At 47.8% G+C, this 72,089-nt stretch overlaps 1 long non-coding RNA gene across 1 annotated transcript; it reads left to right on the forward strand.

The window, feature by feature from the left end:
- The first annotated feature begins 19,958 nt into the window (after positions 1-19,958).
- On the forward strand, positions 19,959-60,138 carry LOC138654180 (uncharacterized). Its single transcript, XR_011316100.1, has 3 exons — positions 19,959-20,012; positions 53,621-53,722; positions 60,106-60,138. It is a non-coding gene; the product is annotated as an uncharacterized lncRNA (long non-coding RNA).
- Positions 60,139-72,089: the final 11,951 nt, after the last annotated feature.

A 72,089-nucleotide genomic window follows, 5' to 3' on the forward strand; every position in this document is an offset into this window, starting at 1 on the left:
GCCCTCCATACTCCGTACTCTCCACAATCCAGTAGGAAAGTTAAGAGGCTGAACGGTACACTGAAGGGAAAATTGACCAAAGTGATGCAGGAGACTACGGCTCCATGGCCAGGGCTCTTACACATTCGTACTACCCCTATTGCAAAATATGGCCTGTCCCCATATGAGATATTGTTTGGTGCTAGGTTCTCAGTTGCAAATTTTCAGTCTCAGTAGTTGTCAGAAGAAACTGACCGTGCTGTTCAATATGTTATTCAGCTTAGTAAAAAATGTTGCTAACACCCATGTTTTAGTTTCTTTTTCCCTTCCAGATTCAGCAGAAACCGATATTGGTCACAATTTGATGCCTGGTGGTTTTATGGTCGTGAAAAGCTATGTCAGTAAAACTTGAAGGAAAGAGCACCTGAATCCACGCTTCACACTGTAAAAGAGACCGGACCAGCGCTTAGTCACAGTGGTGATCGAAGGAAAATGTTGTTGTTGTTTTTGGTCCTAGGGCCAGGGGTCATCCTCGCCCCTACCTCCTCGGCCCCTATTGTAAATAAGAATACCGGTGCCACTATTCTCTGGGTAAACCTAACGGCCCCGGTAAATACCTGGTGATTTGATTTCTGCGATGTAGTCAAGTGCCCCGAGACTCAGCGGGTGGTAGAGGGAATTATCCAGTTTTATATATGTGTTACCAGAGATAACAATTGTGCTGGGAAGATATTTTCATAATGTGTTTAATAGTGGATACTATGGGAATTTAGGCCATATACAGCTCCAGGATATTAGCTTCAGACCAACCAAGGCCCCCGTTACCAGTACAGCTAAAACAGGCCCAGGTGAACGTTTGCAAAATATAGTTAACGAAGTAATCCCCATTCCAGGTCTCAGTTGGCAAGAAGTTTTCTCCATAGAAACACAAACAGCCCCAAGGACAAATTTATGGTTAGAATGGGTAAGATACAATGTAAGAGTTCAGAATATCTCTGTAGGATGTATTGCTTGTGCTGCAGCGAATACACATCTATACACACATGCATTGTTTTTTCCTGATGACAATACCACTGCCTGTGTTATGAAACTGTTGAAGGGTCTAAAGCCCACTGATTGCTCAAATTATGTCCCACTAATTCATGAAGAACCTAAACTAAAGGTCCCAGGGAGGGATAACCGTATTAGCTGATAATTATACCCAGAGGCGTAGCTAGAGCTTTTGCCGCCCGGGGCTGTTCCCGAGTTTGGTGCCCCCCCATCCCCCCCCCCCAGCTCAATACACACAAAGGTTACCAAAAATGGTTTTCCTGTTTTGTAGAACTTAAACTGGGCCTAATGGTGTCACCCCCACATGCCACACCTGTGACTTAATACCACCACACCATGACCAGGCCACATAGTGACCGAATAATACTACATACAAGGGACAAATACCACCGCACCATTTCCAGACCACATATTACCACCACATAGTGACTGAATACTACAATACTGATCAGTAATAAAAAAAAACCCACAATACTATCACCATAAGTGCCAGTATTCACAGGAGATCTGTACTTAGTATGCAGTGTCTGTGTAGAGGTAATACAGAGATCACTGGTGACATTATACACAGGACCTCTATATAGTATACAGTGTATAGTGTCAGTGTATAGGTAACACTGACTCACCAGTGACGTCTCTAGGTGAAGAACTTCATCTTTCATCCAGCACAGACCGCCATCATTCCTTCCAGCCAGGACTCGTTTCTGCAGGAAATAACACAGTTATCTCGAGCTCCGCTTGCAGAACACATTACTTAATTTTTCACAACTTCTACATTACACCACATGAAGAAAAAAAGGCGATATAGTGTCACTCTGCACAGTAACAGGACCGCCCCCCCATTTAAAACAGTATACTCAAAAAATAAAATAAATACATCACTGCAGTAATAATATCCCTTAATTATCCCCTATGGTAATAATATTCCCCACCCTGGCCCCGTTTATCTCATTCCTGGCTCCAGCCATATGTTGTCGTATCCTGCCCTCATGAGTATCCATTCTACCCCATATGATCTCCCCATCCTGCCCCACCAGCCTCCATCGTATCCGTCCTGCCCCATGATCCAATCCTGCCCCGTGTCTCCAATCATGCCCCGTATCTACATTCTGCCCATGCCTCAAGTCCTGCCCCCAGTGTGTCCAGCATATTACCCCCATGTTGTCCAGCAATCTGCCCCAGTGTGTCCAGCATATTACCCCCATGTTGTCCAGCAATCTGCCCCAGTGTGTCCAGCATATTACCCCCAGTGTGTCCAGCAATCTGCCCCAGTATGTCCAGCATATTACCCCCAGTGTGTCCAGCAATCTGCCCTCAGTGTGTCCAGCAATCTGCCCCAGTGTCCAGCCTTTCCCCAGTGTGTCCAGCAGTCTGCCCCAGTGTGTCCAGCATATTACCCCCAGTGTCCAGCATTGCCCCAGTGTGTCCAGTATATTACCCCCAGTGTGTCCAGCAATCTGCCCCAGTGTCCAGCATTGCCCCAGTGTGTCCAGAAGTCTGCCCCAGGGTCTCCAGCATTGCCTCAATGTGTCCAGAAATCTGCCCCAGGGTCTCCAGTATTGCCCCAGTGTGTCCAGCAATCTGCCCCAGGGTCTCCAGTATTGCCCCAGTGTGTCCAGCAATCTGCCCCATGGTCTCCTGTATTGCCCCAGTGTGTCCAGCATTCTGCCCCATGGTCTCCAGTATTGCCCCGGTGTGTCCAGCAATCTGCCCCATGGTCTCCAGTATTGCCCCAGTATGTCCAGAAGTCTGCCCCAGGGTCTCCAGCATTGCCTCAATGTGTCCTGAAATCTGCCCCATGGTCTCCAGTATTCAGTGTGTCCAGCATTCTGCCCCATAGTCTCCTGTACTGCCCCATGGTCTCCAGTATTGCCCCAGTGTGTCCAGCAATCTGCCCCATGGTCTCCTGTATTGCCCCAGTGTGTCCAGCATTCTGCCCCATGGTCTCCAGTATTGCCCCGGTGTGTCCAGCAATCTGCCCCATGGTCTCCAGTATTGCCCCAGTATGTCCAGAAGTCTGCCCCAGGGTCTCCAGCATTGCCTCAATGTGTCCTGAGATCTGCCCCATGGTCTCCAGTATTCAGTGTGTCCAGCATTCTGCCCCATAGTCTCCTGTACTGCCCCAGTGTGTCCAGCATTCTGCCCCATGGTCTCCAGTATTGCCCCAGTGTGTCCAGCATTCTGCCCCATGGTCTCCAGTATTGCCCCAGTGTGTCCAGCATTCTGCCCCATGGTCTCCAGTATTGCCCCAGTGTGTCCAGCATTCTGCCCCATGGTCTCCAGTATTGCCCCAGTGTGTCCAGCAATCTGCCCCATAGTCTCCTGTATTGCCCCAGTGTGTCCAGCAATCTGCCCCATGGTCTCCTGTATTGCCCCAGTGTGTCCAGCAATCTGCCCCATGGTCTCCTGTATTGCCCCAGTGTGTCCAGCAATCTGCCCCATAGTCTCCTGTATTGCCCCAGTGTGTCCAGCAATCTGCCCCATGGTCTCCTGTATTGCCCCAGTGTGTCCAGCATTATGCCCCATGGTCTCCAGTATTGCCCCAGTGTGTCCAGCATTCTGCCCCATGGTCTCCTGTATTGCCCCAGTGTGTCCAGCAATCTGCCCCATGGTCTCCTGTATTGCCCCAGTGTGTCCAGCAATCTGCCCCATGGTCTCCTGTATTGCCCCAGTGTGTCCAGCAATCTGCCCCATGGTCTCCAGCATTGCCCCAGCCCCAGACAGTCAGACATAAAGAAAAAAAAAAAAAAGTAAAATCCTCACCTCTCCCGTTCCCAGCGCAGGTCCGGTGCAGTCAGCGTCTCTCCGGCTCTGCGACGCTCAGGACAGAGAGGCAGAGCGGCGCGCACAGTAGTGACGTCATCGCGCCCTCTGCTCTGAGACGTCGCAGAGTCAGAGGACGCTGAAGCCGCAGGAACCAGGAGAGGTGAGTATTAGAGCGGGGGGCGGGGGCGGGGGCGGGACCCGGGGGTGGGGGGAGCTGGCCCTGGTCGTGGCGGCGGACGGCGCCGCCCGAAGATTTAAAGGGGCGTCTTTTTTTTTTTATCTTCTTCTCCTGCAGCGCCGGCCGCCCCCAGCATTGTGCCGCCCGGGGCGGACCGCCCCCCCCGCACCCCCCTTCCTACGCCACTGATTATACCTGCTATAATTCCCACGACACTACAGGTACACCAGTAGGGGTCTTCGAGATAGGTTTCTGCAAAGAGAACAGTTCCCTAGATACTGATTTGCTAGCTAATCATATACAGTATATGTACGACATTTATTGGTTATGTGGAGATGGTAAGCTCCATCCTAGGTTGCCTAATGCCTGGACAGGTCAATGTACCCTTGTTAAACTAGCTGTGCAGTTCAAGATTTTACCTTGGGATCCAGAGACACCTGATGAATATACCAGAAAGAGGAGAAGTGTCGATCAGCTCCACATGAGTTATGAAGAAGATCCATTGGTATATGTCGATGGCATTGGAGTGCCAAGGGGGGTGCCTGACCAATTTAAGGCCCAGAATCAGATATGTGCTGGCTTTGCTTCCATAATCCCACAGGTGCAGATTAATAAAAATGTTGATTGGATCAATTACATATATTACAGTGAACAAAGGTTTGTCAATTTTACCTGTGATGCCTTCCAAGGTATAGTTGAGGAATTGGGCCCTAACACTAGAATGACCCTCCAAAACCGACTAGCCCTTGATATGATCTTAGCTGAGAAAGGAGGAGTCTGTGGGATGGTGGGAGAGGAGTGTTGTACCTATATCCCTCAGAACTCTGGGGTAAATGGAAAGACCATGATAGCCCTTAAAAAGATAAATGGGTTAGCAGCAGGATTAAAGACTAATGCTGGAGTAGATATATCTTTCTTTTCCGGTTGGTTGGGTGGGCTCAAAGGATTTCTTCAACAAGCTTGTCTAGTACTGATTTCTTTTCTTGTAGTTGGATCGATAATTCTCTGTTGTGTTATTCCCCTGTATAAAAAGGTTATTACTGAGGCAACTCCGACTGGCACCTTCCTCAACCAAGAAGTAGACCCACTAGAGTGCGATGGCACTGATCCAGGGGAGATCCCCAAGTACGTCCCCCTCAAGAAGATAGACAAAACCCTTTACTCTCAGATGATGCTAAGGCTACGTTCACATTAGCGTTGCGCCGCCGTGCGTCGGCGACGCAACGCGCGACGCACGCTAAAACGCGCGCAAACGCGCGCGTTTTGCGACGCGTGCGTCGTTTTCCGACGAAAATCAGACGCACAGAAAATGCTACATGTAGCGTTTTCTTGCGTCCGACGCTAGCGTCGGAAACGACGCACGTGGCGAAAAACGCCACCAAAACGACGCACGCGTCCCCTATGTTAAACATAGGGGCGCGTCGCCGCTGCGTCGCCGCTGCGTCGCCGCTGCGTCGCCGGCGCAACAGCGACGCACATTGGCGGAACGCCAATGTGAACGTAGCCTAAGAGATTTAGTTTAGGGACAGCGGGAGAACTCCATGTGAAGCTAGTGAAGGGTTCAGCTGCCTGGAGGCCTCTCACAAGGGGAGAGCTTCTGAGGTGTCTGGATGAAGAAATCCACCTCCCCTTTCCCCATCACATGGACAGTCTCGAAGGAGCGTTCTTTTTAGGGAAAAACTTAGTGTTTAGGGGGGATTGTCAAGGTAAAAATATACGTCTTTATACACTTTTGTACTTTTATATACTCTTATGCTGTGAAACAATAAGTTTTTCCCTTTGCTTGCCAAATGCAAAGTTAACTGTATTTAAGATGGCTGCCAGTATTCACCTTTGCCCCACTTTCAGGCTGAAGGAACAAGTTGCACATTCCAGAAGGACAAGTAACATTTCTCTGGAAATGATACTTAAAGCGATGTGGACAAGATGTGGACAAAGGAAGATTCATCAGATGACGTCAGGCCAACCAGAGGGACTGAATACTAGATACATTGCTTAACCCCTGCCTATCCCCGCCCTCTGCACACCTTCCCCCAATGGATCATGTAATATTGTGTATCAGGAAATAAAGTTCAGTTGTTGCTGTGACGTTCCCACTACGTGTGGACACACGAGCGTGCAATGAGTTTGAACCAGCATTGTGTCTGACTCATTCTTATCCGGTACCAACATGCTCCTAATCTGATTTGGAATGACTGGTGGATGAAGGGTATTGTCGTGACGACCCCGACACTGTCTGATTTGTTTGCTCGTATTAAAGAGGCTAGTTGGTTCACCAAGATAGATCTTCGAGGGGCGTATAATCTTGTGCGTATTAAACAAGGCGATGAATGGAAAACAGCATTTAATACGCCCGAGGGCCATTTTGAGTACCTGGTTATGCCATTCGGGCTTTCCAATGCTCCATCAGTATTTCCAGTATTTCAGTCCTTTATGCATGACATCTTCCGAGAGTACCTGGATAAATTCCTGATTGTGTATTTGGATGATATTTTGGTCTTTTCGGATGATTGGGAGTCTCATGTAAAGCAGGTCAGAATGGTGTTCCAGGTCCTTCGTGCGAATTCCTTGTTTGTGAAGGGGTCAAAGTGTCTCTTTGGGGTTCAGAAGGTTTCATTTTTGGGGTTCATTTTTTCCCCTTCTACTATCGAGATGGACCCTGTTAAAGTCCAGGCCATTTACGATTGGACTCAGCCGACATCTGTGAAGAGCCTGCAAAAGTTCCTGGGCTTTGCTAATTTTTATCGGCGCTTCATCGCTAATTTTTCTAGTGTTGCTAAACCGTTGACTGATTTGACCAAGAAGGGTGCTGATGTGGTCAATTGGTCTTCTGCAGCTGTAGAGGCTTTTCAGGAGTTGAAGCGTCGTTTTTCTTCTGCCCCTGTGTTGTGCCAGCCAGATGTTTCGCTCCCGTTTCAGGTTGAGGTTGATGCTTCTGAGATTGGAGCAGGGGCTGTTTTGTCGCAAAGAAGTTCTGATGGTTCGGTGATGAAGCCATGTGCTTTCTTTTCTAGAAAGTTTTCGCCTGCTGAGCGTAATTATAATGTTGGTAATCGAGAGTTGTTGGCCATGAAGTGGGCATTCGAGGAGTGGCGTCATTGGCTTGAGGGAGCCAAGCATCGCGTGGTGGTCTTGACAGATCACAAGAATTTGACTTATCTTGAGTCTGCCAAACGGTTGAATCCGAGACAGGCTCGATGGTCGTTATTTTTCTCCCGTTTTGATTTTGTGGTTTCGTACCTTCCGGGCTCTAAGAATGTGAAGACTGATGCCCTGTCAAGGAGTTTTGTGCCTGACTCTCCGGGTGTTCCTGAGCCGGCGGGTATTCTCAAAGAGGGGGTAATTTTGTCTGCCATCTCCCCTGATTTGCGGCGGGTGCTGCAAAAATTTCAGGCTGATAGACCTGACCGTTGCCCAGCGGAGAAACTGTTTGTCCCTGATAGATGGACTAGTAGAGTTATCTCTGAGATTCATTGTTCAGTGTTGGCTGGGCATCCTGGAATCTTTGGTACCAGAGATTTGGTGGCTAGATCCTTTTGGTGGCCGTCTTTGTCACGGGATGTGCGTTCTTTTGTGCAGTCCTGTGGGACTTGTGCTCGGGCTAAGCCCTGCTGTTCTCGTGCCAGTGGGTTGCTTTTGCCCTTGCCGGTCCCGAAGAGGCCCTGGACGCATATTTCTATGGATTTTATTTCGGATCTCCCCGTCTCTCAAAAGATGTCGGTCATTTGGGTGGTTTGTGATCGCTTTTCTAAGATGGTCCATTTGGTACCTTTATCTAAATTGCCTTCCTCCTCTGATTTGGTGCCATTATTTTTCCAGCATGTGGTTCGTTTACATGGTATCCCGGAGAACATCGTTCCTGACAGAGGTTCCCAGTTTGTTTCGAGGTTTTGGCGATCCTTTTGTGCTAGGATGGGCATTGATTTGTCTTTTTCCTCGGCTTTCCATCCTCAGACAAATGGTCAAACCGAACGAACTAATCAAACTTTGGAAACATATCTGAGATGCTTTGTTTCTGCTGATCAGGATGATTGGGTGTCCTTTTTGCCGTTGGCTGAGTTCGCCCTTAATAATCGGGCCAGCTCGGCTACTTTGGTTTCGCCGTTTTTCTGCAATTCTGGTTTCCATCCTCGTTTCTCTTCAGGGCAGGTTGAGTCTTCGGACTGTCCTGGTGTAGATACTGTGGTGGATAGGTTGCAGCAGATTTGGACTCATGTGGTGGACAATTTGACATTGTCCCAGGAGAAGGCTCAACGTTTCGCTAACCGCCGGCGCTGTGTGGGTCCCCGACTTCATGTTGGGGATTTAGTTTGGTTGTCGTCTCGTTATGTTCCTATGAAGGTTTCCTCTCCTAAGTTTAAGCCTCGTTTCATTGGTCCGTATAAGATTTCTGAGGTTATTAATCCTGTGTCATTTCGTTTGGCCCTTCCTGCTTATTTTGCCATCCATAATGTGTTCCATAGGTCGTTATTGCGGAGATACGTGGCGCCTGTGGTTCCATCCGTTGATCCTCCTGCCCCGGTGTTGGTTGAGGGGGAGATGGAGTATGTGGTGGAGAAGATTTTGGATTCTCGTATTTCGAGACGGAAACTCCAGTACCTGGTCAAGTGGAAGGGTTATGGTCAGGAAGATAATTCCTGGGTTTTTGCCTCTGATGTTCATGCTGCCGATCTGGTTCGTGCCTTTCATTTGGCTCATCCTGGTCGGCCTGGGGGCTCTGGTGAGGGTTCGGTGACTCCTCCTCAATTGGGGGGTACTGTTGTGAATTCTGTTGTCGGGCTCCCTCCTGTGGTCATGAATGGTACTTCGGCTGGTTTTGTCCATGGACTTCCTCTGGTGGGTGTTTCTGAGTTTCCTTCCACAGGTGACGAGGTTAATTCGTTAGCTGGCTGCTCTATTTAACTCCACTTAGATCTTTGCTCCATGCCACCTGTCAATGTTCCAGTATTGGTCTAGTTCACTCCTGGATCGTTCTTCTGACCTGTCTTCCCAGCAGAAGCTAAGTTCCTGCTTGTATTTTCTTTGGTTTGCTATTTTTCTGTCCAGCTTGCTAATGTTATTGTTGTCTTGCTTGCTGGAAGCTCTGGGACGCAGAGGGAGCGCCTCCGCACCGTGAGTCGGTGCGGAGGGTCTTTTTGCGCCCTCTGCGTGGTCTTTTTGTAGGTTTTTGTGCTGACCGCAAAGCAACCTTTCCTATCGTCAGTCTGTTCAGTAAGTCGGGCCTCACTTTGCTAAATCTATTTCATCTCTGTGTTTGTATTTTCATCTTTACTCACAGTCATTATATGTGGGGGGCTGCCTTTTCCTTTGGGGAATTTCTCTGAGGCAAGGTAGGCTTTATTTTTCTATCTTCAGGGCTAGCTAGTTTCTTAGGCTGTGCCGAGTTGCATAGGGAGCGTTAGGAGCAATCCACGGCTATTTCTAGTGTGCGTGATAGGATTAGGGATTGCGGTCAGCAGAGTTCCCACGTCCCAGAGCTCGTCCTTTATTATCAGTAACTATCAGGTCATTCCGTGTGCTCTTAACCACCAGGTCCATTATTGTCCTGACCACCAGGTCATAACACTAACCTGTCACTCTGATTAAAATGTACGTGGCTGATCATTTGCCAGCTGTTAATCTATCTATCTATCTATCTAGAATAAATATATATATATATATATATATATATATATATATATATATATACAGTGGGGCAAAAAAGTATTTAGTCAGTCAGCAATAGTGCAAGTTCCACCACTTAAAAAGATGAGAGGCGTCTGTAATTTACATCATAGGTAGACCTCAACTATGGGAGACAAACTGAGAAAAAAAAATCCAGAAAATCACATTGTCTGTTTTTTTATCATTTTATTTGAATATTATGGTGGAAAATAAGTATTTGGTCAGAAACAAAATTTCATCTCAATACTTTGTAATATATCCTTTGTTGGCAATGACAGAGGTCAAACGTTTTCTGTAAGTCTTCACAAGGTTGCCACACACTGTTGTTGGTATGTTGGCCCATTCCTCCATGCAGATCTCCTCTAGAGCAGTGATGTTTTTGGCTTTTCGCTTGGCAACACGGACTTTCAACTCCCTCCAAAGGTTTTCTATAGGGTTGAGATCTGGAGACTGGCTAGGCCACTCCAGGACCTTGAAATGCTTCTTATGAAGCCACTCCTTCGTTGCCCTGGCGGTGTGCTTTGGATCATTGTCATGTTGAAAGACCCAGCCACGTTTCATCTTCAATGCCCTTGCTGATGGAAGGAGGTTTGCACTCAAAATCTCACGATACATGGCCCCATTCATTCTTTCATGTACCCGGATCAGTCGTCCTGGCCCCTTTGCAGAGAAACAGCCCCAAAGCATGATGTTTCCACCTTTACAGTAGGTATGGTGTTTGGTAGAAACACAACTTGTCGTGTTTGGAGGAAAAAGAATACTGAGTTGCATCCATCAAACAGTTCCAGTTTGGTTTCATCAGACCATAGGATATTCTCCCAAAACTCCTCTGGATCATCCAAATGCTCTCTAGCAAACTTCAGACTGGCCCGGACATGTACTGGCTTAAGCAGTGGGACACGTCTGGCACTGCAGGATCTGAATCCATGGTGGCGTAGTGTGTTACTTATGGTAGGCCTTGTTACATTGGTCCCAGCTCTCTGCAGTTCATTCACTAGGTCCCCCCGCGTGGTTCTGGGATTTTTGCTCACCGTTCTTGTGATCATTCTGACCCCACGGGGTGGGATTTTGTGTGGAGACCCAGATCGAGGGAGATTAACAGTGGTCTTGTATGTCTTCCATTTTCTAATTATTGCTCCCACTGTTGATTTCTTCACTCCAAGCTGGTTGGCTATTGCAGATTCAGTCTTCCCAGCCTGGTGCAGGGCTACAATTTTGTTTCTGGTGTCCTTTGACAGCTCTATGGTCTTCACCATAGTGGAGTTTGGAGTCAGACTGTTTGAGGGTGTGCACAGGTGTCTTTTTATACTGATAACAAGTTTAAACAGGTGCCATTACTACAGGTAATGAGTGGAGGAAAGAGGAGACTCTTAAAGAAGAAGTTACAGGTCTGTGAGAGCCAGAAATCTTGATTGTTTGTTTCTGACCAAATACTTATTTTCCACCATAATATGCAAATAAAATGATTTAAAAAAACAGACAATGTGATTTTCTGGATTTTTTTTTCTCAGTTTGTCTCCCATAGTTGAGGTCTACCTATGATGTAAATTACAGACGCCTCTCATCTTTTTAAGTGGTGGAACTTGCACTGACTAAATACTTTTTTTGCCCCACTGTATATATATACACTGTATATAAACATATATGATATATATATATATTTTGAAGAATATTTCGTTTTAAAACTATGTGGTAAATGATTTAGAACATTTCTGTATGTAAAATCTCATGGTAAAATCGCACTGCAGTCGGATGTAGATCGGATGCTAGGTGTGAAAAGTCAGATTGCACTCGCACAAAAAGCGCCAGACACTCACATGACACTTGCATTGCACTCGTCAGACTTAACTGCAATAAATCGGAACGATTTTTAAATCGCTAGTGTGTCTCCAGCCTGTGTATGTAATAGTGGTGTGAGATCAGTAGCCCAAGGTCATTTAACCCATTAAAAACATTAGTTTCTTATTTAAATCTGTGACAATGGGCTGTTTGCCCAATTTACTGCCAGTTCTGGTGCCCAGAACCCATTTGGACCAGGCTGGAAGGACCTGGGTTTGATGCAGGGCATCACTATCTGTGTATTTTAAGTGTCAGATCAGTGGCCCAAAATCATTTAACCCCTTAAAAACATCAGTTACTTATTCAAATCTGTGAAAATGGGCTGTTTGCCCACTTTGATGCCTGTTCTGATGCCCAGAACCCATTTGGGCCAGGCTGGAGGGATCTGGTTTTGATGCAGGGCATCACTATCTGTGTATTTTAAGTGTCAGATTAGTGGCCCAAAGTCATTTAACCCCTTAAAAACATCAGTTACGTATTCAAATCTGTGAAAATGCGCTATTAGCCCACTTTACTGCCAATTCTGGTGCCCAGAACCTATTTGGACCAGGCTGGAGGGACCTGGGTTTAATGCAGGGCATCACTATCTGTGTATTTTAAGTGTCAGATCAGTGGCCCAAAGTCATTTAGCCCCTTAAAAACATCAGTTACTAAATGGGCTGTTTACCCACTTTACTGCCAGTTCTGGTGCCCAGAACCCATTTGGACCAGGCTGGAAGGACCTGGGTTTGATGCAGGGCATCGCTGTCTCTGGATTTTAACCCCTTTCTGCCAATGGACGTACTATTCCGTCCATGTGGGGTGGGCCCTAATTCCCAAGGACGGAATAGTACGTCCAGCGCGATCGGCCGCGCTCACGGCCTATCGCAGCTGACATTCGGCACTATGTGCCAGGAGTGGTCACGGACCGCCCCCGGCACATTAACCCCCGGCACACCGCGATCAAACATGATCGCGGTGTGCCGGCGGTGCATGGAAGCTTCCCGCAGGGAGGGGGCTCCCTGCGAGCTTCCCTGAGCGCCCCGCAGCAACACGATGTGATCGCGTTGCTGCGAGGGTCTGCATTCCTCCCTCCCTGCTCCAGGCCCGGATCCAAGATGGCCGCGGCATCCGGGTCCTGCAGGGAGGGAGGTGGCTTCCCCACCTGGGACAAAGTAAAAAAGTTAAAAAAAAAATTTCCGCACGTGTAAAAAAAAATAAAAAAAACAATTCCTAAATAATGAAAAAAAAATATATATATATATTATTCCCATAAATTCATTTCTTTATCTAAATTTAAAAAAACAAACAATAAAAGTACACACATTCAGTATTGCCGCGTCCGTAACGACCCCACCTATAAAACTATATCACTAGTTAACCCCTTCAGTAAACACCGTAAGAAAAGAAAAAAACGAGGCAAAAAACAACGCTTTATTATCATACCGCTGAACAAAAAGTGGAATAACATGCGATCAAGAAGACAGATATAAATAACCATGATACCACTGAAAGCGTCATCTTGTCCCGCAAAAAACGAGCCACCATACAGCATCATCAGCAAAAAAATAAAAAAGTTCTAGTCCTCAGAATAAAGCGATGCAAAAATAATTATTTTTTCTATAAAATAGTTTTTATCGTATAAAAGCGCCAAAACATAAAAAAATGATATAAATGAGGTATCGCTGTAATCGTACTGACCCGAAGAATAAAACTACTTTATCCATTTTACCAAACGCGGAACGGTATAAACGCCTCCCCCAAAAGAAATTCAGGAATAGCTGGTTTTTGGTCATTCTGCCTCACAAAAATCGGAATAAAAAGCGATCAAAAAATGTCACGTGTCCGAAAATGTTACCAATAAAAACGTCAACTCGTCCCGCAAAAAACAAGACCTCACATGACATTGTGGACCAAAATATGGAAAAATTATAGCTCTCAAAATGTGGTAACGCAAAAAATATTTTTTGCAATAAAAAGCGTCTTTTAGTGTGTGACGGCTGCCAATCAATAATCCGCTAAAAAACCCGCTATAAAAGTAAATCAAACCCCCCTTCATCACCCCCTTAGTTAGGGAAAAATTAAAGGGAACCTGTCACCCCGTTTTTTCAGATTGAGATATAAATACTGTTAAATAGGGCCTGCGCTGTGCGTTACTATAGTGTATGTAGTGTACCCTGATTCCCCACCTATGCTGCGAAATACATTACCAAAGTCGCCGTTTTCGCCTGTCAATCAGGCTGGTCAGGTCAGGTGGGCGTGGTGACATCGCTGTTTCTTCCCCAGCTTTCCGTTGGTGGTGTAGTGGTGCGCGCATGTCCAAGTGCCGAATCCACTGCGCGCACGTGAAGAAACAGCGCGCGATCTGCGCTATTACCCTTGTCATCGGTGGGGGCGGCCATCTTCCTGGGGCCGCGCGTGCGCAGATGGAGTGCTCTGCTGCACGGGGCTTCAGGAAAATGGCCGCGGGATGCCGCGCGTGCGCACAAGAGATCGCGGCGGCCATTTTCCTGAAGCCGAGATGCAAACTCCCTAACAAAAAAAAATGTTGGTTCCAAAATTGTGCTGATGTAAAGTAGACATGTGGGAAATGTTACTTATTAAGTATTTTGTCTGACATATCTCTGTGATTTAATTGCATAAAAATTCAAAGTTGGAAAATTGCAAAATTTTCAAAATTTTCGCCAAATTTCTGTTTTTTTCACAAATAAACGCAGGTACTATCAAATAATTTTTACCACTATCATGAAGTACAATATGTCACGAGAAAACAGTGTCAGAATCACTGGGATCCGTTGAAGCGTTCCAGAGTTATAACCTCATAAAGGGACAGTGGTCAGAATTGTAAAAATTGGCCCGGTCATTAACGTGCAAACCACCCTTGGGGGTAAAGGGGTTGAGTGTCAGATCAGTGGCCCAAAGGCATTTAACCCATTAAAAACAGCAGTTACTTATTCAAATCTGTGAAAAAGGGCTGTTTGCCCACTTTGATGCCAGTTCTGGTGCCCAGAACCCATTTGGGCCAGGATGGAGGGACCTGTTTTTGATGTGGGGCTCCCTGTTCTATATGTATGCACTGTGGTATCAGTGGCCCAAAGTCATTTAACCCCTTAAAAACATCAGTTACTTGTTCAAATCTGTGAAAATGGGCCGTTTGCCCACTTTGATGCCAGTTCTGGTGCCCAGAACCCATTTGGGCCAGGCTGGAAGGACCTTATTTTGATGCGCGGCATCACTATCTGTTTATCTTAAGTGTCAGATCAGTGGCTCAAAGTTATTTAACCTCTTAAAAACATCAGTTACTTATTCAAATCTGCAAAAATGGGCTGTTTGCCCACTTTGATGCCAGTTCTGGTGCCCAGAACCCATTTGGGCCAGGCTGGAGGGACTTGGGTTTGATGCATGGCATCCCTATCTGTGTATTTTATGTATCAGATCAGTGGCCCAAAAGCATTTAACTCCTTAAGAACATCAGTTACTTATTCAAATGAACAAAATTAACTGTCTGCCCACTTTGATGCCTGTTCTGGTGCCCAGAACCCATTTGGGCCAGGCTGGAGGGACCTGGGTTTGATGCAGGTCATCACTATCTGTGTATTTTAATCGTCAGATCAGTGGCCCAAAGGCATTTAACCCCTTAGAAACATCAGTTACTTATTCAAATGTGTGAAAATGTCCTGTTTGCCCACTTTGATACCAGTTTTGGTGCCCAGATCCCATTTGGGCCAGGCTGGAGGGACATGGGTTTGATGCAGGGCATCACTATCTGTGTATTTTAAGCGTCAGATCAGTGGCCCAAAGTCATTTAACCCATTGAAAACAGCAGTTAATTATTCAAATCTGTGAAAATGGGCTGTTTGCCCAATTTGATGCCTGTTCTGGTGCCCAGAACCCATTTGGGCCAGGCTGGAGGGACCTGGGTTTGATGCAGGGCATCACTATCTGTGTATTTTAAGTGTCAGATCAGTGGCCCAAAATCATTTAACCACTTAAAAACATCAGTTACTTATTCAAATCTGTGAAAATGGGCTGCTAGCCCACTTTGATGCCAGTTCTGATGCCCAGAACCCATTTGGGCCAGGCTGAAGGGACCTGGGTTTGATGCAGGGCATCACTATCTGTGTATTTTAATCATCAGATCAGTGGCCCAAAGTCATTTAACCCCTTAGAAACATCAGTTACTTATTCAAATCTGTGAAAATGGTCTGTTTGCCCACTTTGATGCCAGTTCTGGTTCCCAGAACCGATTTGGGCCAGGCTGAGGGGAACTGGGTTTGATGCAGGGCATCACTATCTGTGTATTTTAATCGTCAGATCAGTGGCCCAAAGGCATTTAACCCATTGAAAACATCAGTTACTTATTCAAATCTGTGAAAAAGGGCTGTTTGCCCAATTTGATGCCTGTTCTGGTGCCCAGAACCCATTTGGGCCAGGCTGGAGGGACCTGGGTTTGATGCGGGGCATCACTATCTGTGTACTTTAAGTGTCAGATCAGTGGCCTAAAATCATTTAACCCCTTAAAAACATCAGTTACTTATTCAAATCAGTGAAAATGGGCTCTTTACCCACTTTGATGCCAGTTCTGGTGCCCAGAACCCATTTGGGCCAGGCTGGCGGGAGCTGGGTTTGATGCAGGGCATCACTGTTTCTGGATTTTAATTTTCAGATCAGTGGTCCAAAGTCATTTAACCCATTAAAAACAGCAGTTACTTATTCAAATCTGTGAAAAAGGGCTGTTTGCCCACTTTGATGCCAGTTCTGGTGCCCAGAACCCATTTAAGCCAGGCTGTAGGGACCTGGGTTTGATGCAGGGCATCACTATCTGTGTATTTTAATCATCAGATCAGTGGCCCAAAGTCATTTAACCCTTTCTTCAGCGCTCTTCGGTGCCCACTTTGATGCCCATTTTTGTGCCAGTTTTATTGTTTTTGTAGCCTTTTTTTACGTGTATTCACATCAGGGCTCCTCACTGCATTGTCTTTTATTATTGTGATGCTTATTTTTTGTTGTTAAGCCTATAAAAAACAGAAAAAAAAATGGCGAATCAGAAACTGACGAATAAGAAACCAACTTCAGCCTCATCACTAAATGCCAAAACTGACCTGCCATTATTATTCTCCAGGTCATTATGAGTTCATGGACACCAAACATGTCTAGGTTCTTTTTTATCTAAGTGGTGAAAAAAAATTCCAAACTTTGCTAAAATTGCACAATTTTCCGATATCCGTAGCGTCTCCATTTTTCGTGATCTGGGGTCAGGTGATGGCTTATTTTTTGCAGGCAGAGCTGACGATTTTAATGATACCATTTTGGTGCAGATACAATCTTTTGATTTCCCATTATTGCATTTTAATGCAATGTCGCGGTGACCAAAAAAACCTAATTCTGGCGTTTTGACTCTATCCCAACCCCAGATCACGAAAAATAGAAACGCTACAGGTCTCTGAAAATGGTGCAAATTTTTTTTTTGTAACAAACTTTGGATTAATTTTTTTTTTTTACCCTTTAAATAAAAAAAGAACCTAGACATGTTTGGTGTCTATGAATTTGTATTGGCCTGGTGAATCATAATGGTATGATTTTAGCATTTAGTGAACATGGTTAAAAAAAAAAATACAAAAAGCTGTTGTGGAATTGCACCTTATTTTTGCAGTTTCACCGCACTTGGAATTTTTTTCCCGTTTTTGAGTACATGATATGGTAAAACCAATGGTTTATTTAAAAAGTACAACTCATCTCGCAAAAACAAGCCCTCACATGGCCATATTGACGGAATAATACAAAAGCTATGGCTCTGGGAAGAAGGGCAGGGAAAAACAGAAATGCAAAAATGAAAAAGGGCAGGGTCTCTTAAGGAGTTAATGCGTCTTCTTGGGGGTAGGAGGTGGATGGCGCAGGAGAGTCTCTTCCTAACTATTCTGTGTTGAGAAATATATGAATTTATCTTTAGTAAAAGTCACTTTCATCTTTGCAGGAATTTTGCCGAGAGGTCAGAACCTGGTTTTGTTTTTTTCATTCTGTTAACATGGCTGAGAAAGATTCTGAAAGTGAGCTGGATAACCGTCCCGCCTGTGTCACTAATTTCGGCAGCTCGGTATGTATTGCGGTCTATGTAACGTGTCTGTCAATGATCAGTCTCTGCTAGATGCCTTTACAAACCATTTACTTGAAGCAGTTTTTGGTATTTGGGATCCTGGAAAATTAAATGGGAAAAAAAGAACTACGGTAGTCTTTTCCTTGTGCGATAGATACTAGAGTTGCTACGGTTATGACCGTAATCCGTGGCCGTAGAACAGGAGCCTCGAGAATCACCACATCCGCTGCTCTTGTTTCGATTAGCCAGCCTGGATAGATGCTTGAATGATAACGTGATGCCAGGCCGGCTAATCAAAAGAAGAGCTGAGACACAAGTATGCCGTCTTGTACAATGAAATGTTCGGTAGAGCCAATTAAGTCTATTTCTATAATACTATTTTTTCTTTTGAAGGAACCAGAATTTAAAGAAAACACTCACAGCTCCTTCTCGAGTAAGTGTAACGCTTCTGCAGCGCAACGTGTGTGTTTTAGCACTAGTTCGGAGGACAAGTGCAGCAGCCACTGTATCAACATGGCTTGGGGCTCCATGCTGACCCTTGTCAAACAACATGGGTGTCGGAAAAGTCGCAGCTAGTCTAATGACTGAGCTCTGATTATTCAAGTACAATAGACAAGTTTTCACATATTTCTTTTGAAGTCTATTACAAGTGTCTCTTGTGACCAGCGACAGAAAGTCCAACATATTTGGAAACATGCAGGACTTTAGAAAATCATTACATCTAATGTCACAATGTGTCCCTGCAATCTCAGCATTGCACAACTGTGCAGCCCTGATTCAAGATCATGTATTCTTAAAAAGAGAATCTAGATCACCGTGATTGATTGCTTTGGGCAGCGCACTTTTCCTTTGGCTCTTGCCTGATCTCCACACTTTAAAGGTACCATCACATTTAGCGACGCTGCAACGATGTAGACAACGATGCCGAAGTCCCTGGGTAACCAGGGTAAACATCGGGTTACTAAGCGCAGGACCGCGCTTAGTAACCCGATGTTTACCCTGGTTACCATTGTAAAAGTTAAAAAAAAAAAAACAGTACATACTTACATTCCGGTGTCTGTCCCCCGGCGTCAGCTTCCCTGCATTGTGTCAGCGCCGGCGGGCCGTAAAGCAGAGCACAGCGGTGACGTCCGGCACTCCATACAGATATTTGCCCCATATAATGCTGCACATGGCCCCATAAGATGCTCCATACAGATAATTGCCCCATATAATGCTGCACATGGCCCCATACAGATATTTGCCCCATATAATGCTGCACATGGCCCCATAAGATGCTCCATACATATATTTGCCCCACATAATGCTGCACATGGCCCCATACAGATATTTGCCCTATATTATGCTGCACATTGCCCCATAAGATGCTCCATACAGATAATTGCCCCATATAATGCTGCACATGGCCCCATAAGATGCTCCTCCATACAGACATTTGCCTCATATATTGCTCCACATGGCCCCATAAGATGCTCCATACAGATATTTGCCCCATATGCTCTTGCTATACTCACCTTTCCCGTTCCACCGTCTGCATCTCTCCGTCTTCCGCGTCCTCTGCACTGACGTTCAGGCAGAGGGCGGCGCGCACTAACCGCGTCATCGCGCCCTCTGACCTGAGCGTCACTGCAGAGGATGTGGAAGACGCAGCGGTGCCGACGGTGAATATACGCATGGAGTTATACTCACCTGCTCCTGGTGCGGTCCCTGCACGTCTGTTCCCCGGCTCCGGCAGCTTCTTCCTGTAGTTAGCGGTCACATGGTACCGCACATTACAGTAATGAATATGCGGCTCCACCCCTATGGGAGTGGATTCGGGTCCATATTCATTACTGTAATGAACTGTACCATGTGACCACTCAATGCAGGAAGAAACTGCCGGGGAACCGGGGACGTGCAGGGACCGCACCAGGAGCAGGTGAGTATTATTACACAGCTCAGCTTCCCCTCCCCCGCCGACCGCTGGATATGACTCGAGTATAAGCAGAGAGGGGCACTTTCAGCCCAAAAAAGAGCTGAAAATCTCAGCTTATACTCGAGTATACACAGTATATTTCTCATGCCATACTTTTATATATAAATATATGTGTTTTTTAAAAAAATATAATAAAAAATCATGTATAAGATTGGTATTGCCGTTATTAAAATAACTTGGAGAATCACGTTGCCTATTTATTTTTACCATTTTACGCCGTAAAAAATTATAAAATCCAATAACATCTGGTAATCATTTCTTTGCTCTTTGTGGTGATGGATTATATGGTAAAGGGTCGTTTTTCCTTTGGAGATATTTAGTTTGTTTGTTTTTTTTCACTTTTTTTGCGTGCAGTTATAACATTTGGGTCTTCCTGGTTTGAGCCTGACGTTTCTCTAGATTTATATGAATTATCTTTTCAATTTTAGCAAATCGTGACTTCAACGAAAGCCTTCAATCGACCGACCAAGGCTTTGGAAGCCAAAAAGGTAATGAGTATTTGTTTTGGTTCTTACAAAGCAGACATACCGCTTACCGTTACCGTTGCAGGCTGGGGTGAGAGTGTCCGCCGCCACTGCCGCTGCCCAGGGTGTCCGCCACTGCCCAGGATTATGCTTGTGTCTCCGATTCTGCGGGGGCTCTGCCGATATTTTATGAAAGGCCAGAGCACCCCGGCAGTTCGTCCATGGTTTACTGTGCGACGGACTTCGGAAAAATGGCCGCTGGGAGGCGGCGCATGCGCAGATAGAGTTGTTGGTACCAAGAAATCAGGAGATGAGATTTCAGCGCTGAGATCTTGGTCCCGAGATCGCCATCTGCGCATGCGCCACCTCCCGGCGGCCATTTTCCCGAGGTCCGTCGCACTGGAAAGCATGGACGAACTGCCGGGGGGCTGTGGCCTTTCTCAAAATGTCGGCAGAGCCCCCCACAGCACCGGAGACGCAAGCATCACCGAAGACAACCCCTGCAGCACAGGACTCCTGCACACCCCTCGTCCCAGCCTGCAGCAATGCTCCACTCCTGCCTCCTCCAGCGGCGACCCTGGGACCTCCTTCACCGCAGCCACCACCCCCGTTAAGCAATAAGACGCATGGAGTATAAGAAGCACCACCAATTTATTTAAAAAAAGTTTTTTTCCTATTTTTTCCCTCAAAATTTGGAGTGCGTCTTATAATCCGGAATGTCTTACAAAGCGAAAAATACGGTGCATAAATTATAATTTTGCAGCAGTAAAAACATCGTAACCAATATTATCTAGAAAAAGGGTTTTCTTTCCAAAGTCCTTTAATGTAGTATATGACTAGATGTGCCAAACACGAGGTGACGTGCATTGTCAGTTACCGCAGATTTTAGACTTTGCGTCTTATTTTTGTCTCCTGGGCATACGAGTATTTGACGCAAGGAACTTAAAAGGGGACATCTTAAGTTCTACCTTCTGGAGCACACCGCTACCCAGCTTTAAGTGCCAGCAGCTCCACTTTGACGTTTTAGTTTTTCCCTTTGCTGGCTATTGTGACATAAGAGGATTTTTGGTACTCACCATAAAATCCTCCCCAGCCAGCTACACCAAGTTACTGTTAATGAGAAAATAGTAGGAGAAACATAAGGGGAAAAAAAAAACAAACGAGTACAACTAGAAGTGTCTCTGCGGTGTCCCTCAATGAAGCCTACAAGAAAGGTATTTTATGGTAAATACTAGGGTTGAGCGAAACGGGTCGAACATTTTCAAAAGTCGCCGACTTTTGGCTAAGTCGGGGTTTCATGAAACCCGATCCGACCCCTGTGCGGGGTCGGCCATGCGGTACGCGACTTTCGCGCCAAAGTCGCGTTTCAATGACGCGAAAAGCGCCATTTCTCAGCCAATGAAGGTAAACGCAGAGTGTGGGCAGCGTGATGACATAGGTCCTGGTCCCCACCATCTTAGAGAAGGGCATTGCAGTGATTGGCTTGCTGTCTGCGACGTCACAGGGGCTATAAAGAGGCGTTCCCGCCGACCGCCATCTTACTGCTGCTGATCTGAGCTTAGGGAGAGGTTGCTGCCGCTTTGTCAGAAGCAGGGATAGCGTTAGGCAGGGTCCATTAACCACAAAACCGCTTGTGCTGCAGCGATTTGCACTGTCCAACACCACCCTCGGTGTGCAGGGACAGTGGAAGTTTTTTTTTTTTTTTTTTTCCCCTCAGCGCTGTAGCTCATTGGGCTGCCCTAGAAGGCTCCCTGATAGCTGCATTGCTGTGTGTACGCCACTGTGCAAACCAACTGCTTTTTTCAAAGCACAAATCCTCTTGTTCCTTCCTTTCTGCACAGCTATCTTTTTTGTTTGTCCACACTTTTTATTTCATTTGTGCATCAGTCCACTCCTTATTGCTGCCTGCCATACCTGGCTGAGATTACTGCAGGCAGGGAGATAGTAGCTGCCTGCCATACCTGGCTGAGATTACTGCAGGCAGGGAGATAGTAATTGTAGGACATTCCCTGTTATTTTTTTTTTTTTTTTTTGGTGGGAGATTAAGATTGGCAATTTGGCATTTCTGCTAGAGTGCCATCCCTGTGTGTGCCATCTCTCTCACATAGTGGGCCATAGAAAGCCTTTTCATTTTTCTGTATTTTTTTTTGTGGGGTGTATAAATTCTCCCTGATAAAAATACAGTGGGAGATTAATATTGGCCTTTGGGCTTGTGTGCCAGTCCTGAGTGTGCCATCTCTCTCACAAATAGTGGGCCATAGAAAGCCTATTTTATTTTTTTTGGGGTTTTATAAATTCTCCCTGAAAAAAAGGGAGATTAATATTGGCCTCTGGGCTTGTGTGCCAGTCCTGAGCGTGCCATCTGTGCCAGCCCTAGGCGTGCCATCTCTCTCACAAATAGTGGGCCATAGAAAGCCTATTTATTTTTTTTTTTGGTTTTATAAATTCTCCCTGAAAAAAAGGGAGATTAATATTGGCCTCTGGGCTTGTGTGCCAGTCCTGAGCGTGCCATCTGTGCCAGCCCTGAGCGTGCCATCTCTCTCACAAATAGTGGGCCATAGAAAGCCTATTTAATTTTTTTTTTTGTTTTATAAATTTTCACTGAAAAAAGGGAGATTAATATTGGCCTCTGGGCTTGTGTGCCAGTTGTGAGCGTGCCATCTGTGCCAGTCCTGAGCGTGCCATCTCTCTCACAAATAGTGGGCCATAGAAAGCCTATTTAAATATTTTTTTGGTTTTATAAATTCTCCCAGAAAAAAAGGGAGATTAATATTGGCCTCTGGGCTTGTGTGCCAGTCCTGAGCGTGCCATCTGTGCCAGCCCTGAGCGTGCCATCTCTCTCACAAATAGTGGGCCATAGAAAGCCTATTTAATTTTTTTTTTTGTTTTATCAATTTTCCCTGAAAAAAGGGAGATTAATATTGGCCTCTGGGCTTGTGTGCCAGTTGTGAGCGTGCCATCTGTGCCAGTCCTGAGCGTGCCATCTCTCTCACAAATAGTGGGCCATAGAAAGCCTATTTAAATATTTTTTTGGTTTTATAAATTCTCCCAGAAAAAAAGGGAGATTAATATTGGCCTCTGGGCTTCTGTGCCAGTCCTGAGCGTGCCATCTGTGCCAGTCCTGAGCGTCCCATCTCTCTCACAAATAGTGGGCCATAGAAAGCCTATTTTATTTTTTTTGGGGGTTTTAGAAATTCTCCCTGAAAAAAGGGAGATTAATATTGGCCTCTGGGCTTGTGTGCCAGTTGTGAGCGTGCCATCTGTGCCAGTCCTGAGCGTGCCATCTCTCTCACAAATAGTGGGCCATAGAAAGCCTATTTAAATATTTTTTTGGTTTTATAAATTCTCCCAGAAAAAAAGGGAGATTAATATTGGCCTCTGGGCTTCTGTGCCAGTCCTGAGCGTGCCATCTGTGCCAGTCCTGAGCGTCCCATCTCTCTCACAAATAGTGGGCCATAGAAAGCCTATTTTATTTTTTTTGGGGGTTTTATAAATTCTCCCTGAAAAAAAGGGAGATTAATATTGGCCTCTGGGCTTGTGTGCCAGTCCTGAGCGTGCCATCTGTGCCAGCCCTGAGCGTGCCATCTCTCTCACAAATAGTGGGCCATAGAAAGCCTATTTAATTTTTTTTTTTGTTTTATAAATTTTCCCTGAAAAAAGGGAGATTAATATTGGCCTCTGGGCTTGTGTGCCAGTTGTGAGCGTGCCATCTGTGCCAGTCCTGAGCGTGCCATCTCTCTCACAAATAGTGGGCCATAGAAAGCCTATTTAAATATTTTTTTGGTTTTATAAATTCTCCCAGAAAAAAAGGGAGAATAATATTGGCCTCTGGGCTTCTGTGCCAGTCCTGAGCGTGCCATCTGTGCCAGTCCTGAGCGTCCCATCTCTCTCACAAATAGTGGGCCATAGAAAGCCTATTTTATTTTTTTTTTGGGTTTTAGAAATTCTCCCTGAAAAAAGGGAGATTAATATTGGCCTCTGGGCTTGTGTGCCAGTTGTGAGCGTGCCATCTGTGCCAGTCCTGAGCGTGCCATCTCTCTCACAAATAGTGGGCCATAGAAAGCCTATTTAAATATTTTTTTGGTTTTATAAATTCTCCCAGAAAAAAAGGGAGATTAATATTGGCCTCTGGGCTTCTGTGCCAGTCCTGAGCGTGCCATCTGTGCCAGTCCTGAGCGTCCCATCTCTCTCACAAATAGTGGGCCATAGAAAGCCTATTTTATTTTTTTTTTGGGTTTTAGAAATTCTCCCTGAAAAAAGGGAGATTAATATTGGCCTCTGGGCTTGTGTGCCAGTTGTGAGCGTGCCATCTGTGCCAGTCCTGAGCGTGCCATCTCTCTCACAAATAGTGGGCCATAGAAAGCCTATTTAAATATTTTTTTGGTTTTATAAATTCTCCCAGAAAAAAAGGGAGATTAATATTGGCCTCTGGGCTTCTGTGCCAGTCCTGAGCGTGCCATCTGTGCCAGTCCTGAGCGTCCCATCTCTCTCACAAATAGTGGGCCATAGAAAGCCTATTTTATTTTTTTTGGGGGTTTTATAAATTCTCCCTGAAAAAAAGGGAGATTAATATTGGCCTCTGGGCTTGTGTGCCAGTCCTGAGCGTGCCATCTGTGCCAGCCCTGAGCGTGCCATCTCTCTCACAAATAGTGGGCCATAGAAAGCCTATTTAATTTTTTTTTTTGTTTTATAAATTTTCCCTGAAAAAAGGGAGATTAATATTGGCCTCTGGGCTTGTGTGCCAGTTGTGAGCGTGCCATCTGTGCCAGTCCTGAGCGTGCCATCTCTCTCACAAATAGTGGGCCATAGAAAGCCTATTTAAATATTTTTTTGGTTTTATAAATTCTCCCAGAAAAAAAGGGAGATTAATATTGGCCTCTGGGCTTCTGTGCCAGTCCTGAGCGTGCCATCTGTGCCAGTCCTGAGCGTCCCATCTCTCTCACAAATAGTGGGCCATAGAAAGCCTATTTTATTTTTTTTTTGGGTTTTAGAAATTCTCCCTGAAAAAAGGGAGATTAATATTGGCCTCTGGGCTTGTGTGCCAGTTGTGAGCGTGCCATCTGTGCCAGTCCTGAGCGTGCCATCTCTCTCACAAATAGTGGGCCATAGAAAGCCTATTTAAATATTTTTTTGGTTTTATAAATTCTCCCAGAAAAAAAGGGAGATTAATATTGGCCTCTGGGCTTCTGTGCCAGTCCTGAGCGTGCCATCTGTGCCAGTCCTGAGCGTCCCATCTCTCTCACAAATAGTGGGCCATAGAAAGCCTATTTTATTTTTTTTTTGGGTTTTAGAAATTCTCCCTGAAAAAAGGGAGATTAATATTGGCCTCTGGGCTTGTGTGCCAGTTGTGAGCGTGCCATCTGTGCCAGTCCTGAGCGTGCCATCTCTCTCACAAATAGTGGGCCATAGAAAGCCTATTTAAATATTTTTTTGGTTTTATAAATTCTCCCAGAAAAAAAGGGAGATTAATATTGGCCTCTGGGCTTCTGTGCCAGTCCTGAGCGTGCCATCTGTGCCAGTCCTGAGCGTCCCATCTCTCTCACAAATAGTGGGCCATAGAAAGCCTATTTTATTTTTTTTGGGGGTTTTATAAATTCTCCCTGAAAAAAAGGGAGATTAATATTGGCCTCTGGGCTTGTGTGCCAGTCCTGAGCGTGCCATCTGTGCCAGCCCTGAGCGTGCCATCTCTCTCACAAATAGTGGGCCATAGAAAGCCTATTTAATTTTTTTTTTTGTTTTATAAATTTTCCCTGAAAAAAGGGAGATTAATATTGGCCTCTGGGCTTGTGTGCCAGTTGTGAGCGTGCCATCTGTGCCAGTCCTGAGCGTGCCATCTCTCTCACAAATAGTGGGCCATAGAAAGCCTATTTAAATATTTTTTTGGTTTTATAAATTCTCCCAGAAAAAAAGGGAGATTAATATTGGCCTCTGGGCTTCTGTGCCAGTCCTGAGCGTGCCATCTGTGCCAGTCCTGAGCGTCCCATCTCTCTCACAAATAGTGGGCCATAGAAAGCCTATTTTTTTTTTTTTTTGGGTTTTAGAAATTCTCCCTGAAAAAAGGGAGATTAATATTGGCCTCTGGGCTTGTGTGCCAGTTGTGAGCGTGCCATCTGTGCCAGTCCTGAGCGTGCCATCTCTCTCACAAATAGTGGGCCATAGAAAGCCTATTTAAATATTTTTTTGGTTTTATAAATTCTCCCAGAAAAAAAGGGAGATTAATATTGGCCTCTGGGCTTCTGTGCCAGTCCTGAGCGTGCCATCTGTGCCAGTCCTGAGCGTCCCATCTCTCTCACAAATAGTGGGCCATAGAAAGCCTATTTTATTTTTTTGGGGGGTTTTATAATTTCTCCCTGAAAAAAAGGGAGATTAATATTGGCCTCTGGGCTTGTGTGCCAGTCCTGAGCGTGCCATCTGTGCCAGCCCTGAGCGTGCCATCTCTCTCACAAATAGTGGGCCATAGAAAGCCTATTTAAATTTTTTTTTTGTTTTATAAATTTTCCCTGAAAAAAGGGAGATTAATATTGGCCTCTGGGCTTGTGTGCCAGTTGTGAGCGTGCCATCTGTGCCAGTCCTGAGCGTGCCATCTCTCTCACAAATAGTGGGCCATAGAAAGCCTATTTAAATATTTTTTTGGTTTTATAAATTCTCCCAGAAAAAAAGGGAGATTAATATTGGCCTCTGGGCTTCTGTGCCAGTCCTGAGCGTGCCATCTGTGCCAGTCCTGAGCGTCCCATCTCTCTCACAAATAGTGGGCCATAGAAAGCCTATTTTATTTTTTTTAGGGGTTTTATAAATTCTCCCTGAAAAAAAGGGAGATTAATATTGGCCTCTGGGCTTGTGTGCCAGTCCTGAGCGTGCCATCTGTGCCAGCCCTGAGCGTGCCATCTCTCTCACAAATAGTGGGCCATAGAAAGCCTATTTAATTTTTTTTTTTGTTTTATAAATTTTCCCTGAAAAAAGGGAGATTAATATTGGCCTCTGGGCTTGTGTGCCAGTTGTGAGCGTGCCATCTGTGCCAGTCCTGAGCGTGCCATCTCTCTCACAAATAGTGGGCCATAGAAAGCCTATTTAAATATTTTTTTGGTTTTATAAATTCTCCCAGAAAAAAAGGGAGATTAATATTGGCCTCTGGGCTTCTGTGCCAGTCCTGAGCGTGCCATCTGTGCCAGTCCTGAGCGTCCCATCTCTCTCACAAATAGTGGGCCATAGAAAGCCTATTTTATTTTTTTTTTGGGTTTTAGAAATTCTCCCTGGAAAAAAAAAGGGAGATTAATATTGCCCTTTGGGCTTGTGTGCCAGTACTAAGCGTTCCATCTCTCTCTCTCTCTCAGTCAGTGGGCCATAGAACGCCTATTTTTGGTTTTATTTGTTTTCTAAATTCTCCCTGAAAAAATCATTTTATTTTATTTGGTTTCTAAATTCTTCCTGATAAAATCATATTTTTTTTATTATTTTTTTTTCTAAAGTCTCCCTGAAAAAAAAAAAAAGAAAACAACCCAAAAAAACAGTGGAAGATTAATATTGGCCTTTCTGCTTGTGTGCCAGTCTTGACTCCTGGGTGTGCCATCTCTCTCTCTCTCTCTCTCTCTCTCTCTCTCTCCAATTGTGGTCCATAGAAAGCCTATATTTTTTTTCCTTGATTTGGGTTCCAAAATCTACCAGAGAAAATAACTCCATCAATCATTGGTAGAAAAATATTGGCCTCTGGGCTTGTGTGCCACTCCTGATTCCTGTGTGCGTCATCTCTCACTCAGTGGCCCATAGAAAGCATATAGTTTGTTACATTTGTTTTCTAAATTCTCCCTGCAAAAATCTATTTTTTTTTTTTTGGGGGTTTCTAAAGTGTTCCTGAAAAAAATAAAAATAAAAAAAAAATAATAGTGTGACATTAATATTAACATTTGTGCTTCAGTGACAGTCCTGCGTGTGGGGCATCTCTCTAATTTGCAGCCACCAAAAAAAGAGTGTGTAACATTGGGCCTGATTTTCGCTGTGGTCTCACCAACCTGTAAAGGGGTAGCTAAATCATACTGAAGTTATAGCTCACCGTGTAAGTTGTGTGACTGCAACAAATAACGTTAGTTTGGTTACGTTTTTAAAACAATGAGGAAGTCTAGTGGAAGAGGTCGTGGCCGGGGGCGTTCATTGTCAGCTGGTAATGAGGGTAGTGGTAGTGGTGGAGCATCAGGTGGTCGTGGGGGAAAAAATATTGCACCTAAGTCTGGAGCTGTGGAGCCAGGTTCGTCGTCCGGCTACACAAGGCCTCGAACGCTCCCTTTTCTGGGATTAGGAAAACCGCTTTTAAAGCCGGAGCAGCAAGAGCAAGTTTTGGCTTATCTTGCTGACTCAGCCTCTAGCTCTTTTGCCTCATCTCGTGAAACTGGTAAAAGTAAAAGCAGCGCGTCGTTAGTGGATGTTCACGGTCAGGGACAAGTCACTTCCTTGTCCTCTTCAGCAAAAACAACAACAGAGAAGAATGCAGCAGGCGACACAACGGGTTACTCCATGGAGCTCTTTACACATACCGTCCCTGGCTTAGAAAGTGAAGCAGTTAACAGTCCATGCCCATTACAAATTGAATCTGACATGGAGTGCACTGACGCACAGCCACAGCCAGACTACTATGCTGGTCCTTTGACTCAGACCACAACATTGCCCTCGCAGGGTGCTGATCAAGAATCAGACCCTGATGAGACTATGTTGCCCCATCACGAACGCTATACCACCGAACGACACGGTGACACAGACGAAGTTGCGCAGGAGGTACAAGAAGAGTTATTAGATGACCCAGTTCTTGACCCCGATTGGCAGCCATTGGGGGAACAGGGTGCAGGCGGCAGCAGTTCTGAAGCAGAGGAGGAGGAGGGGCCGCAGCAGGCATCAACATCGCCACAGGTTCCATCTGCCGGGCCCGTATCTTGCCCAAAACGCGTGGCAAAGCCAAAACCTGGTGGAGGACAGCGTGGCCATCCGGTTAAAGCTCAGTCTGCAATGCCTGAAAAGGTATCCGATGCTAGAAAGAGTGCAGTCTGGCATTTTTTTAAACAACATCCAATTGATCAGCGCAAAGTCATCTGTCAAAAATGTTCTACTTCCTTAAGCAGAGGTCAGAATCTGAAAAGTCTCAATACTAGTTGCATGCATAGACATTTAACCACCATGCATTTGAAAGCTTGGACTAACTACCAAACGTCCCTTAAGGTTGTTGCACCCTCGGCCAATGAAGCTAGTCATCAACGCAACATCCCTTCCGGCAGTGTAGGACCACCATTTAGCGCACCACCTGCTGTATCTGTGCAGGTATCTTTGCCAGGCCAAAGCAGTCAGGGTCAGGGAATCACCAGTTTCGTAGTAGGAAACACTGCATCTAGGGCACCGGCGGCAACAATACCATCTCCCACCGTCTCTCAGTCTGCCATGTCCACCGGCACCCCCGCTAGTTCCACGATCTCCAGCTCTCCAGTCCAGCTCACCCTACATGAGACTATGGTTAGAAAAAGGAAATACTTAGCCTCGCATCCGCGTACACAGGGTTTGAACGCCCACATAGCTAGACTAATCTCGTTAGAGATGATGCCCTACCGGTTAGTTGAAAGCGAAGCTTTCAAAGACCTGATGGACTACGCTGTACCACGCTACGAGCTACCCAGTCGACACTTTTTTTCCAGAAAAGCCATCCCAGCCCTCCACCAGCATGTTAAAGAGCGCATCGTCCATGCACTCAGGCAATCTGTGAGCACAAAGGTGCACCTGACAACAGATGCGTGGACCAGTAGGCATGGCCAGGGACGTTACGTGTCCATCACGGCACACTGGGTAAATGTGGTGGATTCAGGGTCCACAGGGGACAGCAAGTTTGGGACAGTTCTGCCTAGCCCACGGTCTAGTAAACAGTTGTCTGTAGCCGTTCGCACCCCCTCCTCCTCCTCCTCCTCCTCCTCGTCCTCCTGCAGAAGCAAGAGCTCGTCCACAGACCGCAGTCGCACAAACACTCCATCCGCACCTGCCACTGTTGCACACCAGGTCTCCCATTATGGGGCAGCTACTGGCATACGTCAGCAGGCTGTATTGGCTATGAAGTGTTTGGGCGACAATAGACACACCGCGGAAGTTCTGTCCGAGTTCTTGCAGCAAGAAACGCAGTCGTGGCTGGGCACTGTAGATCTTGAGGCAGGCAAGGTAGTGAGTGATAACGGAAGGAATTTCATGGCTGCCATCTCCCTTTCCCAACTGAAACACATTCCTTGCCTGGCTCACACCTTAAACCTGGTGGTGCAGTGCTTCCTGAAAAGTTATCCGGGGTTATCCGACCTGCTCCTCAAAGTGCGTGGACTTTGCGCACATATCCGCCGTTCGCCTGTACACTCCAGCCGTATGCAGACCTATCAGCGTTCTTTGAACCTTCCCCAGCATCGCCTAATCATAGACGTTGCAACAAGGTGGAACTCAACACTGCACATGCTTCAGAGACTGTGCGAACAGAGGCGGGCTGTTATGTTTTTGTGGGAGGATACACATACACGGGCAGGCAGTAGGATGGCAGACATGGAGTTGTCAGGTGTGCAGTGGTCGAAGATTCAAGACATGTGTCAAGTCCTTCAGTGTTTTGAGGAATGCACACGGCTGGTTAGTGCAGACAACGCCATAATAAGCATGAGCATCCCCCTAATGCGTCTGCTGATGCAAAGTTTGACGCACATAAAGGATCAGGCGTCTGCACCAGAGGAAGAGGAAAGCCTTGATGACAGTCAGCGATTGTCTGGTCAGGGCAGTGTACATGACGAGGTACCGGGCGAAGAGGAGGTGGAGGATGAGGAGGATGATGGGGATGAGTATATTTTTAATGAGGAAGCTTTCCCGGGGGCACGGGAAATTGGTGGCGTGGCAAGGCCGGGTTCTGGTTTTTTGAGGGACACAAGTGACGTAGATTTGCCTGCAACTGCCCCTCAACCAAGCACAACCGCAGATTTGACAACGGGAACTTTGGCCCACATGGCGGATTATGCCTTGCGTATCCTCAAAAGGGACACACGCATTACAAAAATGATGAACGATGACGATTACTGGTTGGCCTGCCTCCTTGATCCTCGCTATAAAGGCAAATTGCAAAATATTATGCCACATGAGAACTTGGAACTAATATTAGCAACAAAACAATCAACTCTTGTTGACCGTTTGCTTCTGGCATTCCCTGCACACAGCGCCCGTGATCGTTCTCACACGAGCTCCAGGGGCCAGCAGACCAGAGGTGTTAGAGGGGCAGAAATCAGAAGTGGCGTTGGCCAGAGGGGTTTTCTGACCAGGTTGTGGAGTGATTTTTCTATGACCGCAGACAGGACAGGTACTGCAGCATCAATTCAAAGTGACAGGAGACAACATTTGTCCAGTATGGTTACAAACTATTTTTCATCCCTTATCGACGTTCTCCCTCAACCGTCATTCCCATTTGATTACTGGGCATCCAAATTAGACACCTGGCCAGAATTGGCAGAATATGCATTGCAGGAGCTTGCTTGCCCGGCAGCTAGTGTCCTATCAGAAAGAGTATTCAGTGCTGCAGGTTCAATACTAACAGAAAAAAGGACTCGTCTGGCTACCCAAAATGTAGATGATCTAACCTTCATTAAAATGAACCACAACTGGATTTCAAAATCTTTTGCCCCACCCTGCCCGGCTGACACCTAGCTTTCCTATGAAAAGGTCTTGCCTGTGGACTATTCTGAATGACTTTTCCAATCTCGTAATTTTCTTCACCTGATTGTCCAGCATACGACATGTTTCCACCTCACGAAATGGCCAAACTCCCCACACGGGGCCGTGCTATCGCCACTTTGCGCTTGGACCCTTGAGAGTGCTGTTTGTCTGAAGAGGTGGGTGTGGCCGCTTTTGGTCGACGGCACTGCCACTGGGTCCCTCATAGTACAATAAAGTGTCTCTGGCGGTGGTGGTGCGCACCCAACGTCAGACACACCGTTGTAATATGAGGGGCCCTGTGCCTGTACCGCCGGCCACAAGACAGTTCCCCCCCCCAGCTCAAACAGTGCTCTACCACTAGCAAAATTATCTCTCACAGCTTCACCAATGTGTAGTCTAGCCGCTGACATCCTTCAATGCCTGGCACTGACAATACCATTGTTTTGACATTTTTGTTATGTTAGGCCTTCGAAGCCTGTCTGCGGTCCCTTCTTTCTACAACTACTACACTGACCAGGCCACTGCTGGCCGTGTTACCCTGGAACCAATTTAAAAGTGCCTACAGTCAGCCCAATTTTGTTATGTTAGGCCTTCGAAGACTGTCTGCCGTCACTCCTTCCACTAGACTTCCACTGACCATACACTGCTGCCCATGTACCCCTGGAACCAATTTAAAGTGCCTACAGCCAGCCCAATTTTGTTATGTTAGGCCTTCGAAGCCTGTCTGCGGTCACTCCTTCCACTAGACTTCCACTGACCAGACCACTGCTGCCCGTGTACCCCTGGAACCAATTTAAAAGTGCCTACAGCCAGCCCAAGTTTGTTATGTTAGGCCTTGGAAGCCTGTCTGCGGTCACTCCTTCCACTAGACTTCCACTGACCAGACCACTGCTGCCCGTGTACCCCTGGAACCAATTTAAAAGTGCCTACAGCCAGCCCAAGTTTGTTATGTTAGGCCTTGGAAGCCTGTCTGCGGTCACTCCTTCCACTAGACTTCCACTGACCAGACCACTGCTGCCCGTGTACCCCTGGAACCAATTTAAAATTGCCTACAGCCATGTGTTATTATTTTAGGCCTTCGATGCCTGTCTGCGGTCACTCCTTCCACTAGGCCTCCACTGACCACACCACTGCTGTCCGTGTACCCCTGGAACCAATTTAAAATTGCCTACAGCCATGTGTTATTATTTTAGGCATTCGATGCCTGTCTGCGGTCCATTTTTTCAACTACTACTACACTGACCAGGTCACTGCTGCCCGTGTACCCCTGGAACCAATTTAAAATTGCCTACAGCCATGTGTTATTATTTTAGGCCTTCGATGCCTGTCTGCGGTCACTCCTTCCACTAGGCCTCCACTGACCACACCACTGCTGTCCGTGTACCCCTGGAACCAATTTAAAATTGCCTACAGCCAGCCCAATTTTTTTATTTTAGGCCTTCGATGCCTGTCTGCGGTCCATTCTTTCAACTACTACTACACTGACCAGGTCACTGCTGCCCGTGTACCCCTGGAACCAATTTAAAATTGCCTACAGCCATGTGTTATTATTTTAGGCATTCGATGCCTGTCTGCGGTCCATTTTTTCAACTACTACTACACTGACCAGGTCACTGCTGCCCGTGTACCCCTGGAACCAATTTAAAATTGCCTACAGCCATGTGTTATTATTTTAGGCCTTCGATGCCTGTCTGCGGTCACTCCTTCCACTAGGCCTCCACTGACCACACCACTGCTGCCCGTGTACCCCTGGAACCAATTTAAAATTGCCTACAGCCAGCCCAATTTTTTTATTTTAGGCCTTCGATGCCTGTCTGCGGTCCATTCTTTCAACTACTACTACACTGACCAGGTCACTGCTGCCCGTGTACCCCTGGAACCAATTTAAAATTGCCTACAGCCATGTGTTATTATTTTAGGCCTTCGATGCCTGTCTGCGGTCACTCCTTCCACTAGGCCTCCACTGACCACACCACTGCTGTCCGTGTACCCCTGGAACCAATTAAAAATTGCCTACAGCCAGCCCAATTTTTTTATTTTAGGCCTTCGATGCCTGTCTGCGGTCCATTCTTTCAACTACTACTACACTGACCAGGTCACTGCTGTCCGTGTACCCCTGGAACCAATTTAAAATTGCCTACAGCCATGTGTTATTATTTTAGGCATTCGATGCCTGTCTGCGGTCCATTTTTTCAACTACTACTACACTGACCAGGTCACTGCTGCCCGTGTACCCCTGGAACCAATTTAAAATTGCCTACAGCCATGTGTTATTATTTTAGGCCTTCGATGCCTGTCTGCGGTCACTCCTTCCACTAGGCCTCCACTGACCACACCACTGCTGTCCGTGTACCCCTGGAACCAATTTAAAATTGCCTACAGCCAGCCCAATTTTTTTATTTTAGGCCTTCGATGCCTGTCTGCGGTCCATTCTTTCAACTACTACTACACTGACCAGGTCACTGCTGCCCGTGTACCCCTGGAACCAATTTGAAATTGCCTACAGCCATGTGTTATTATTTTAGGCCTTCGATGCCTGTCTGCGGTCACTCCTTCCACTAGGCCTCCACTGACCACACCACTGCTGTCCGTGTACCCCTGGAACCAATTTAAAATTGCCTACAGCCATGTGTTATTATTTTAGGCCTTCGATGCCTGTCTGCGGTCCATTCTTTCAACTACTACTACACTGACCAGGTCACTGCTGCCCGTGTACCCCTGGAACCAATTTAAAATTGCCTACAGCCATGTGTTATTATTTTAGGCCTTCGATGCCTGTCTGCGGTCACTCCTTCCACTAGGCCTCCACTGACCACACCACTGCTGTCCGTGTACCCCTGGAACCAATTTAAAATTGCCTACAGCCAGCCCAATTTTTTTATTTTAGGCCTTCGATGCCTGTCTGCGGTCCATTCTTTCAACTACTACTACACTGACCAGGTCACTGCTGCCCGTGTACCCCTGGAACCAATTTAAAATTGCCTACAGCCATGTGTTATTATTTTAGGCATTCGATGCCTGTCTGCGGTCCATTTTTTCAACTACTACTACACTGACCAGGTCACTGCTGCCCGTGTACCCCTGGAACCAATTTAAAATTGCCTACAGCCATGTGTTATTATTTTAGGCCTTCGATGCCTGTCTGCGGTCACTCCTTCCACTAGGCCTCCACTGACCACACCACTGCTGCCCGTGTACCCCTGGAACCAATTTAAAATTGCCTACAGCCAGCCCAATTTTTTTATTTTAGGCCTTCGATGCCTGTCTGCGGTCCATTCTTTCAACTACTACTACACTGACCAGGTCACTGCTGCCCGTGTACCCCTGGAACCAATTTAAAATTGCCTACAGCCATGTGTTATTATTTTAGGCCTTCGATGCCTGTCTGCGGTCACTCCTTCCACTAGGCCTCCACTGACCACACCACTGCTGTCCGTGTACCCCTGGAACCAATTTAAAATTGCCTACAGCCATGTGTTATTATTTTAGGCCTTCGATGCCTGTCTGCGGTCCATTCTTTCAACTACTACTACACTGACCAGGGCACTGCTGGCCGTGTACCCCTGGAACCAACATCAGAAAATATAAAAATAAGTATTTTGCTTATAAAAAAGAAAATACTGGTGAGATATCAAATGCAGACATTTTAACATTAAAAACAAACACACAACTAAAATCTGGTACAGTACTAAAAATGGCCACCAGCTACAATTACTTTCTCCTGCAAGTAGTTAACTGAAAGTTTTTTTAAATTGAAAACACACATATGGCATCCACCGAGTGTTGTCCTGTCGCGTCTTCTTTATATTATTGCCGAGAAGATGCAAAATAATGAAAATAATAAAATCATTAATTACCAAAATAATAGAGAAAGTCAACACCACATTGCAAATAAACATTCATTCCAAATAAAGAAGCAGGGCGCGTCCGAGGGTGAGTATATACCTAATAAGAATATAATCACCCTCGGACGCGCAATGCTTATTTCCAACAGCCTTCCTTCCTAAGAATCAGCCCTTCCGTCGTGTAGAGAGACGTTGTGTTACACTCCAAGGTGTTCCCCAGGTTGCCTTTCCTGAGCTTCGATCTTCCGGCTCTCGTTTAGTAGTTCTTGGAAACTACTCTGCATTAGGCCTTCAAATTGGGTATGGGGTGTAGAGAGATGGTGTGTTCCACTCCAAGGTGTTCCCCAGGTTGCCTTTCCTGAGCTTCGATCTTCCGGCTCTCGTTTAGTAGTTGTTGGAAACTACGCTGCATTAGGCCTTCAAATTGGGTATGGGGTGTAGCGAGAGGGTGTGTTACACTCCAAGGTGTTCCCCAGGTTGCCTTTCCTGAGCTTCGATCTTCCGGCTCTCGTTTAGTAGTTCTTGGAAACTACACTGCATTAGGCCTTCAAATTGGGTATGGGGTGTAGAGAGAGGGTGTGTTACACTCCAAGGTGTTCCCCAGGTTGCCTTTCCTGAGCTTCGATATTCCGGCTCTCGTTTAGTAGTTGTCGGAAACTACGCTGCATTAGGCCTACAAATTGGGTATGGGGCGTAGAGAGAGGGTGTGTTACACTCCAAGGTGTTCCCCAGGTTGCCTTTCCTGAGCTTCGATATTCCGGCTCTCGTTTAGTAGTTGTCGGAAACTACGCTGCATTAGGCCTACAAATTGGGTATGGGGTGTAGAGAGAGGGTGTGTTACACTCCAAGGTGTTCCCCAGGTTGCCTTTCCTGAGCTTCGATCTTCATGCTCTCGTTTAGTAGTTGTCGGAAACTACGCTGCATTAGGCCTACAAATTGGGTATGGGGTGTAGAGAGAGGGTGTGTTACACTCCAAGGTGTTCCCCAGGTTGCCTTTCCTGAGCTTCGATCTTCATGCTCTCGTTTAGTAGTTGTCGGAAACTACGCTGCATTAGGCCTACAAATTGGGTATGGGGTGTAGAGAGAGGGTTTGTTACACTCCAAGGTGTTCCCCAGGTTGCCTTTCCTGAGCTTCGATCTTCCGGCTCTCGTTTAGTAGTTGTTGGAAACTACGCTGCATTAGGCCTTCAAATTGGGTATGGGGTGTAGCGAGAGGGTGTGTTACACTCCAAGGTGTTCCCCAGGTTGCCTTTCCTGAGCTTCGATCTTCCGGCTCTCGTTTAGTAGTTCTTGGAAACTACACTGCATTAGACCTTCAAATTGGGTATGGGGTGTAGAGAGAGGGTGTGTTACACTCTAAGGTGTTCCCCAGGTTTCCTTGCCATTGCTTCGGTCTTCCGACTCTCGTTTAGTAGTTGTAGAAAAGTACACTGCATTAGGCCATACAAAATGGGTATGGGGTGGAGAGAGATGGTGTGTTACACTCCAAGGTGTTCCCCAGGTTGCCTTTCCTGAGCTTCTATCTTCAGGCTCTCATTAAATTGTGGTTAAATGGAACAACTGCATTTGGCGTACTAGTTGGTTTGGGGCCTACTATCGGTGTCTGCCACTCCTTGCTGTTCTCCTCCACTGAACAAAGCTGTGCCGCCTGTTTACTACGGTTGCCAATTTTGAACTGCATTTCGACTACTTACTGATTTGGCCCTACTCTCTGTGTCAGCCTCTCATTCCAGTTGTCCTCCACTGCAATGCCCCCTGGTTATTCCTGTGTTACCAATTTTGAACTGCATTTAGCCCACTTTCTTCTTTGGGCCTATATCTGTGTTTCCACTTCATCGTGCCCATTGCCCAGCCAGTGATAGATGAGTCTGCTGGTACATTGACCCATAACGCAACATTCCCCGTGCACGCTACACAACAACATTGTGACCCTGCTGAAAGTCAGGTTGCTCTTCCCGCATACCATACCACCTTACACGGGGACAAAGAGGAAGGTGCAGATGAAAGTGCAGGTTCCTTCATCAGGTGGGGGGAGGAATACTAGTTGGCGACGTCACTGGCACAGGGCCTCTCATAGTACGCAAAAGTGTTGCTGCCGGTGGGAGGCGCCCCCGCCGTGCAAACACACCGCTGTACTTTGAGGGGCCCTGTGCCAGTGCCAATGCCAACGAGTGGGCCCCCCCTGCTTGCTCAGGTTCACAGCACTTGCAAAGTTGAAATACTTACCTCTCCCTGCTCCACTGCCGTGACGTGGTCCAGATTTCCTGGGCCCACTAATTACTTGAACCAGCCCTACCCCCCACAACTTTAGCCAAATGACCCCCAATTTCAAATGCCTTCCAATTATTATAAGGTAAATTACGCTTGACAAGCTTCATTAAGAAGAATGGATGGTTTTGACATTAAAATGGCCACTCTAGGTGTTTTCCTGGCCCCCACTCACTGCCGACTATGCTGCCCCATTGACTTGCATTGGGTTTCGTGTTTCGGTCGATCCCGACTTTACGTCATAATCGGCCGATTTCACTCGACCCGACTTTGGACATAGTCGGGTTTCGCAAAACCCGGCTCGACTCTAAAAAGGTCAAGGTCGCTCAACTCTAGTAAATACGGTACCCCAAATCCACTTAGACGCCTCAATGGTGAAACACTGGAAGTTATGGGCTGTTCCAAAAGTAAAGGATAGTAAGGCAGATCCCTCAGGACTAACCCGAGTTAACTGCCGCTTGCAGCGCCCTTCGACCCATTGTTGTGTCAGCTTAAGGAAAGGTATAAACTGTTTTAAAATTTTAAGAATGTATGGACGAAGGAACAGAAGCCTATTGTCGAACGGTCCCGAGGTCCCTACCGCCTGAGCGGAGTGAGGCTTAAATGGGTTTTCCCATCTCCAAGATCCTATCCCAACGTGTAAGTGTAATATCTAATACCTCCAATTAAAAATATAGTGTAGTTTTTCTATAGTGTCGTTTTCAGTTACCCAATGTAGGGCATTGCAGTAGCTCGGGTATCCATGGTTACGACCACTAACCACTAACTGTCACTATATGAGTGGATGTAACCATTGATACCTAAGTTACTGCAATGGCCTACATGGTGTAAGCGACCGTGAATCAGAATAACTACTAAATTTCAAATTTGAGGTATTTGCTAATATTATATCTTCTACATATTGGGATAGGATCTTGGGGATGGAAATTCCCCTTTAATCTCCAGCAGAGGAACTCTGTTAGTTTCCTGATACTCTTCCAGACTTGCATCCTGCGATCAATAAAAGCCTTAAGGTACCTTCACACTGATCAACTTTCCAACGATCACGACCAGCAATACGACCTGGCCGGGATCGTTGGAAAGTCCTTGTGTGGTCGCTGGGGAGCTGTCACACAGACAGCTCTCCAGCGACCAACGATGCCGAAGTCCCCAGGTAACCAGGGTAAACATCGGGTTACTAAGCGTGGCCCTGCGCTTAGTAACCTGATGTTTACCCTGGTTACCCGGGGACTCATCGCTGGATCGGCGTCACACACGCCGATCCAGAGATGACAGCGGGTGACCTGACGACAAAGTAAAGTTCTGGCCTTCTAGCCCCGACCAGCGATGTCACAGCAGGATCCTGATCGCTGCTGCGTGTCAAACACAACGAGATCGCTATCCAGGACGCTGCAACGTCACGGATCGCTATCGTTATCGTTCAAAAGTTGCTCAGTGTGACGGTACCTTTAGGTGGAGAGACTTCAATGAGATACTACCAGAATGACAGACTGAACGTCTGAATGAGGCTGTCACCGACAGGCAGTGACGCAGAGCTCTATCTAATATCTGAATTGTGTAAAGATCACTCAGCTGGAGGATGGGGAGAAGGACAGTAGTAAGGTTTAACTATCTCATTAAGGTGGAAAGGAGAAATCACCTGGACATATCACCTTATCTTAGAGGAGGACAAGGAATGGACAATAAGAGAACAGCCTCCTTCTGTAGTTGTTTTCTAAAAGTAATTGCTGTTGTGAATTCTGCTTTTGAGCTCCCTCTGGTGGTAGTAGATGGTAATGCAGTTGTTCCTGGGCTGCAGTCTTGGACAGGTGTATCTGCTAATTGCAGTTCTGACTGGGGTATTTAGGCTTGCAGGACTCATTAGTCCTTGCCAGTTGTCAATGTTTTTTGGGATATGATGGATCTCTGTCTGGCTTCTCCTGCTTGGCGGCCATTTCAGCAAAGATAAGTGTCTGTTTCTTTTTCTGTGGCACACAGGCTGTGTGCTTGTTTTTGATTGTATTCCTGCTCTGATTGTAGGATTCGCTGGAGTTGCAGATATACGCTCCTACGTCTTTAGTTAGATGTAGGAAGTTTTTGTATATTCTGCTGTGGATATTTTTGAAGGGTTTTAATACTGACCGCACAGAACTCTGTCCTATCCTGTCCTATTTTAGCTAGAGTGGTCTCCTGTGCTAATCCTGTTTTTCTGCCTGTGTATGTTTTTTCCTCTCCGACTCACCACCAATATTTGTGGGGGGCTGTCTATCCTTTGGGGATCTGCTCTGAGGCAAGATAGTATTCCTATTTCCATCTTTAGGGGTATTTAGTCCTCCGGCTGTGACGAGGTGTCTAGGATTGGTTAGGTACACTCCATGGCTACTTCTAGTTGCGGTGTTAAGATCAGGATTTGCGGTCAGTATAGTGACCACCTACTCCAGTGAAAGTTTTCATGCTGCTCCAAGGTCACCGGATCATAACAAATTGCATCCTAGAGAGCAGGAAGATGTCCTGTATCTGTTCAAAGGGAGAGAGCATTTTAAGGAATAAAAATGCCCAGGGTTAGAGACCCGGAAGACAGATTCTTCTGAAGAGGAGTAGACTGGGCAGAATATGGTCTCTTGAAGGAATTAAGAACCAAGCTGGACTTGAGACCCAACTGGGGCAAGAAGACCCAGGAAAGAGAAGGGTGTAATGGAAAAATTGAAAATGCGACTATGAAAATGGTCTTCGAAGTAGGATGATGAGAGTGTGGGTAACTGCCTGAATCATAGAACAACCTGACTAGAGAAAAAAGAAGAATTAAGAACTCTGCATTCAATAGCCATGTTGATAGTGAAGGACCGTGATTATGGATGGAAGGGGTGACCCTGGGGAACCAGGTCTGGATAATCCAGCAGTCTACATGGAGTGTCTTCGAGAAAATTGATTACTTCTGCATTCAAGATCTTCTGGGTTCGTCCAGAACCACGAGGATGACTGGGGAACACTTTCCGACTAGATCTTTTTGAGACATTTCCTTCTGTCTGACTAGCATCAGGTCAATGTCTGGAGTGCCCCACCGGAGACCAGTCTGGAGGAAAATGTCCAGGTGAAGACTGCTTTCTCTCTGCCTTTTGTGGTTTTGGAAATCTCCTGCCCAGTAGTCCAGAGCGGGTATATGCACTGCTGACATTGCATTAAATTCTTTATTCTGCAATAGCAAGAATCCAAAAAAGTCTGCTATGGATAAATGAGTGTTTCATTCTGGTTGATATTAGGCCACAGTGGTGGCATTGTCAGACTGGATCCGGACGGGTAGACCTAACAGCGCTCCTACTAATGGAAAAAAAACAGACGAATGGCCCTGATCTCCAAGATGTTGAGGGCTTTGTGAAGCTTCCCATCCAGATGACTGGCATCCGCATCATAATCTGCCAATGAAAAGGAAGAAAATGGCAATAAAGGAAGGACTCCACCAGCAGACACTACTTGACGCTGGAAACACAAAAAAGCACAGTAAAACCAAAAACACCCTGCAGCAAAAAAATCACAGTGGACAGCAAGTGCTAGTAAAAAGATGGAAAAAACAGGGTATTTGGTTGATACGTTTTTTGCAAAAAATGTATATTAAGCCGCTCTACCAAATGTCAAGGTATACCCATATCAGAGCAGTCCTAACTAATGTATGTAATCCCTATCTGATGTATTTAAAACCTGGTCATATGTACAATACGTGTATGAGCAGGATTCAGAAAAGGAATGTCCATGTGGACACGCTGGACAGAACGGCTCCTGTGTGCACAGCTCAAAAAAAGAGGGGTGGAGGCCTCCCCAGTCTTGTGGACACAAGAAAACAATTATGTAAAACCAGAACACATGAGCTGTGCGCACAGTGAACAAGCCCATAGAGACAAGTTCACACCACCAAGAGACTCTTGGTGGTGTGAACATGTCTCTACGGGCTTGTTCACTGGGAAGGCCTCCACCCCTCTTTTTTTTGAGCTGTGCGCACAGGAGCCGTTCTGTCCAGCGTGTCCACATGGACATTTCTTTTCTGAATCCTGCTCATATAGGTATTGTACATATGACCAGGTTTTAAATACATCAGATAGGGATTACCTACATTAGGTAGGACTGCTCTGATATGGGTATACCTTGACGTTTGGTAGAGCGGCTTAATATACATTTTTTGCAAAAAAAAATGTATCAACCAAATACCCAGTTTTTTCCATCTATTTACTAGCACTTGCTGTCCACTGTGATTTTTTTTGCAACAGAGTGTTTTTGGTTTTACTGTGCTTTTTTGTGTTTTCAAGTCTCTTGGTGGTGTGAGCATGTCTCTACGGGCTTGTTCACTGTGTGCGCAGCTCATGTGTTCTGGTACTACTTGACGCTGGGTAGGAAAATTGGACGATTCAAGAAGAGTAGTTTTGTCCCAACAAGATAGGAGTAAGCTGCAGGGGCATGATATTGTAACTGTGCAAAGACAATTGTCTAATTGTCTCTGGCAGTAACCATGTTGCCCAGAATGCTCAAGTAGAAGCGGAGGTGAAATGGCATCGGGAAATGTGTTCTGGTTCAGCGACTGGAAATATTGTTGTATTGAAGAAAAACATCTATGTTTGAACTGTGTTTTCATAAGAATCTTGTCCAGGTAGGAGATGTCCATTCAGGGCCGCCATCAGAGCATGACAGCCGTGACTGGCGTATGGGGACCGGTGAGCAGAGGGGGCCCGCATCGGGCCCCGTCTCATCTGCTCACCGGGTTCCCCCTGCAGGCGCTGCGGCAGCGGCACACTATTGACGTGCGGGCCCGCGCCCGCACGTCAATAGTTAACAGCCGCCAGCCAGTCTGAGGCTGGCAGCTGAATAGGGCCGCAGTGCGCACTCGCCGGCGTCGCCGGCCTCTGACGTCATTGTCAGCCGCCGGTGGGCCCGGCGAGTGCGTCTGTGTGGAGCCTGGGGGGATCTTCGCCCGGCGCAGGAGCATGGCCAGGTAAGAAGTCGTGTTTTTTTTTTTTCTTTGAGAGCTGCCTGCGATCCAGGGGGGCCCTGGGGGCAGGATGATGGACACACAGGGGCAGAAATGCTGGACACAGTGTGGCAGAATGGTGGACACACAGGGGCAGAAATGCTGGACACAGTGGGACAGAATGGTGGACACGCAGTGGGGCAGAATGGTGGACACAGTGGGGCAGAATGCTGGACACACAGGGGCAGAAATGCTGGACACAGTGGGGAAGAAATGCTGGACACAGTGGGGCAGAAATGCTGGACACAGTGGGGCAGAATGCTGGACACAGTGGGGCAGAATGCTGGACACAGTGGGGCAGAATGCTGGACACAGTGGGGCAGAAATGCTGGATACAGTGGGACAGAATGGTGGACACAGTGGGGCAGAATGGTGGACACACAGGGGCAGAAATGCTGGACACAGTGGTGCAGAATGGTGGACACAGTGGGGCAGAATGCTGGACACAGTGGGGCAGAAATGCTGGACACAGTGGGGCAGAATGGTGGACACACAGGGGCAGAAATGCTGGACACAGTGGGGCAGAATGCTGGACACAGTGGGGCAGAATGCTGGACACAGTGGGGCAGAAATGCTGGACACAGTGGGGCAGAAATGCTGGACACAGTAGGGCAGAATGGTGGACACAGTGGGGCAGAAATGCTGGACACAGTGGGACAGAATGATGGACACACAGTGGGGCAGAATGGTGGACACAGTGGGGCAGAATGCTGGACACAGTGGGGCAGAAATGCTGGACACAGTGGGGTAGAATGGTGGACACACAGGGGCAGAAATGCTGGACACAGTGGGGCAGAATGCTGGACACAGTGGGGCAGAATGCTGGACACAGTTGGGCAGAAATGCTGGACACAGTGGGGCAGAATGGTGGACACAGTGGGGCAGAAATGCTGGACACAGTGCGGCAGAATGGTGGACACAGTGGCGCAGAAATGCTGGACACAGTGGGACAGAATGGTGGACACACAGTGGGGCAGAATGGTGGATACAGTGGGGCAGAATGGTGGACACAGTGGGGCAGAAATGCTGGACACAGTGGGGCAGAAATGCTGGACACAGTGGGACAGAATGGTGGACACACAGTGGGGCAGAATGGTGGACACACAGTGGGGCAGAATGCTGGACACACAGGGGCATAAATGCTGGACACAGTGGGGCAGAATGGTGGACACAGTGGGGCAGAATGGTGGACACAGTGGGGCAGAAATGCTGGACACAGTGGGGCAGAAATGCTGGACACAGTGGGGCAGAATGCTGGACACAGTGGGGCAGAAATGCTGGACACAGTGGGGCAGAAATGCTGGACACAGTGGGACAGAATGGTGGACACACAGTGTGGCAGAATGGTGGACACAGTGGGGCAGAAATGCTGGACACAGTGGGGCAGAATGGTGGACACAGTGGGGCAGAAATGCTGGACACAGTGGGGCAGAATGGTGGACACAGTGGGGCAGAAATGCTGGACACAGTGGGACAGAATGGTGGACACAGTGGGGCAGAATGCTGGACACAGTGGGGCAGAATGGTGGACACAGTGGGGCAGAATGGTGGACACACAGGGGCAGAAATGCTGGACACAGTGGGGCAGAATGCTGGACACAGTGGGGCAGAATGCTGGACACAGTGGGGCAGAATGCTGGACACAGTGGGGCAGAATGCTGGACACACAGGGGCAGAAATGCTGGACACAGTGGGGCAGAATGGTGGACACACAGGGGCAGAAATGCTGGACACAGTGGGGCAGAATGCTGGACACAGTGGGGCAGAAATGCTGGACACAGTGGGACAGAATGGTGGACACAGTGGGGCAGAATGCTGGACACAGTGGGGCAGAATGGTGAACACACAGGGGCAGAAATGCTGGACACAGTGGGGCAGAATGGTGGACACAGTGGGGCAGAAATGCTGGACACAGTGGGGCAGAATGGTGGACACAGTGGGGCAGAAATGCTGGACACAGTGGGACAGAATGGTGGACACACAGTGGGGCAGAATGGTGGACACAGTGGGGCAGAATGGTGGACACAGTGGGGCAGAAATGCTGGACACAGTGGGGCAGAATGGTGGACACACAGGGGCAGAAATGCTGGACACAGTGGGGCAGAATGCTGGACACAGTGGGGCAGAATGCTGGACACAGTGGGGCAGAAATGCTGGACACAGCGGGGCAGAATGGTGGACACACAGTGGGGCAGAATGGTGGACACAGTGGGGCAGAATGGTGGACACACAGGGGCAGAAATGCTGGACACAGTGAGGCAGAATGGTGGACACAGTCGAGCAGAATGGTGGACACACAGGGGCAGAAATGCTGGACACAGTGGGGCAGCATGCTGGACACAGTGGGGCAGAATGCTGGACACAGTGGGGCAGAAATGCTGGACACAGTGGGGCAGAATGGTGGACACAGTGGGGCAGAAATGCTGGACACAGTGGGGCAGAATGGTGGACACAGTGGGGCAGAAATGCTGGACACATTGGGACAGAATGGTGGACACAGTGGGACAGAATGGTGGACACAGTGGGGCAGAATGCTGGACACAGTGGGGCAGAATGGTGGACACAGTGGGGCAGAAATGCTGGACACAGCGGGGCAAATGGTGGACACACAGTGGGGCAGAATGGTGGACACAGTGGGGCAGAATGGTGGACACACAGGGGCAGAAATGCTGGACACAGTGGGGCAGAATGGTGGACACAGTGGGGCAGAATGGTGGACACACAGGGGCAGAAATGCTGGACACAGTGGGGCAGAATGCTGGACACAGTGGGACAGAAATGCTGGACACAGTGGGGCAGAATGGTGGACACAGTGGGGCAGAAATGCTGGACACAGTGGGGCAGAATGGTGGACACAGTGGGGCAGAAATGCTGGACACATTGGGACAGAATGGTGGACACAGTGGGACAGAATGGTGGACACAGTGGGGCAGAATGCTGGACACAGTGGGGCAGAATGGTGGACACACAGGGGCAGAAATGCTGGACACAGTGGGGCAGAATGGTGGACACAGTGGGGCAGAATGGTGGACACACAGGGGCAGAAATGCTGGACACAGTGGGGCAGAATGCTGGACACAGTGGGGCAGAAATGCTGGACACAGCGGGGCAGAATGGTGGACACACAGTGGGGTAGAATGGTGGACACAGTGGGGCAGAATGGTGGACACACAGGGGCAGAAATGCTGGACACAGTGGGGCAGAATGGTGGACACAGTGGGGCAGAATGGTGGACACACAGGGGCAGAAATGCTGGACACAGTGGGGCAGCATGCTGGACACAGTGGGGCAGAATGCTGGACACAGTGGGGCAGAAATGCTGGACACAGTGGGGCAGAATGGTGGACACAGTGGGGCAGAAATGCTGGACACATTGGGACAGAATGGTGGACACAGTGGGACAGAATGGTGGAGACAGTGGGGCAGAATGCTGGACACAGTGGGGCAGAATGGTGGACACACAGGGGCAGAAATGCTGGACACAGTGGGGCAGAATGGTGGACACAGTGGGGCAGAATGGTGGACACACAGGGGCAGAAATGCTGGACACAGTGGGGCAGAATGCTGGACACAGTGGGGCAGAATGCTGGACACAGTGGGGCAGAGTGCTGGACACAGTGGGGCAGAATGGTGGACACACAGGGGCAGAAATGGTGGACACACAGGGGCAGAAATGCTGGACACAGTGGGGCAGAATGCTGGACACAGTGGGGCAGAATGCTGGACACAGTGGGGCAGAATGCTGGACACACAGGGGCAGAAATGCTGGACACAGTGGGGCAAAATGCTGGACACACAGGGGCAGAAATGCTGGACACAGTGGGGCAGAAATGCTGGACACAGTGGGGCAGAATGCTGGAGACAGTGGGGCAGAAATGCTGGACACAGTGACAGGGTCAGAATGTTGGACACAGTGACAGGGGCAGAATGCTGGACACAGGGGCAGACTGTGAGACCCAGGGGCAGAATGCTGGACACACGGTGGGGCAGAATGTTGGAGACAGTGGGGCAGAAATGCTGGACACAGTGGGGCAGAATGCTGGACACAGTGACAGGGGCAGAATGCTGGACACAGGGGCAGAATGCTGGACATTGGGGCAGAATGCGAGACACAGTGGGGCAGAATGCTGGACACACAGTGGGGCAGAATGCTGGACACACAGTGGGGCAGAATGCTGGACACACAGTGGGGCAGAATGCTGGACACACAGTGGGGCAGAATGCTGGACACACAGTGGGCAGAATGTTGGAGACAGTGGGGCAGAATGCTGGAGACAGTGGGGCAGAATGCTGGACACAGTGGGGCAGAAATGCTGGACACAGTGACAGGGGCAGAAATGCTGGACACAGTGACAGGGGCAGAATGCTGGACACAGGGGCAGACTGTGAGACCCAGGGGCAGAATGCTGGACATTGGGGCAGAATGCGAGACACGGGGCAGAATGGAGATACGGGGCATGATTGGAGACACGGGGCAGGATGAAAGACATGGGGGCATGACTGGAGACAGATGGGGCAGGATTGGAGACAGATGGGGCAGAATGGAGACACAGGGGGCATGATTGGAGACAAGTGTCAGGATTGCAGACATGGGGGCATGGTTGGAGACATAGGGGGCAGAATGGAGACATGGGGCATGATTGGAGACACTGGGGGCAGAATTGGAGACAGATCGTGCAGGATCATGGGGCAGGATGGATATGATGGAGACAGATGGGGCAGGATGGAGAGATCACATGGGGAGATCATATGGGGCAGAATGGATACTCATGAGGGCAGGATGGGAGAACATCTGGCTGACGCCAGGAATGAGACACACGGGGCCAGGCTGGGGGATATTATTAATACCATAGAGCTAATTTAGGGATATTATTACTGCAGTGATGTATTTATTTTATTTTTTGAGTATACTGTTTTAAATGGGGGGCGGTCCTGTTACTGTATAGAGTGATACTATGTCGCCTTCTTCATGTGGTGTAATGTAGAAGTTGTGAATAATTAAGTAATGTGTTCTGCAAGCGGAGCTCGAGATAACTGTGTTATTTCCTGCAGAGAGAAGTCCTGGCTGGATGAAATGATGGCGGTCTGTGCTGGATGAAAGATGAAGGACTTCACCTAGAGACGTCACTGGTGAGTCAGTGTGTTACCTATACACTGACACTATACACTGTATACAGAGCTCCTGTGTATAATTTCACTAGTGATCACTATATTATCTGTACACAGACACTGCATACTAAGTACAGATCTCCTGTGTATAATGGCACTTATGGTGATAGTATGGTGCTTTTTTTTAAATTACTGATCAGAATTGTAGTATTCAGTCACTATGTGGTGGTAGTATGTGATCTGGACATGGTGTAGCGGTATTTGTTATTTGTATGTGATATTATTCGATCACTGTGGTGGTAATATGTCATCTGGTCATGGTGTTGTGGTATTTGTTCCTTCTATGTGATATTATTGGGCATTTTAAAAATTGAAAAATAAATAAAAATATACCTAAATTGTATTCCATATTTTAACAAATATTTAATAGGTTACAGTAGAGTAGGGCCCGGCCAAAAGTGTCTACCGTGTTATGGTGGCGACTTAAAAAATCTTTTGTCCAAAACAAAAGCTGCCTGCTATGTATGTGATCTGGTGATGGGAACTGTCAATGTGTGATTGGTAAGAAGTGTAGTTTTTCCAAGAGAGAGCGGTGGGACTGTGGACAGTTCGAGGGGTGGAGCCCGGAGGCGGGGCTGGGGTGGAGCCTGGGTGGAGTCTCAAGGGGGCCCCGAAAATTTTGCCAGTATGGGGCCCCGAAATTTCTAGTGGCAGCCCTGTGTCCATTTCCCTGGCACCAGAGGACCACAATGGCAGGCTTGATCTTTGTGAACATGCTTGGGTCGTAAGCGAGCCCAAAGGAGAAAGCCCCAATTATAAGTTATTGACTGCGAAACAAAGAAAAACCTGAGTTGTGACAGATGCACAGGATGGCATAGGTGTTCTGAATATCCACAGAGTATAGAAACACTTCCTTAAGTCTCTGACGGAAAGACTACATTTTTGCAGCCATGGTCTGACCTGTTCAGGTCCAGGATTGGCCAAACCATTCTTTTTGGACAATGATGAAGAGGTTTGCATAAAAAATCTTAAGCGCCTTTGCACAAGAGCTAGAACAATAATCCCTGATTAAGTGAGATGTGTTGGAAATGGAAGACCAGAAGGACTAGATCATAGAATCCAGTAAAATATCTGGAGGAGGCAAACTCTGATGAAGTGTCTCTATGGTGAAGTCCACGTGTACCAGAAATTAAGATAACAGCTCACCCGAAAATCTTCCTGGATGGGGGAGTGTTTTTGTAATGCTGAGGGAAAACTTTTTGCCTCTGGAACCTGGAATACGTTTCCATCTTTGCACCCACACAGCCAATCAGACCGGGCTTGTTGGAAGGTCTCTTCATCTTTTGAGATGCGGAGTCCACTCTTGGCAGATGGAAGAGAACTGGTGAAGACAGTGACTCGGACTGTCAGCTTGGCGATTGGACCTGACTGTGGAAGCAGAGTTCTCTTCAGGCATCTGAAATAATCTTTGTCCATCTTGGTGACACAGGCGAAAGCCCTGAAAAGGAAGGACTGCAGCCAAGAACACAACAGATCAACACAATGTTGATTGAAGCGTGAACAGCCATGAGACAAAGCAGAGATAATTATCTGGTGGAAAATCTGCTCTGTGAGATTCAGTAGCACAGTTGTAAGGCTACGTTCACACTAGCGTTGTGCGCCGCTGCGACGGCGACGCAACACACAACGCACGCAAAAACGCAGCAAAACGCACGCAAAAACGCTGCGTTTTGCGACGCATGCGTTGGTTTTTGCCGAAATTTGGACGCAAGAAAAATGCAACTTGTTGCGTTTTCTTGGTCCGACGCTAGCGGCAAAAAAGACGCATGCGTCGCACAACGCAACTAAAAAAAAACGCATGCGTCCCCCATGTTAAATATAGGGGCGCATGACGTATGCGTCGCCGCTGCGTCGCCCGACGCAAACGAGCATAACGCTAGTGTGAACGTTACCTAAGAGCCCCAGAAAAGATGCCCAGGTGCTGATGTACTGGCCTGTCAGTTACACCCTTGGCATCCCAAGTGGCGGTGAAAACAGGGCACGAACACCAACCTCGCCCAAAAGGGCAGACTTGTCCAAGGATTGAAAGTCTAGCCATGGTATCTCGGAGAGAAGTGGCACTCGAGCATGGTAATGGATAACTGGAAGATGAGGGTCCACCAGGGAGAGACGAGGTTGTGACAGTCCAGGTTCGCTTCAGTCTGAATGGTGGTCCGATTCTGGTGGTGGTTAAGCCTCAGAAGATGGGGGAGTGAGATGGCAAATACATAGTGGGAGGAAAGGAGACGACTATGAAGTTGCTCAAGGCTGCTTGGACCTCTGCTGCGAATTGCCTTGTTGGTGCGGAGAAGCTAGTTGGTCTGATTCTCTTTCGGAGGTGGTCAGCGTACCAGGTGGTTGTTGGCATAGATAAAGATGCTCCATAACTGTTTCATACAAGAAGTGGGTGCGCTCTCATTGCAGGCCGCAAAGGTAGGGGATTATGCCAGTAAGCCGGTGTAGTCTGCTGAGGAGCCAACTTTTTATTTAAAGGAAGCTGTCACGTCAAGTAATGCTATTATGCTGGATATCGAATGGTGCTTGGACGCTGCACCTTAGTGAAAACAAATTTTATTAGTCCCGGGAGCTGCCGGCTTTCGTTCCAAGTACTGGGACGTGCTTTCATCCGCTGCTGACAATGCTATGAGCGATAACTAGCCACGCTGGTTGAGAGCTGTGTTTTCAGTATGGTGGCCGTTCAGCTTTCTAACACTATGAACCTGCTGGTTCACCCTCGGCATGGGTTAAGGAGAGAGCCTCCCGATTATGAAGGTCTGCGCCGATCAAGGGAGGAGAGCGTGCATACCTCCTCTCCATTCATTCTCTATGGGACCAGGTATGTAATCACCAATGCAAGGTAAAAGGAAGGACTCAAACCACAGGATGCAAACCATTTAAGGGAAAAAAAATGTATTCCTTTAATGGTAGTTTTTTTTGTCAATGTAGACTTTAAGGCTGGCGTCACACTCAGCGTAAGACAATACGGTCCGTATATTACGGCCGTAATATGCATAAAAGTCCCCAAAATAGTGGTCCGTAGCTCCTCCGTAGGCAGGGTGTGTCAGCGTATTTTGCGCATGGCATCCTCCGTATGTAATCCGTATAGCATCCGTACTGCGTGTTTTTCTCGCAGGCTTGCAAAACCAACATACGGATTTACAATGGATCCATGTGTTAAAAAAAACAAAACATATATACTGTCTATATATATATATATATATATATATATATATATATATATATGTCAGTAGACACATATATGTATATATATTAATATTTCATCCAGCGCGAGATAGCTTTAAAGCCGTTAATTCAATTGCCGGCTTTTGCTATCTCCTTCCTAAACGCGACATGATATGAGACATGGTTACATACAGTAAACCATCTCAGATCCACATTTTTTTTTGCATATTCCACACTACTAATGTTAGTAGTGTGTATATGCAAAATTTGGCCGTTCTAGCTATTAAATTAAAGGGTTAAATGGCGGAAAAAATTGGCGTGGGCTCCCGCGCAATTTTCTCTGCCAGAGTAGTAAAGCCAGTGACTGAGGGCAGATATTAATAGCCTGGAGAGGGTCCATGGTTATTGCCCCCCCCCCCCCCCTGGCTAAAAACACCTGCCCCCAGCCACCCCAGAAAAGGCACATCTGTAAGATGCGCCTATTCTGGCACTTGGCCACTCTCTTCCCACTCCCGTGTAGCGGTGGGATATGGGGTAATGAAGGGTTAATGCCACCTTGCTATTGTAAGGTGACATTAAGCCAGATTAATAATGGAGAGGCGTCAATTATGACACCTATCCATTATTAATCCAATAGTAGTAAAGGGTTAAAAAAAACACAAACACATTATTTAAAAGTATTTTAATTAAATAAAAACAAAGGTTGTTGTAATATTTTATTCTACGCTCAATCCATCTGAAGACCCTCGCTCTGTAACAAAGAAAAAATAATAAACCAACAATATACATACTGTTATGAAAGGCAATTCAGTAACACAATGTACATAGCGATCAGAGCACATACAGTGATCTGATAATAACCCAAAATTATAGAACGAGCTCTGAGACGTGGGAACTCTGTAGACTGCAATACCTGATCCTCTCCAAACACAACTAGAGGCAGCTGTGGATTGCGCCTAACACTACCTATGCAACTCGGCACAGCCTGAGAAACTAACTAGCCTGAAGATAGAAAAATCAGCCTTCCTTGCCTCAGAGAAATACCCCAAAGGAAAAGGCAGCCCCCCACATATAATGACTGTGAGTAAGATGAAAAGACAAACGTAGGGATGAAATAGATTCAGCAAAGTGAGGCCCGATATTCTAGACAGAACGAGGATAGTAAAGATAACTTTGCCGTCTACATAAAACCCTAAAGAAAAACCACGCAAAGGGGGCAAAAAGACCCTCCGTGCCGAACTAACAGCACGGAGGTACACCCTTTGCGTCTCAGAGCTTCCAGCAAAACAAATAGACAAGCTGGACAGAAAAGATAGCAACAAATAGCAAAGAAGCACTTAGCTATGCAGAGCAGCAGGCCGCAGGAATGATCCAGAGAAACACCAGTCCAACACTGGAACATTGACAGGAAGCATGAATCAAAGCATCAGGTGGAGTTAAGTAGCGAAGCAGCTAACGACCTCTCCAGATCACCTGAGGGAGGAACCTCAGAAGCTGCAGTACCACTTTCCTCCACAAACGGAAGCTCCCAGAGAGAATCAGCCGAAGTACCACTTGTGACCACAGGAGTGAGCTCTGCCACAGAATTCATAACAACATACCTTCCGAAGATCTGTAACGTCCCACGATGTAAATCCATCTGAAGGGGTTAAAATATTTTAACCGCAAATGAAGGTAAATATAGGTTATTGACCTACTTTACCTTCATTCCCCGGGGTTTTGCAGCCACGAGCACCACTGCATTAGCAGAGCTCCTGGCTGCAAAATAAGATAATAATACCAAAGAATTTGTGTTTGCAATGATTTTCAGGAAGAAACTGAGTATTATCTGACAGAATTGCAGGGGTGTCAATACTTTTGGCCATGACTGTATATATATATATATATAGACAGTATATATGTTTTTATGTTTTTTTTTACACATGGATCCCTTGTATAGCCGTATGTCGGTTTTGCAAGCCTGCGAGAAAAACATGCAGTACGGATGCCATATGGATTACATACGGAGGATGCCATGCGCAAAATACGCTGACACACCCCGCCTACAGAGGAGTTACGGACCACTATTTTGGGGACTTTTATGCGTATTACGGCCGTAGTATACGGACCGTATTGTCTTACGCCGAGTGTGACGGCCTAACACAGAGGAGAATGTTGTGCTGCAGTTCTGTATTGCTGCCACCTTCTGGCCAACGTAATTATGTCTCTGAAACAGAAGACATAATAATGAAGTTTCCAACGCTGGGCCCCTCTCCCCCTCTGGGCCCCTGTGCAGTTGCACCGGCTGCACAGGCAGTATGTCCGCCCCTGTCTTGACTGTAGGCCCGAACTTCAGACCACAATGTTGTGTTTTTCTGTTTAGATGAGAAAAATGACAGAGGCAGCTTCAACTGGGTTAAGTTTTGTGGTAAAACCAATGAATGCACCAAAAAATAGTGGATTGTATTAATTTACTGTGAGTAAAAATGGTGATTTATAATAATTATATAATGTAATTATAGAATTGGCCGACCTGCCAAGTCAAGTGGTTTCTGCCCAGACAGGACCCAGTGACGTTCCGTTCTTTGGTCTCTTCAAGGCTCCAATTCCCAATGCCTTTCCCGGTAATATATTCTGGATGTGAGGTCTGTGTGTCTTTTCCAGTAATATAGGTTGGATGTGAGGTCTGTGTGTGTCTCCCAGTAATATAGGCTGGATGTGAGGCCTGTATGTCTCTCCCAGTAATGTAGGCTGGATGTGAGGTCTCTGTGTCTCTCCCTGTAATATAAGCTGGATGTGAGGCCTGTATGTCTCTCCCAGTAATATAGGCTGGATGTGAGGTCTGTGTGTCTCTCCCAGTAATACAGGCTGGATATGAGGTCTGTGTGTCTCTCCCAGTAATATAGGCTGGATGTGAGGCCTGTGTGTCTCCCAGTAATATAGGCTGGATGTGAGGCCTGTGTGTCTGCCAGTAATATAGGCTGGATATGAGGTCTGTGTGTCTTTCCCAGAAATATAGGCTGGATATGAGGTCTGTGTGTCTCTCCCAGTAATATAGGCTGGATGTGAGGCCTGTGTGTCTCCCAGTAATATAGGCTGGATATGAGGTCTGTGTGTCTCTCCCAGTAATATAGGCTGGATGTGAGGCCTGTATGTCTCTCCCAGTAATATAGGCTGGATGTGAGGCCTGTATGTCTCTCCCAGTAATGTAGGCTGGATGCGAGGTCTCTGTGTCTCTCCCAGTAATATAAGCTGGATGTGAGGCCTGTATGTCTCTCCCAGTAATATAGGCTGGATGTGAGGTCTGTGTGTCTCTCCCAGTAATATAGGCTGGATGTGAGGTATGTGTGTCTCCCAGTAATGTAGGCTGGATGTGAGGTCTCTGTGGGTCTCCCAGTAATATAGGCTGGATATGAGGTCTGTGTGTCTCTCCCAGTAATATAGGCTGGATGTGAGGCCTGTGTGTCTCCCAGTAATATAGGCTGGATGTGAGGCCTGTGTGTCTCCCAGTAATATAGGCTGGATGTGAGTTCTCTGTGTCTCTCCCAGTAATATAGGCTGGATGTGAGGTCTGTGTGTCTCTCCCAGTAAAACAGGCTGGATATGAGGTCTGTGTGTCTCTCCCAGTAATATAGGCTGGATGTGAGACCTGTGTGTCTCCCAGTAATATAGGCTGGATGTGAGGCCTGTGTGTCTCCCAGTAATATAGGCTGGATATGAGGTCTGTGTGTCTCTCCCAGAAATATAGGTTGGATATGAGGTCTGTGTGTCTCTCCCAGTAATATAGGCTGGATGTGAGGCCTGTGTGTCTCCCAGTAATATAGGCTGGATATGAGGTCTGTGTGTCTCTCCCAGTAATATAGGCTGGATGTGAGGCCTGTATGTCTCTCCCAGTAATATAGGCTGGATGTGAGGCCTGTATGTCTCTCCCAGTAATGTAGGCTGGATGTGAGGTCTCTGTGTTTCTCCCAGTAATATAAGCTGGATGTGAGGCCTGTATGTCTCTCCCAGTAATATAGGCTGGATGTGAGGTCTCTGTGTCTCTCCCAGTAATATAGGCTGGATGTGAGGTCTGTGTGTCTCTCCCAGTAATATAGGGTGGATGTGAGGTATGTGTGTCTCCCAGTAATGTAGGCTGGATGTGAGGTCTCTGTGGCTCTCCCAGTAATATAGGCTGAATATGAGGTCTGTGTGTCTCTCCCAGTAATATAGGCTGGATGTGAGGCCTGTGTGTCTCCCAGTAATATAGGCTGGATGTGAGGCCTGTGTGTCTCCCAGTAATATAGGCTGGATATGAGGTCTGTGTGTCTCTCCCAGAAATATAGGCTGGATATGAGGTCTGTGTGTCTCTCCCAGTAATATAGGCTGGATGTGAGGCCTGTGTGTCTCCCAGTAATATAGGCTGGATATGAGGTCTGTGTGACTCTCCCAGTAATATAGGCTGGATGTGAGGCCTGTGTGTCTCCCAGTAATATAGGCTGGATGTGAGGCCTGTGTGTCTCCCAGTAATATAGGCTGGATGTGAGGTCTGTGTGTCCCCATTAATATAGGCTGGATGTGAGGTCTGTGCGTCTCCCAGTCAGGGGTGGATTAAGGGTAGCCAGGGCCCCGGGCTGTTCAGACACTGTGGGCCCCCCCGGTCATGTGACGGGGGTCATGTGACGGGGTCATGATATACCCGAACCAGATTATTCCAGAAAAATGGCCGGGCCCTACTCTACTGTAACCTATTAAATATTTGTTAAAATCTGCAATACAATTTAGGTATATTTTGACCAATAATATCACATACAAGGAACAAATACCACCGCACCATGACCAGACCACAAATTACAACCACAGTGATCGAATAATATCACATACAAGGAACAAATACCACCGCACCATGACCAGACTACAAATTACAAACACAGTGATCGAATAATATCACATACAAGGAACAAATACCACCGCACCATGACCAGACCACAAATTACAACCACAGTGATCGAATAATATCACATACAAGGAACAAATACCACCGCACCATGTCAAGACCACATATTACCACCACTTGGTGACCCAATAGCACATACAAGGGACAAATACTGCGACACCATTTCCAGACCACATATTACCACCACATAGTGACTGAATACTACAATACTGATCAGTAATAAAAAATAAAAAAACACACAATACTATCACAAGTGCCAGTATTCACAGGAGATCTGTAGTTAGTATGCAGTGTCTGTGTAGAGGTAATACAGAGATCACTGGTGGTATTATACACAGGAGCTCTGTATATAATGTATAGGTAATACAGTGATCACTGGTGACATTGTACACAGGACCTCTGTATATAGTATACAGTGTATAGTGTCAGTGTATAGGTAACACTGACTTACCAGTGACGTCTCTAGGTGAAATCCTTCATCTTTCATCCAGCACAGACCGCCATCATTTCTTCCAGGCAGGACTCGTTTCTGCAGGAAATAACACAGTTATCTCGAGCTCCGCTTGTAGAACACATTACTTAATTTTTCACAACTTCTACATTACACCACATGAAGAAAAAAAGGCGATATAGTGTCACTCTGCACAGTAACAGGACCGCCCCCCCCCCCCCATTTAAAACAGTATACTCAAAAAATAAAATAAATACATCACTGCAGTAATAATATCCCTTAATTAGCCCCTATGGTAATATTCCTCACCCTGGCCCCGTGTGTCTCATTCCTGGCTCCAGCCATATGTTCTCCCATCCTGCACTCATGAGTATCCATTCTACACCATATGATCTCCCCATCCTGCCCCATCTGTCTCCATCCTGCCCCATGATCCAATCCTGCCCCATGTTTCATTCTGCCCCGTGTCTCCAATCATGCCCCATGTCTACATTCTACCCATGCCTCCAGTCCTGCCCCCAGTGTGTCCAGGAATCTGCCCCATTGTGTCCAGCATATTACCCCCAGTGTGTCCAGCATATTACCCCCAGTGTGTCCAGCAATCTGCCCCAGTGTGTCCAGCATTGCCCCCAGACAGTGGGTCCAGCAATCTGCCCCAGTGTGTCCAGCAATCTGCCCCAGTGTGTCCAGCAATCTGCCCCTGTGTCCAGCAATCTGCCCCAGTGTCTCCAGCATTGCCCCAGTGTGTCCTCCAGCAATCTGCCCCAGTGTCTCCAGCATTGCCCCAGTGTGTCCTCCAGCAATCTGCCCCAGTGTCTCCAGCAATCTGCCCCAGTGTCTCCAGCAATCTGCCCCAGTGTGTCCTCCAGCAATCTGCCCCAGTGTGTCCTCCAGCAATCTGCCCCAGTGTCTCCAGCATTGCCCCAGTGTGTCCTCCAGCAATCTGCCCCAGTGTCTCCAGCATTGCCCCAGTGTGTCCTCCAGCAATCTGCCCCAGTGTCTCCAGCATTGCCCCAGTGTGTCCTCCAGCAATCTGCGCCAGTGTCTCCAGCAATCTGCCCCAGTGTCTCCAGCAATCTGCCCCAGTGTCTCCAGCATTGCCCCAGTGTGTCCTCCAGCAATCTGCCCCAGTGTCTCCAGCATTGCCCCAGTGTCTCCAGCATTGCCCCAGTTTCTCCAGCAATCTGCCCCAGTGTCTCCAGCAATCTGCCCCAGTGTCTCCAGCAATCTGCCCCAGTGTCTACAGCAATCTGCCCCAGTGTCTCCAGCATTGCCCCAGTGTCTCCAGCAATCTGCCCCAGTGTCTCCAGCAATCATCTGCCCTAGTGTGTCCTCCAGCATTGCCCCCAGTGTCTCCAGCAATCTGCCTGTGTCTCCAGCAATCTGCCCCAGTGTCTCCAGCAATCTGCCCCAGTGTCTCCATCAATCTGCCCCAGTGTCTCCAGCATTGCCCCAGTGTGTCCTCCAGCAATCTGCCCCAGTGTCTCCAGCATTGCCCCAGTGTGTCCTCCAGCAATCTGCCCCAGTGTCTCCAGCATTGCCCCAGTGTGCCCTCCAGCATTGCGCCAGTGTGTCCTCCAGCATTGCCCCCAGTGTCTCCAGCAATCTGCCCCAGTGTCTCCAGCAATCTGCCCCAGTGTCTCCAGCAATCTGCCCCAGTGTCTCCAGCAATCTGCCCCAGTGTCTCCAGCATTGCCCCAGTGTGTCCTCCAGCAATCTGCCCCAGTGTCTTCAGCATTGCCCCAGTGTGTCCTCCAGCAATCTGCCCCAGTGTCTCCAGCATTGCCCCAGTGTGTCCTCCAGCAATCTGCCCCAGTGTCTCCAGCATTGCCCCAGTGTGTCCTCCAGCAATCTGCCCCAGTGTCTCCAGCATTGCCCCAGTGTGTCCTCCAGCAATCTGCGCCAGTGTCTCCAGCAATCTGCCCCAGTGTCTCCAGCAATCTGCCCCAGTGTCTCCAGCATTGCCCCAGTGTGTCCTCCAGCAATCTGCCCCAGTGTCTCCAGCATTGCCCCAGTGTCTCCAGCATTGCCCCAGTTTCTCCAGCAATCTGCCCCAGTGTCTCCAGCAATCTGCCCCAGTGTCTCCAGCAATCTGCCCCAGTGTCTACAGCAATCTGCCCCAGTGTCTCCAGCATTGCCCCAGTGTCTCCAGCAATCTGCCCCAGTGTCTCCAGCAATCATCTGCCCTAGTGTGTCCTCCAGCATTGCCCCCAGTGTCTCCAGCAATCTGCCTGTGTCTCCAGCAATCTGCCCCAGTGTCTCCAGCAATCTGCCCCAGTGTCTCCATCAATCTGCCCCAGTGTCTCCAGCATTGCCCCAGTGTGTCCTCCAGCAATCTGCCCCAGTGTCTCCAGCATTGCCCCAGTGTGTCCTCCAGCAATCTGCCCCAGTGTCTCCAGCATTGCCCCAGTGTGCCCTCCAGCATTGCGCCAGTGTGTCCTCCAGCATTGCCCCCAGTGTCTCCAGCAATCTGCCCCAGTGTCTCCAGCAATCTGCCCCAGTGTCTCCAGCAATCTGCCCCAGTGTCTCCAGCAATCTGCCCCAGTGTCTCCAGCATTGCCCCAGTGTGTCCTCCAGCAATCTGCCCCAGTGTCTCCAGCATTGCCCCAGTGTGTCCTCCAGCAATCTGCCCCAGTGTCTCCAGCATTGCCCCAGTGTGCCCTCCAGCATTGCCCCCCCCCCGTGTGCCCACCGTTAACCGATCAAAAAACAAAACAAAATTAAAAAAAACAAACACAGTCTCCTCACCTGACCGACGCTCCAGCGGCGAGCTCCTTGAGTCCCTCCAGCAGCGCACACTCGCCGGCGACTGACAATGACGTCAGACGCCGGCGACGTGTGCGCTGCGGCCGACTTCAGCTGCCAGCCTCCAATTGGCTGGCGGCTGTTGTTAACTATTGACGTGCGGGCACGCGCCCGCACGTCAATAGGAAACCGCCGCAGCGCCGGAAGAGGCCCGGTGAGCAGATGAGAAGGGGCCCGATGCGGACCCCCTCTCTCTGCCCACCGGGTCCGGGGGCACATTAACGCCGCCTGGCGGGCACAGTCAGTCACACTCAGGAGGATTAGCAGAGGGTCAATCTGTGCGGTAGCCCAGGGCCCCCCCACACCACTGGGCTACCGCCCATATTGACCCTCTGATAATCCGCCCCTGCTCCCAGTAATATAGGCTGGATGTGAGGTCTGTGTGTCTCCCAGTAATATTGGCTGGATGTGAGGTCTGTGTGTCTCCCAGTAATATTGGCTGGATGTGAGGTCTGTGTGTCTCCCAGTAATATAGGCTGGATGTGAGGTCTGTGTGTGTCTCCCAGTAATATAGGCTGGATGTGAGGCCTGTGTGTCTCTCCCAGTAATGTAGGCTGGATGTGAGGTCTGTGTGTCTCCCAGTAAAATAGGCTGCGGACTCTACCGCAAATGTGAACCTACCCTTAGATGGTGGCGCGAGGGCATGGCAATTGCTCCTTTTCCCATGGGGCTGTTAGATGAGTGCATGGTGGCACGAGTGCATGGCCACTGCTGTATTCCCATAGGGCTTTTAAAGTCCCATTAGCGCACAGTCGTCCTTTTGCTCTCAGAAAGCGTCCCAAGGAATTCAACATTAACAATTTTCTACTTTTTAGGTATCAGAGGCTGGAGAGGCCATGGGAGAAGAGGTAAGGCCTTACTCCCCTCATTTTAGTGTCTTCCCCGTTGCAGCAGTCATTCATGAACTTGCTGTAAACTAAAAATATTTAATTTTTGATTATAAAAAATTAATTGACCACAGAAATATTGAAAATGCGACTATGAAAATGGTCTTCGAAGTAGGATGATGAGAGTGTGGGTAACTGCCTGAATCATAGAACAACCTGACCAGAGAAAAAAGAAGAATTAAGAACTCTGCATTCAATAGCCATGTTGATACTGAAGGACCGTGATTATGGATGGAAGGGGTGACCCTGGGGAACCAGGTCTGGATAATCCAGCAGTCTACATGGAGTGTCTTCGAGAAAATTGATTACTTCTGCATTCAAGATCTTCTGGGTTCGTCCAGAACCACGAGGATGACTGGGGAACACTTTTCGACTACCGGTAGATCTTTTTGAGACATTTTCTTCTGTCTGACTAGCATCAGGTCAATGTCTGGAGTGCCCCACCGGAGACCAGTCTGGAGGAAAATGTCCAGGTGAAGACTGCTTTCTCTCTGCCTTTTGTGGTTTTGGAAATCTCCCGCCCAGTAGTCCACAGCGGGTATATGCACTGCTGACATTGCATTAAATTCTTTATTCTGCAATAGCAAGAATCCAAAAAAGTCTGCTATGGATAAATGAGTGTTTCATTCTGGTTGATATTAGGCCACAGTGGTGGCATTGTCGGACTGGATCCGGACGGGTAGACCTAACAGCGCTCCTACTAATGGAAAAAAAACAGACGAATGGCCCTGATCTCCAAGATGTTGAGGGCTTTGTGAAGCTTCCCATCCAGATGACTGGCATCCGCATCATAATCTGCCAATGAAAAGGAAGAAAATGGCAATAAAGGAAGGACTCCACCAGCAGACACTACTTGACGCTGGAAACACAAAAAAGCACAGTAAAACCAAAAACACCCTGCAGCAAAAAAATCACAGTGGACAGCAAGTGCTAGTAAAAAGATGGAAAAAACAGGGTATTTGGTTGATACGTTTTTTGCAAAAAATGTATATTAAGCCGCTCTACCAAATGTCAAGGTATACCCATATCAGAGCAGTCCTAACTAATGTATGTAATCCCTATCTGATGTATTTAAAACCTGGTCATATGTACAATACCTGTATGAGCAGGATTCAGAAAAGGAATGTCCATGTGGACACGCTGGACAGAACGGCTCCTGTGCGCACAGCTCAAAAAAAGATATCTGCCCTCAGTCACTGGCTTTACTACTCTGGCGGAGAAAATTGCGCGGGAGCCCACGCCAATTTTTTCCGCCATTTAACCCTTTAATTTCATAGCTAGAACGGCCAAATTTTGCATATACACACTACTAACATTAGTAGTGTGGAATATGCAAAAAAAATGGGGATATGAGATGGTTAAATGTATGTAACCATGTCTCATGTCATGTCGGGTTTAGTAAGGAGACAGCAAAATATATATATATATAGACAGTATATATGTTTTTATGTTTTTTTTTTACACATGGATCCCTTGTATAGCCGTATGTCGGTTTTGCAAGCCTGCGAGAAAAACACGCAGTACGGATGCCATACGGATTACATACGGAGGATGCCATGCGCAAAATACGCTGACACACCCTGCCTACGGAGGAGCTACGGACCACTATTTTGGGGACTTTTCAGCGTATTACGGCTGTAGTATACGGACCGTATTGTCTTACGCCGAGTGTGACGCCGGCCTAACACAGAGGAGAATGTTGTGCTGCAGTTCTGTATTGCTGCCACCTTCTGGCCAACGTAATTATGTCTCTGAAACAGAAGACATAATAATGAAGTTTCCAACGCTGGGCCCCTCTCCCCCTCTGGGCCCCTGTGCAGTTGCACCGGCTGCACAGGCAGTATGTCCGCCCCTGTCTTGACTGTAGGCCCAAACTTCAGACCACAATGTTGTGTTTTTCTGTTTAGATGAGAAAAATGACAGAGGCAGCTTCAACTAGGTTAACTTTTGTGGTAAAACCAATGAATGCACCAAAAAATAGTGATTGTATTATTTACTGTGAGTAAAAATGGTGATTTATAATAATTATATAATGTAATTATAGAATTGGCCGACCTGCCAAGTCAAGTGGTTTCTGCCCAGACAGGACCCAGTGACGTTCCGTTCTTTGGTCTCTTCAAGGCTCCAATTCCCAATGCCTTTCCTGGTAATATAGGCTGGATGTGAGGTCTGTGTGTCTTTTCCAGTAATATAGGTTGGATGTGAGGTCTGTGTGTGTCTCCCAGTAATATAGGCTGGATGTGAGGCCTGTATGTCTCTCCCAGTAATGTAGGCTGGATGTGAGGTCTCTGTGTCTCTCCCAGTAATATAAGCTGGATGTGAGGCCTGTATGTCTCTCCCAGTAATATAGGCTGGATGTGAGTTCTCTGTGTCTCTCCCAGTAATATAGGCTGGATGTGAGGTCTGTGTGTCTCTCCCAGTAATACAGGCTGGATATGAGGTCTGTGTGTCTCTCCCAGTAATATAGGCTGGATGTGAGGCCTGTGTGTCTCCCAGTAATATAGGCTGGATGTGAGGCCTGTGTGTCTCCCAGTAATATAGGCTGGATATGAGGTCTGTGTGTCTCTCCCAGAAATATAGGCTGGATATGAGGTCTGTGTGTCTCTCCCAGTAATATAGGCTGGATGTGAGGCCTGTGTGTCTCCCAGTAATATAGGCTGGATGTGAGGTCTGTGTGTCTCTCCCAGTAATATAGGCTGGATGTGAGGCCTGTATGTCTCTCCCAGTAATATAGGCTGGATGTGAGGCCTGCATGTCTCTCCCAGTAATGTAGGCTGGATGTGAGGTCTCTGTGTCTCTCCCAGTAATATAAGCTGGATGTGAGGCCTGTATGTCTCTCCCAGTAATATAGGCTGGATGTGAGGTCTCTGTGTCTCTCCCAGTAATATAGGCTGGATGTGAGGTATGTGTGTCTCCCAGTAATGTAGGCTGGATGTGAGGTCTCTGTGGCTCTCCCAGTAATATAGGCTGGATATGAGGTCTGTGTGTCTCTCCCAGTAATATAGGCTGGATGTGAGGCCTGTGTGTCTCCCAGTAATATAGGCTGGATGTGAGGCCTGTGTGTCTCCCAGTAATATAGGCTGGATATGAGGTCTGTGTGTCTCTCCCAGAAATATAGGCTGGATATGAGGTCTGTGTGTCTCTCCCAGTAATATAGGCTGGATGTGAGGCCTGTGTGTCTCCCAGTAATATAGGCTGGATATGAGGTCTGTGTGACTCTCCCAGTAATATAGGCTGGATGTGAGGCCTGTGTGTCTCCCAGTAATATAGGCTGGATGTGAGGTCTCTGTGTCTCTCCCAGTAATATAGGCTGGATGTGAGGCCTGTGTGTCTCCCAGTAATATAGGCTGGATGTGAGGTCTGTGTGTCCCCATTAATATAGGCTGGATGTGAGGTCTGTGCGTCTCCCAGTCAGGGGTGGATTAAGGGTAGCCAGGGTCCCGGGCTGTTAAGACACTGTGGGCCCCCCGGTCATGTGACGGGGGTCATGTGACAGGGTCATGATATATCCGAACCAGATTATTCCAGAAAAATGGCCGGGCCCTACTCTACTGTAACCTATTAAATATTTGTTAAAATCTACAATACAATTTAGGTATATTTTGACCAATAATATCACATACAAGGAACAAATACCACCGCACCATGACCAGACCACAAATTACAAACACAGTGATCGAATAATATCACATACAAGGAACAAATACCACCGCACCATGTCAAGACCGCATATTACCACCACTTGGTGACCCAATAGCACATACAAGGGACAAATACTGCGACACCATTTCCAGACCACATATTACCACCACATAGTGACTGAATACTACAATACTGATCAGTAATAAATAAAAAAAAACAGAATACTATCGCAAGTGCCAGTATTCACAGGAGATCTGTACTTAGTATGCATTGTCTGTGTAGAGGTAATACAGAGATCACTGGTGGTATTATACACAGGAGCTCTGTATATAATGTATAGGTAATACAGTGATCACTGGTGACATTGTACACAGGACCTCTGTATATAGTATACAGTGTATAGTGTCAGTGTATAGGTAACACTGACTCACCAGTGACGTCTCTAGGTGAAATCCTTCATCTTTCATCCAGCACAGACCGCCATCATTTCTTCCAGGCAGGACTCGTTTCTGCAGGAAATAACACAGTTATCTCGAGCTCCGCTTGTAGAACACATTACTTAATTTTTCACAACTTCTACATTACACCACATGAAGAAAAAAAGGCGATATAGTGTCACTCTGCACAGTAACAGGACCGCCCCCCCCCCCCCCCATTTAAAACAGTATACTCAAAAAATAAAATAAATACATCACTGCAGTAATAATATCCCTTAATTAGCCCCTATGGTAATATTCCCCACCCTGGCCCCGTGTGTCTCATTCCTGGCTCCAGCCATATGTTCTCCTATCCTGCACTCATGAGTATCCATTCTACACCATATGATCTCCCCATCCTGCCCCATCTGTCTCCATCCTGCCTCATGATCCAATGCTGCCCCATGTTTCATTCTGCCCCGTGTCTCCAATCATGCCCCGTGTCTACATTCTGCCCATGCCTCCAGTCCTGCCCCCAGTGTGTCCAGGAATCTGCCCCAGTGTGTCCAGCATATTACCCCCAGTGTGTCCAGCATATTACCCCCAGTGTGTCCAGCAATCTGCCCCAGTGTCTGACTCCAGCATATTGCCCCCAGTGTGTCCAGCAATCTTCCCCAGTGTGTCCAGCATTGCCCCCAGACAGTGCGTCCAGCAATCTGCCCCAGTGTGTCCAGCAATCTGCCCCAGTGTGTCCAGCAATCTGCCCCTGTGTGTCCAGCAATCTGCCCCAGTGTCTCCAGCATTGCCCCAGTGTGTCCTCCAGCAATCTGCCCCAGTGTCTCCAGCATTGCCCAGTGTGTCCCCCAGCAATGTGCTCCAGTGTCTCCAGCAATCTGCCCCAGTGTCTCCAGCAATCTGCCCCAGTGTGTCCTCCAGCAATCTGCCCCAGTGTGTCCTCCAGCAATCTGCCCCAGTGTCTCCAGCATTGCCCCAGTGTGTCCTCCAGCAATCTGCCTCAGTGTCTCCAGCATTGCCCCAGTGTGTCCTCCAGCAATCTGCGCCAGTGTCTCCAGCAATCTGCCCGTGTCTCCAGCATTGCCCCAGTGTGTCCTCCAGCAATCTGCCCCAGTGTCTCCAGCAATCTGCCCCAGTGTGTCCTCCAGCAATCTGCCCCAGTGTGTCCTCCAGCAATCTGCCCCAGTGTGTCCTCCATCAATCTGCCCCAGTGTGTCCAGCATTGCCCCAGTGTGTCCTCCAGCAACCTGCGCCAGTGTCTCCAACAATCTGCCCCAGTGTCTCCAGCAATCTGCCCCAGTGTCTCCAGCATTGCCCCAGTGTGTCCTCTGTTATGACCTGGTGGTGAGGACAATAATGGACCTGGTGGTTAAGAGCACACGGAATGACCTGATAGTTACTAAAAATACAGGACAAGCTCTGAGACGTGGGAACTCTGCTGACCGCAATCCCTAATCCTATCACACACACTAGAAATAGCCGTGGAGCGCTCCTGACGCTCCCTAGGCGCCTCGTCACAGCCTAAGGAACTAGCTAGCCCTAAAGATAGAAAAATAAAGCCTACCTTGCCTCAGAGAAATTCCCCAAAGGAACAGGCAGCCCCCCACGTATAATGACTGTGAGTTAAGATGAAAATTACAAACACAGAGATGATCCACATGGAGAGAAGTAGAACCGGAGAATAGAAGCCGCGCAGACCACAATAAAGGTATCAGAGTTACACACATACTCTGTTTATTAGCCTACGCGTTTCGTGGCCAACAGGCCACTTCATCAGGGCATCAAGATTCATCAGTAAAAACAGGTATATATACCTACAAATACAATCAAAAAAATATATACAAACATGTATAAACCCCACCTTCTTACGACATCACTTCTGGTGAGAACGCCCACTTTAAATCAAAAATTTATAAATACACCCATAACATTAATTACAAAACATTAAAATACATAAAACACAATAATCAATCTTTAGAACTACAAATATTAATCAATAAATAATAAAAACAAATATATATATAAACATTTCTGGTATCTAGATCAACCAGGATCAGAACTCACATATGAAGAAACCTAAAAAATATCCTCCAGAGAATAAACCTCCGTCTTATACCACTACACCACCTGGTGGTCTTAGGTGAGGGCAACTATTTATCCTGGATCCACCAGTTAAACCCATTCAAGACGCTATCATATGTTGACCCATAATAAAGGAAAAACAAACAAAGGGCTCATATAAGGTAACCTCATTCAATCCACGGAGATTTCATGAGTACCTATAGGGACCTCATCTACGTTGAATGAGGTTAGCGACCTCTTCTAGGTACCTATAAGTAATTAATATCATGAGTTTCATCTCACGGAGATTCTTCTGTGATGGATTTTCTTGATTGTAGGAGTTCCTCCGTGTGTCGTCGTGGGGAGAGACTATGGACCTCAGTGCTCCCCATTTTTCATGAACTCCGGTGGTTAAGTGGTTAACTGGTTTGAGGTGCTGCTTATTCCTTTGTAGTGTTTGTAGACCTCTAGATCATATGGGTTCATATCCGAAAAGAGTTGTGGAAATTGAGCATATGGGAACCCATTCTTTCCCTTACTTTTTTACTTCATATTATGTGATGTTGTTACCTTATATGAGCCCTTTGTTTGTTTTTCCTTTATTATGGGTCAACATATGATAGCGTCTTGAATGGGTTTAACTGGTGGATCCAGGATAAATAGTTGCCCTCACCTAAGACCACCAGGTGGTGTAGTGGTATAAGACGGAGGTTTATTCTCTGGAGGATATTTTTTAGGTTTCTTCATATGTGAGTTCTGATCCTGGTTGATCTAGATACCAGAAATGTTTATATATATTTGTTTTTATTATTTATTGATTAATATTTGTAGTTCTAAAGATTGATTATTGTGTTTTATGTATTTTAATGTTTTGTAATTAATGTTATGGGTGTATTTATAAATTTTTGATTTAAAGTGGGCGTTCTCACCAGAAGTGATGTCGTAAGAAGGTGGGGTTTATACATGTTTGTATATATTTTTTTGATTGTATTTGTAGGTATATATACCTGTTTTTACTGATGAATCTTGATGCCCTGATGAAGTGGCCTGTTGGCCACGAAACGCGTAGGCTAATAAACAGAGTGTGTGTGTAACTCTGATACCTTTATTGTGGTCTGCGCGGCTTCTATTCTCCGGTTCTACTTCTCTCCATGTGGATTTGTTCTGCTTGCCGGGAGCTTGCTGCGACCATACGTGCTGATCCAAGGGAGTTGTGACCTGTCACAACCAGACCAGGTGAGTCTGTTTTGTGGGGGTCCACGTGATTGCGACACCTGAAGGTATTACTCTATGTGCGCTTCTTTTTCTTGTTTTTAGAAACACAGAGATGAAATAGATTTAGCAAAGTGAGGCCCGACTTACTGAACAGACAGAGGATAGGAAAGGTAACTTTGCGGTCAGCACAAAAAACTACAAAAAGACCACGCAGAGGGCGCAAAAAGACCCTCCGCACCGACTAACGGTGCGGAGGCGCTCCCTCTGCGTCCCAGAGCTTCCAGCAAGCAAGACAAAAATCTAAATAGCAAGCTGGACAGAAAAAATAGCAAACAGAGAAAAACAAGCAGGAACTTAGTTTCTGCTGGGAAGACAGGTCACAAGAACGATCCAGGAGCGAACTAGACCAATACTGGAACATTGACAGGTCGCATGGAGCAATGATCTAGGTGGAGTTAAATAGAGCAGCCAGCTAACGAATTAACCTCGTCACCTGTGGAAGGAACCTCAGAAGCCGCAGCCCCACTCACAACCACCAGAGGAAGCCCATGGACAGAACCAGCCGAAGTACCATTCATGACCACAGGAGGGAGCTTAACAACAGAATTCACAACAGTCCTCCAGCAATCTGCCCCAGTGTCTCCAGCATTGCCCCAGTGTGTCCTCCAGCAATCTGCCCCAGTGTCTCCAGCATTGCCCCAGTGTCTCCAGCATTGCCCCAGTGTCTCCAGCAATCTGCCCCAGTGTCTCCAGCAATCTGCCCCAGTGTCTCCAGTAATCTGCCCCAGTGTCTCCAGCATTGCCCCAGTGTCTCCAGCAATCTGCCCCAGTGTCTCCAGCAATCATCTGCCCCAGTGTGTCCTCCAGCATTGCCCCCAGTGTCTCCAGCAATCTGCCCCAGTGTCTCCATCAATCTGCCCCAGTGTCTCCATCAATCTGCCCCAGTGTCTCCAGCATTGCCCCAGTGTGTCCTCCAGCAATCTGCCCCAGTGTCTCCAGCATTGCCCCAGTGTGTCCTCCAGCAATCTGCCCCAGTGTCTCCAGCATTGCCCCAGTGTGTCCTCCAGCAATCTGCCCCAGTGTCTCCAGCATTGCCCCAGTGTGCCCTCCAGCATTGCCCCAGTGTGCCCTCCAGCATTGCCCCCCCCCACCGTGTGCCCACCGTTAACCGATCAAAAAAAACAAAACAAAATAAAAAAAAACAACCTGACCGACGCTCCAGCGGCGAGCTCCCTGAGTCCCTCCAGCAGCGCACACTTGCCGGCGACTGACAATGACGTCAGACGCCGGCGACGTGTGCGCTGCGGCCGACTTCAGCTGCCAGCCTCCAATTGGCTGGCGGCTGTTGTTAACTATTGATGTGCGGGCACGCGCCCGCATGTCAATAGGAAACCGCCGCAGCGCCGGAAGAGGCCCGGTGAGCAGATGAGAAGGGGCCCGATGCGGACCCCCTCTCTCTGCCCACCGGGTCCGGGGGCACATAAACGCCGCCCGGCGGGCACAGTCAGTCACACTCAGGAGGATTAGCAGAGGGTCAATCTGTGCGGTAGCCCTGGGCCCCCCCACACCACTGGGCTACCGCCCATATTGACCCTCTGATAATCCGCCCCTGCTCCCAGTAATATAGGCTGGATGTGAGGTCTGTGTGTGTCTCTCCCAGTAATATAGGCTGGATGTGAGGCCTGTATGTCTCTCCCAGTAATATAGGCTGGATGTGAGGCCTGTATGTCTCTCCCAGTAATATAGGCTGGATGTGAGGTCTGTGTGTCTCCCAGTAATATTGGCTGGATGTGAGGTCTGTGTGTCTCTCCCAGTAATATAGACTGGATGTGAGGTCTGTGTGTCTCTCCCAGTAATATAGGTTGGATGTGAGGTCTGTGTGTCTCTCCCAGTAATATAGGTTGGATATGAGGTCTGTGTGTTTCTCCCAGTAATATAGGCTGGATGTGAGCTCTGTGTGTCTCCCAGTAATATAGGCTGGATATGAGATCTGTGTGTCTCCCAGCAATATAGGCTGGATGTGAGGCCTGTGTGTGTCTCCCAGTAATATAGGCTGGATGTGAGGCCTGTGTGTGTCTCCCAGTAATAAAGGCTGGATGTGAGGTTTGTGTGTCTCCCAGTAATATAGGCTGGATGTGAGGCCTGTGTGTGTCTCCCAGTAATATAGGCTGGATGTGAGGCCTGTGTGTGTCTCCCAGTAATAAAGGCTGGATGTGAGGTTTGTGTGTCTCCCAGTAATATAGGCTGGATGTGAGGCCTGTGTGTGTCTCCCAGTAATATAGGCTGGATGTGAGGTTTGTGTGTCTCCCAGTAATATAGGCTGGATGTGAGGTCTGTGTGTCTCCCAGTAATATAGGCTGCGGACTCTACCGCAAATATTAACCTAGCCTTAGATGGTGGCGCGAGGGGGCATGGCCACTGCTCCTATTCCCATGGGGTTGTTAGATGAGTGCATGGTGGCACGAGTGCATGGCCACTGCTGTATTCCCATAGGGCTTTTAGAGTCCCATTAGCGCACAGTCGTCCTTTTGCTCTTAGAGCGCCCCAAGAGATTTCCAAGGAATTCCACATTAACAATTTTCTACTTTTTAGGTGGCAGTAGTGGTTTCAGAGGCTGGAGAGTCCATGGGAGAAGAGGTAAGGCCTTACTCCCCTCATTTTAGTGTCTTACCCAGGGGCGGATTATCAGAGGGTCAATATGGGCGGTAGCCCAGGGCCCAGTGGTCTGGGGGGGCCCTGGGCTACCGCACAGATTGACCCTCCACTAATTGTCTGAATGCCCGCCGGCATTTGTGTGCCCCCGGACCCGGTGGGCAGAGAGAGGGGGCCGCATTGGTTGGGAGGTGCGTGTATCAGCCGGTCAGCTGAGAGCTCCGAGTCCCTGCACCAGGCCTGCACAGCAGCACACCACATAATGGCTGGTCTGTGCACAGGACCTGTGATGAGGTCACAGGATGGGAGGAGTCAGGGTCACATGATCGGGAGGAGGCCCTCCGTGTACAGGACTTTGCTGGTTGCCATGGCGCCGGAGGAGGGTAAGGCAGCGTATGTGTGAGGTCAGGAGGTGTTTACAGGGTGGATGTAGCAGAGCCGTGTGTGTACGAGGTGTATGGATCAGGGCAGCGTGTGAAAGGTCTATGGAGCGGAGTCGTGTGTGTACGATGTGTACGGAGCCGTGTGCATGAGGTGTACGGAGCAGAGCAGCGTGTGTACGAGGTGTACGGAGCGGAGTCGTGTGTACGAGGTGTACGGAGCACAGCCGCGTGTGTATGAGGTGTACGGAGCACAGCCACGTGTGTATGAGGTGTACGGAGTGGAGCCGTGTGTATGACGTGTACGGAGCACAGCCACGTGTGTATGAGATGTATGGAGAGGAGCCGTATGTGTATGAGGTGTACGGAGCACAGCCACGTGTGTATGAGGTGTACGGAGCACAGCCACGTGTGTATGAGGTGTACGGAGCACAGCCGCGTGTGTATGAGGTGTACGGAGCACAGCCACGTGTGTATGAGGTGTACGGAGTGGAGCCGTGTGTATGAGGTGTACGGAGCACAGCCACGTGTGTATGAGGTGTACGGAGCACAGCCACGTGTGTATGAGGTGTACGGAGCACAGCCACGTGTGTATGAGATGTATGGAGAGGAGCCGTATGTGTACGAGGTGTACGGAGCACAGCCGCGTGTGTATGAGGTGTACGGAGCACAGCCACGTGTGTATGAGGTGTACGGAGCACAGCCGCGTGTGTATGAGGTGTACGGAGCACAGCCACGTGTGTATGAGATGTATGGAGAGGAGCCGTATGTGTATGAGGTGTACGGAGCACAGCCGCGTGTGTATGAGGTGTACGGAGCACAGCCACGTGTGTATGAGGTGTACGGAGTGGAGCCGTGTGTATGAGGTGTACGGAGCACAGCCACGTGTGTATGAGGTGTACGGAGCACAGCCACGTGTGTATGAGGTGTACGGAGCACAGCCACGTGTGTATGAGATGTATGGAGAGGAGCCGTATGTGTACGAGGTGTACGGAGCACAGCCGCGTGTGTATGAGGTGTACGGAGCACAGCCACGTGTGTATGAGGTGTACGGAGCACAGCCACGTGTGTACGAGGTGTACGGAGCACAGCCGCATGTGTACGAGGTGTACGGAGCACAGCCGCGTGTGTACGAGGTGTACGGAGCACAGCCACGTGTGTATGAGGTGTACGGAGCACAGCCACGTGTGTATGAGATGTATGGAGAGGAGCCGTATGTGTATGAGGTGTACGGAGCACAGCCACGTGTGTATGAGGTGTACGGAGTGGAGCCGTGTGTATGAGGTGTACGGAGCACAGCCACGTGTGTATGAGGTGTACGGAGCACAGCCACGTGTGTATGAGGTGTACGGAGCACAGCCACGTGTGTATGAGATGTATGGAGAGGAGCCGTATGTGTACGAGGTGTACGGAGCACAGCCGCGTGTGTATGAGGTGTACGGAGCACAGCCACGTGTGTATGAGGTGTACGGAGCACAGCCACGTGTGTACGAGGTGTACGGAGCACAGCCACGTGTGTATGAGGTGTACG

This window comes from Ranitomeya imitator, unplaced genomic scaffold (genome assembly GCF_032444005.1).
Source record: "Ranitomeya imitator isolate aRanImi1 unplaced genomic scaffold, aRanImi1.pri SCAFFOLD_147, whole genome shotgun sequence".
NCBI classification, from domain to species: Eukaryota; Metazoa; Chordata; class Amphibia; order Anura; family Dendrobatidae; genus Ranitomeya; species Ranitomeya imitator.